Genomic DNA, 59071 nt, shown 5'->3' with positions numbered 1-59071 from the left:
AGCATGGAAATGCTGCACTTTTTGTTTTCCCCTCTCCTCGCTGGTCTAGTCCACCACCAGGGGCTTGAGTTCCTGGGCTGGTGTGCCCTGGAGACTGCGTGGCTGGGAGGCAAGACTGGCAGGCAGAAGCCAAGGAAGGAGCAGAATGCTACAACTGGGACTTCAGCCAGTGTGCAGAGACTCTAAAGGACACCTAGAGCAGATGATGACCAGAAGCATGCTGCAGCCACCTGCTTTTTCCCAAGGACAGTAATTTTAAACAGGAAGAGGAATTCCAGGTGCAGCCTAGGATTGGTCTGGTCTGGCAGAGGGTGGCAGTGTTATTTTTCTTTGGATATTTCAGAAGGAATGGGTTTTGAGGCAGAAAGTTGCCTTCATTTCAAATTGTGTGATCATTAAATAAAAGATTCCTTTTCCTTTCCACTGAACTCTGCCTCCGGAGTTTTGACTGTTTGGCAGTAAGTGGTAGGACCCCTACTGGGTGGTTTGGTAACATGGTCACTTGATTATCGACAAAAAGTTCCATGAATTCAAATATATGCAATTGCATTGAAAAAACGTAAAGACTTTAATCAGTTTTTCACGCACATTTGTTATCAAGAGCTGTACTTGAGCAGTTACAAAGACATCACTTAAAGTTATCAAAATAGATATAAATGTTCAAGTAAGGTATGCAAATTAGCAGCATTTAACTAAAATATATTAGCACATTTCAGTATCAGTTTTATAAGAAAAAAAACCAGCTTCATTTCTCACTCTCTCTCTCACACACACACACACACACACACACACACAAACTTGACTCTCCTCAGAAGCATGATGAAGGCAAGAACATAATATATACAAATACACTAGGCAGAAATGGCCCAAATTGGAATTTTTTTAAAGTTAGGGTGGAATGAACTTTTGTTTACTCAGAATTCTATGAGACTAGTCTTTAGACTTAGGAAGTCATAAACCTTAAGAGAGAAAAAGCTTGAAAAGCTCATTGGTCTCACAGGTACAAAAATACCCCATGTTAATGCTAACTTTATGGAAGGAAAGTAAATGGTCTGGCAAAGGGACAAGTATAGAGCAATGTATAAGCTATAGTATGCATGGTTTGCTTCTCAGAGCAGAGTCATTTTCTTCCTAATGAGGGGTGGAGGGGGTGGAAAATATTCCTAACGGCAACAGCTTTCAAAACCTGCACCAAATGTTAAATTCCAGGCTACCCTCAAGAAAGGTTCAGAGTCAGTGAAAGGCAGACTCAAATGGTCCATTATAAAACTAAAGTACTTTGGAAACGACCTGAAAATATAAAAATTAAACCTTATTACATTAAACAATAACTTAGGCTTATATTTAAAAGTTCAGACCTGTCAATTTTAGAAAGCTTATGATGAGGTATTTATTGATATAGTTTATACTATAATGAAAATCTTAAGAGCTACTCTGCATGCTTTGTGACATAAAGGCACTTGTGTTTAAAAATTCAACCCTTAGCAATTTGGATATGTGTATCTAAGAAACCAGTATTCAGTCTAATTTGGTACACTTGCACAGGCTGATCTGATTAACAGGCAGACCTGCAACCCACATTCCCAAAACACTTATGCATGTAAATCCGCAACTCAAATAAATACTCAGCCGCCTTTTTTCAGCCTGACTCTGAAATGAGTAGTGTCCTTCAGAAATAGAGACCTCAGTGCAGGAAGTTTGGAAATGGAATTTGGAAGACAAACTTTGTCTGCCTCTTGATTTCATGGCTCTGGGCCCTCTGCCAAGTCTCCAAACTCAGGACTGGAAGGGTACTGAAGCTTGTGGCTATCCAGCCCCTTTAAAGGCAGCTTCCTCCTTAGTAATAAATAAGGCTGCAGCTAAGAAGTCAACACTGCCATCCTGCGGCAGTGCTCCTCAGAAGGTGTAACCTAGGGCATTCAGAGACTAACTCACACAGCAGAAATGGCTTTTCTCATATTACTACCATGTTGTTGAAATTACATAGCCACCCTCTCCATGTTGCCACCATCTGGTCCAAAAACCATGATTCAAGGTTTTCTCTTCATTAAAAGAAAACACCTGCATTCATTTTGAGTCTATAGAACCATATAAAAGGGTCCCCACTTCTTCAGGGACACTTCTCAGCCTCAACCCATAGGATCTGGTTTAAAAGAACTACCCCAGCTTCATGAACAGATGAGCTCTGCAGTTAACTTTAAAAGACAAAATAAGTAAGCTCTTAAAAGTCTGTAAGTTCTCTCCTCCATTTTTTGGTATGAAAGCTTAAATGGCTTTCTAAGTCAGTCTTTCACAGTCACTGACTGGCCTGTCCACAGGCAGGGACTTGGTTTTGAACCTGCTTTTCTAAATCGCTGATGCCCTAAGTAGGAGTGGGGTCACGTAAACACGGCCACTGCAGCTGCACATATGGAACCACCCTCAGGAAAGGCCCAAACTCCAGAAAAAAAATATTTTAAAAAATTTCGCTTAAAACCCAGGTGGACTTCGTAGGTTCGGCAGGTCGCTAAGTCAGCTTATAAGCAACACGCAGCAACATCTTCACCATTATTCTAGTCAGTTCCTCACATCCCTCTGGGCTTCTGTTAGTTTCTGGATTAGATAACGCTTGTCACGACTTTCCTAAAAAAAGAAACAGGGTCAAGGGTCCATTCAACGTAGTTGGAACCAAATATCATTACTTCAACTTAATAAGTAACTTATCAGACACGAGGCTGAGGTTATTAAACGCTGGACAGTTGTCATGGCTTCTAGACTGGTCTGTGTCTTTCACTCTTGACCCCTCCACAGACCCTTCTTCACAGAGTGGCCAATGACCTTTTTAAAACGTACATCAGACTTCTACTTCACACCCTCCAAAGGCTTCCCGTCACTCTCAGAATTACGCCCAAACTTCTGAGCACAGCTGTCAGGCTATGCTGGGCCCCTGGCTCAATTCCAGCATCATCTTGCCTCTCCAGCCACATTGCCCTCCCCGCACTGCCCCAAGGAATGCCCAGTTCGTTCCCTCTCTGTGCTCTGCCTGTTATTCTCCTCCCCAAATCTCCCATAATTGGCTCCTTCTCATCATTCGAGTCTCAACTACAATATCAGCCACCTCCTCAAAGAGGCCTTCAGTGGCCACTATCTAACAGTAGCAAATGGCCCACTTGTAGCTCTGCCTTGTTTGTATTATCCTCACATGAGTTACTGCTATCAGAATTTATCTCTTCTCTTTAACTACTCATCAGCCTTGTCTCCCTTTTCACCACTGTGTCCCTGAACCATCCAGGGTGCAGAGAGTGCTTATACTGGGTTGGACAAAAAGGTCATTGAGCTTTTTCCACACAGTGGCTCTAGTAGCACTTGGGTGTCTTTAACTTCATTCAAAATAATTTTGTTAGACTATATTGTGACAGCTGTCATATCAACATGCATTTTAAAAAACTTATCAAAATTGGTGAATTTTTGTGCAGCCATTTCAATACTGAAGATGGAAGGATATATTTTTGATGTATCACAACATTTTTGATGTATTACACTTTACTATTTCAAGAAAGGTAAAAATGCAACTGAAATGCAAAATAAGATTTGTGCAGTGTATGGAGAAGGTGCTGTGACAGACTGAATGTGTCAGAAGTGGTTTGTGAAGTTTCTTGGTACTATTGGTCAAGTAATTCTCTGCCGAGGGGCTGTCTGATACACTGGAAGATGTTTACCAGCACCCCTGGCCTCTACCCACTAGAAGCCAATAACAGAAGATAACCCACATATTCAAAGCATCCAAAACAATAAAATTAATGGTGAAAATGAAAAATATATCTTATTTTATGGAAAAAAGGTAACAGACTTTTTGGCCAACCCAATACATGTTGAAGGAATGAGTAAGTCATTGAATGAATGAAGTTGGAGGAGGCCTGGCCTGAAGGCATAGTTTTGGGGGAGTGGAGGTGGTGGTGGGGGCCACAGCATTCCTGGGCAAAGTGCCATTTCCCATTAGGTTCCCAGACATGACCCTCTGGACCAACATGCTTCCTTACCAGGGCCAGCTGCTCTCGGAGCTGGGCGACCACACGCTTGTGCGCTCCAGCCAGGGCAATGAAGTAGAACATGATGAGGCTGCAACACAAGGTGGAGTGGTCACTAGGGAGTTTGTACCATTTGAAGACCACTAGAATAACAACCCAACAGGTTTTGCCTGTTTTACTCATTAGAAAAAGAAAACCCACACATCTTCCAAGGGCAGAAGAAACAGATAAAGGGGTGAATGATCATTGTGGAGTCTCTCTAGCCTCAGTCTTTTCATCTGTAAAATGGGGATAATACAGTAAAACCCAGTGATGTTGCCTAAGATAACACAATTTTGAATAAAAGCAATTGGCCATTGGCTCCTGTTTTCTGTGCAGCCCTACATCTCAAAAGAAGGTGATTGAAGATATTATCTGGGATGAGTGGGGCAAGTGGAGTGGAGGAAAACAGCCAGCAAGCTCATTGCATGAAGGGGAGGTAGTTCCTGTGCAGCCTCCCCAGACAGGGCTGAGAAAATGAGGGCTGCTATCAACGGTGCTCTTCTGGAAGTCCCCTTGGCCCAGGACAAGAATGGTCCCCAAGGATGTTGAAGCCAGATCAGGTAACCAGCACCAGATGGTACCAGCCAAACCACAGCTGGGGTGAACGAATTGGGATGGAGTAGCTGAATCCCAGGGTCCTCAGAATTCTAGGCTTGTTGGCTGCACAGCTCTCCCAGGTCATTTTATTAATCTCATCAAGGGATCCTGCCTTTAACAAATGAATTTTTTGGCCCACTTCTTGCATTATGGTGGTGTCTTACTGTAATATTGTCTACATCATAGGGCAACTGTGATGATTTCATGAGTTAGCACATGTAAACTACAATCGACTCCAGTTATTTGTGGCAGTTATAGTCTATAAAGTCTCCAGGAGCACTGAATTAGTGAATTTTGAACCAATGTCCTTAGGGGAAATACAGGTTTAGGTTCCTATGAGCAGTCACAACATGTTTGTCAACTGTTGGATAACTTGTGTTATATTTCTTGTTTATTGGGAAAGGTTATCAACACATAACCTTACTTCTGTTTAAGGACACCTTATTTAATATTCATTAACATTGAACTTAACAGCCAATAGCACTGTAACTCATGACTGAATGAAGCTCAACTAATGTGCATATTTTCTCTGTAAAGCACATCGCAGCCTTCTCGCACTTAGGAACGCTAGACAGTATTTCTGCACTATATTTGGGGCCACATCAAACAGTGAAATCACCAACTAAAAGCATTTAAATGCAGGAAACATGGCACTAAGTAGATTGCAAAAAAATGACTCTTGCTTACACGCATGAGGACTGAAACAAGACAGCAGTATACCTACAGCCTTGTTCAACCTCAGCTGGAAAGGTGCATGCTAGGGTCTGAATATTGGTGCCACCCCCTTAAATTCACATGCTGGAACACTAATGCCTTATGTGACAGTGTTAGAAGTCGGGGTCTTTGGGAGATGATTATGTCGTGAGGGTGGAACCTTCATCTTTGGATTAGTGCCCTGATAAAAGGGACTCTAGAGAGCTCCCTGGTCCTGTGAAGACACAGCGAGAAGTTATAAGCTGGAAGAGGGTCATGCAAGCATCTGGCACCCTGACCTTGGACTTCCAGGCTCCAGGACTGTGAGAAATAAATTTCTGTTGTTTAAAAGCCACCTAGTCCATGGCATTTTGGTATAGCAGCCTGAACAGACTAGGACAGTGCATGTCAGGAGACTCAAATTTTTCCATACCCTGTGTGTGTCCACAAATGACCATGATCACTGCTGTGAGTACTGATTTTGAGATCTCAAAAACCTTTTAGTGAGTGGGCACATTGACAGTACAGGAAAAAAAGGAAACTGTGAATAATGAGGATCCACTGTAATTAGAACAATGCCTAGCACATAGCCCTCAGTATACATTTTTTATTAAAATTATTTTAATTCTCAGTATGAATCACTGAGCAGCAAAGACCCGCATCACCCTTGCATGTAGCACCTGTCACTTACTGAGCCTTTAAGGATCAGGTCCTCTGCTAAGCACTTTACGTGTATTACCACAGGTCCTGCTTCTCACAGCCTTGTCAGGTATGTGCCATCCTTATCCCCATTTTCCAGGTGAGGACATGGAGGCTCCAAAAGGATATATATGCAATGACCCAAGGCCACACAGCTTATAAGTGGTAGAGCCAAGGCTCAAGTTGATGCTCTTTTCTCTGCTCAACAATCAGTTTCTTTTTCTTTCTTTTTTTTTAACCCTTGCCCAAGGATATATTGATTTTTTTCTAAGAGAGGGAGGAAGGTTAAGAGAGAGAGAAACATCAACTGGTTACCTCCCACATACGCCCTGACCAAGGATTGAACCTGCAACCTAGGTATGTGCCCTGACTGGGAATTGAACCTGCACTCTTTTGGTGGATGGGATGACACCCCAACTAACTGAGCCACCTGGCCAGGGCAGTCAGTTTCCTTTTCAAAAAGCAAGTGATTTTGTGAATAATTAGTAATAATAATAGGCAACATTTATTAGGTTTTTATAAGTCAAGCACAGGCTAAGTGCCTTATATGTGGGATCTTACTGAACCGGCTCAATGATGCTCTAAAAGAATTACAGCTATGATGCCCATTTTAGAGATGAGAAAGCAAGGCTCAGAGAGGCTCAGTAGTAACATCTAAAGTGACAAGTGTAGCAGGTGAGCTCCCATTTCCCAGTGGAGGGAAGCCCACGTGCTGCGGTGGGAACTACTCAGGGGTCCAGGTGGTTCTCACTCACCAGATGATCATGAAGAAAGGTACTGCAAAGGCCTCTGACGTGATGCTGTGCACCAGGGACTGCAGTGAGCCGGGGAAGGTGCTCACCTTCTTGGGAACCACCTCCCAGCTGGTGTTGAAGTTGGTGAAGGGCCCACAAGCTTTCGAGGAAGTGATGCTGCCAGGACACACAGAACGAGGAGCTCAGGTGAGATGTGCTCCAAGGCTGAGAGTTCCTGCTCTCACGCCCACAGGCTTCGTTAACAGTAACCAGTGAGAAACTGCTTGACCTTATGGCCTTCCAGAATATTCCAGTCATAAATACTTACCCTGAAATGTCATCAAATCTCTAGACCTGACTTCCAATTTACAGGAATTTCAGACTGAACAAAGTTAAATGAAACCATGAGAAAATAATCAGACAAATGCAGAATGTGGGGATTTTATTCTCCAGTCTCTTATTTAGAAATGAGGAAACTGGCCTGGACTCTTCAAAAACATCAAAGATTAAAAAAGACTAAAAACACATAACCAAGAGCAGTGGGTAAAACTTGAAAGATCTTCATTTTAAAATAAAGCTATGAAAGATTATTTGGGGACAATTGGAGAAATTTGAAAATGGCAAGAATACGATGTTAGTATTTTCTTAGGCAGGACGATGTTACTGTGTCCTTATCTTTAGGAGCTGCGTGCTCAAACATGTAGGGATGAACGTCAGGATGCCTACAACTTAATTTCAAATGGTCAATCAAATGAACCAAAGTGGGACATCCAGTTGAAGGGTATATGAGTTTTCATTGTGGCTATTTCTTCAACTCTTCCATAGATTTAAAATTTTTCAAAGTACAAAGTAGGGAAAAAATTAAATTATGATGGAAAAAATTAAGCCCTGCAAAGAACTGCCTACATCCACATTACAAAGTTCTATGTAGGTTTTCCATTGCAATCCTATTTTTACAGATAAAAATAAATTCCTGAGAACAACCTAAGTGTTGTTTGAGGAAATGGATGAACAACTTATGATCCCTTCATACAATGAAATGCTGAAGAGCCACTGAGGCAGAGGCATAGAAATGGCTCTTGTAAAAGACAGAAAACTGTACTTGAACAACAATAAAAATAAAATTTAAAAAAAGAAAAAGAAAAGAAATGGCTGTCTCTCAGAGAGAAACTAAGTACATAGTTGGGAAACAGGACTGGAAGATGAACTTCCACCGTATACTCTTTTATACTTTATGGATTTTGTGCCATGTGAATATATTATATTTAAAAAATCAAAACTAAAAGATATTTTAAAAGAACAAGAGTTCTACATGCATTGGCATGGATAATGGCACAATATAAAATAAAGGGGTAAAAATAAGCTACCAGACAGGATTATAGCATTATTGCATATGTATTTTTTAAAAAAAAATACATTGTTCATAATGAATTTCTAGAAGTATTCATAAAATGTTAACAGTGGTTACCTTTGCAGAATGAGACTAAGAGGTGAAGATAAAGAGTAATTTTTTTCCCTTTAGTTCACACTCTTTTGTATGATTTGAATTTTTATATATATCACTAAAAAACAATAAAAATATATATTCAAGTTAACTTAAAAATGTGAGAAACAGATTCAAAACTTAAGGATTTTAATTTAAAGATGAAGGAAAGAAATCCCATGGCAGTGGAAGCCATCAGACTACAGTCCATGGGCCCAATCTGGCCCGTCACCTGTTTTGTTATAAATATAGTTTAATTGGGACACAGTCATGTTCACTAGTTTATATATTGTCTATGGCTGCTTATAGACACCAAGTGGCCCCCAAAGCCTAAATTATTTCCCTTTTGCCCCCTACAGAAAAGGTTTGCTGGCCTCTGGTATAAATGATAACACACTTAGGGCGTGAGATCACTGGGACTTGAAACCTCAACTTCTGATCCTTAGCCCTGAGCCCTGAGCATTCTGCTTTTTCCAAATTCCACACCAGACTCTACATTTCTTTGTCATATGTTAAATGTCTTTATACCCCTAGCATCTAGCACACTTCTTGGCTCATAGAAGGTGTTAAATAAATAAATGTTCCCTAAGTACAAACCCTCAACCAAAGTGTCAGGAACGTGGGTGACTTGCTGCTTTTTTCTGCTTTTCCCTATACTCCCAAGTGTTCTACAATGACCATGTATTATTTTCATAATCAGAAACACTCTAAAAGGGGACTAGAAGAGAAGTCTCAGGAAAAGGGAACTGGATAGGACAGACCCAACTGGCGCTCCAAAAAATAATGGCACCCAGCGAGCCCAAGTTCTGAAAGCGGACCAAGACCTTCTAGCAACCAGAGGGAGCTTCCAAAACAAGGGTGGGCCTGGCTAAGCCAGAAGCAACTTACTGACCAGACCACTGCGGGTGGTGCACTGCGAGGAGAGCCCATAGAAAGTGCACGGGGCCTTTTAACAGAGAAGAGGACCATGTCAAGAAGCAGGGAAATGTTTTAGCAAACAAAGTGTTACTTACTGTGCCATGCTGATTGTCAGTGGTATTATCGCCAAACACAGGCCAATTAACAACACCAGCAGGAAGAAGAAATTGGAATTGGATGCTCTGAACTGCCTCGGGGAGGGTCTGCAGGTATAAAGAAGACTGATCTAAGGGGAGAGAAAGAAAGGAAAAGTCAGGAGTTCAGCTTCTGTGAGGATTAATGGACCTAGCACGTTGAAGCATTATAGTGGCAATGTGAATTGGTCTAACCTTTCTAGAGGGCAGTTGCAATATAAATCAAGAGGAAAGATATAAAATCCAGACCTGTGCCAACACTGGGCCAAAATACATGTGTGTGGATGTTTACTGCTACGGGTGTTGATAACAGGGAATAACTGAACTGGAAGCAACAAAAATAGCTACAGGGGAGCAGTCCTTAAAGGTTAAATCACACCCACACAACAGAATACCACGTGGCCCCTCGAAAAGACGGGAAAGCCAGCTTTACATCTTAGGTGGTGCTGTGAAATGAAAAGGGTGATTTCGGCACCCTGTCCTTTATGATCTAAGTTTTTTTTAAAGAGTATTCTTTAGAGGACATACAGGTGGCCCAGAGACATATGAAAAAAATGCTTGGCACCATGAATGATCAGAGAGATACAAATTAAAACCACCATGAGACAGCACCTCACAGCTACTAGAATGGCCGTTATTAATAAATCATCAAACATCGAGTGCTGGTGAGGGTGTGGAGAAAAGGGAACCCTACTGCACTGTTGGTGGGAATGCAGACTGGTGCAGCCACTGTGGAAAATGGTATGGAATTTCCTTGAAAAACTAAAAATGGCACTGCCTTTTGACCCAATGATTCCACCTCTGGGAATATATCCTAAGAATCCCAAAACACCAATCCAAAAGAATATATGCATCCCTACGTTCATAGCAGTGCTATTTACAAAAGCCAAGTTCTGGAAATAGCCTAAGTGCCCATTGGTAGATGTGTGGATTAAAAAACTGTGGTACGTTTACACAGTGGAACATTATGCCCCAGTAAAAAAGGGAAATTGTACCTTTTGGGACAGCATGGCTAGAACTGGAGACTATTATGCTAAATGGAATTAGCCAGCCAGAAAAAGACAAATACCACCTGATCTCACTGATAGGTGGAATCTAATAAACGAAATAGAAACAGAGGCATAGATGCATGACTGACAGCTGTCAGAGGGGAGGAGTGAGGGGGGAACTGGATGAAAGAAGGTGAAGAGATTAGCCAAAGAACATATATGAGTGACCCGAGGACACGGACAACAGTGTGGGCATTGCCTGGGGGTGGAGCTAGGTAGAGGCTGGTAAAGGGGTGGGGAGAAGTGAGGACAACTATAATAGCATAAACAATAAAATATAATTTAAAAAAAGTATTTGCTATAGGGGGTTAAATATGTTAAATGGATCTATAATCATCTATAAAAGTTAAGAGATACTTTACTTGAAGTTTTATAAGCATATATTTTTCCTATATTTAAGAATAAATATTTCCATTGTGGGGAAAAAGACTTTAAGAAAATATCAAGTTGGGAGGGGAAAAGAGGTATAGTAGCAGGTATAATATTTCCCCTTAGCATTTAAAAATGCTCTGTTGCTGGGAGTAGACATCAAGCTCTTCTGAATTCAGCAGTAGCCAGAACATCTTGTGAGCAGAGGGCACTGAGGTCCAAGGACACCCGGTGTCCCATCTGGGGGCGGCCAGTCAGTCAGGCCTGGAGTGAGAGTCAGAACTTAACCCAGTGCCCACTATTCCCAGGCTGTCTTTACTAGGCTACACACTGGGAAGACACTGGCCAACCAATATTTTCTGGAAAGAAAAAAGTTCCTATAGGCTTTTTCTTCTCCATTTCTCCTTTGGTGACTTTAGGCAATGAAAGCATTCTTCAGATGCCAAAACATTCAGATGGAAAGTTTGGTCCAATGCAAGGCCCTACTTATCAGGTTAAGTGGCTCTTGAGAAGATAAACCTGGATTCAAATCCCAGGAGTCACTTATCAGCTGTGTGACCTTGGCCCAGTTACTTAACCTTTCTGAACTTCAGCTTCCTAGGCATTCAGCAGAGTGGGGGCACATGGTATTATTACCACTTGCTATTACTATTGTCATTATTATGAATACTATTATCATGTTCATTTCTGAATCCTCAGGTCTTGGCATAAGAGGTAATCGATAAATGTTTGGCTTGTTAGCAGAAGGTACCTCTGGAAGAGGGGATGAGAGTTACTGTATACATATCTGTATTGTTTAAGTGTTTAATATTAAGCATACATTGTCTCTATAATAAAGAAAAAAAGTTTTGTTCATAAGCCCAGATATGTTAGTGACCTGCAGGGCCGCTTCACCCCCTGGGCACTTGGTCCAAGCACGATGCCTGGGGCCTGTGAGCTGTTCAAGGACCTACACAAATAATTGAAGCCTGAAAATAAATTCACTGGCTCCAAAATCCAAACAGAAAATCACAAAATTTAAATTAATAAACACTTGTTAAACATTACCAAAATGTACCACTGTCTACTGATCGATTAATTGCAATTCATCTCTTTGACAGTTACATAGAAAAATGATATTTAAATCATAGGAGCAAAACAATGCTTAACAAAACTCTCAAAATTATAAAAACATGAACATCTTTTTTCTAGAATAAAAATACAGATCAAATAAGGGGTATAATTTTGATACATCTGACAGAATGTGGGTGAGCTCCAAACATGCATGCAGAATACCATACAAGGTCAAGAGCAGTGCAGGGCACCAGCCCACCCTCCCCACCTCTCCTTACCTCTTTCACATAAAAGATGATGATGAATTTCAGGGTTGCAATGGCAGGGAGAAGAGGGGAGAAAAAGGCTCCGATCCAGCAAATGGTTTGCCCATAAACGATTCCCAGAACGTTATCAGGAATGGCAAATTCCTGCTGTCCCCAGCACTGTATCAGCTTCCAGGAGGAACAGTAGGTCACCAGGAGCCTGGAAACAAAGGGGGCAATTTCTCACTTGGACCACTGGTGTCGGCCAAGGTCACAGAACCATGTCCACAAAAGCTGGGGCTGTTTCCACACAGGTCTCTCATGGAAACGGGTTAGTCACAAGTCTAGAAGATTCAAAAGACAGTGAATTGTGGAACCTTGAAGAGTAGGATGTGAGTCTCAGATCTACAACTGACCAGCCAAATAAATTTAGACGAGGTTTATTTTTCTCATCTGGAGTATGGGGAGATTAAAAGTCAATTTAGTCCACAGGGTTGAGGTGACAATAAACAACATCTGTGCTCTGGCTTGCCACTCAGCCCACAAAGTCATGTGCACCCACACGCAAAATGGTTTAGGAGGACCCTGTCACCCAGCAGGCTGGAATCCTACAAGCTTCCTACAGACGGCCTAGGACCAAGGGCCTGCGACAAACACACAGCAATTCTTCACTACAGCATCTCCATGTATTAGCAAAAGTACTGGAAACAACCTGAATGCTCACAAGTAGGGGCCGGATTGACAAAGTATAAGCCACGGACACAGTGGAATATTACACGGTCCTTAAAATAAATGAGGAAAACCCACGTGTCCTCCCATCGAAAGTGCATGGTATTTTGTTTGTATGGGACAAAAAGCAAGCGGCGGACCAATACAGATGTACCATGATCCCATTTAAGGGGGAGAATGAACACTTCTAGTAAGACTGTATCTATTTATAGATGTATTTATGCAAATGAGTCTTTTTATTTTTAAGGACTGGGGGATCTTCCCCGAAGTACTAACCGTGGCCATGTCTGAGGACGGGGCTGGGACTGGGGAGTGGAAGGGAAAGGTAACAAACAAGAACTCCCACTATTTGCCATACTTCTGTATTTACTTAAATTTTAAATATTTTAAAATGTTCAATAAGCACGTGTTCATGTTATATTTGTATAAGTTTTTTAAAGAAAGTTTCTTTTTTAATGTTTATCTTTAAGGGCATACTAGACCTCTGACATGATTACAGAATTTGTACATCTGGGCAAAAAAGTCCTTAAGTAAACAGTGTTTTCCCTTCAGGCTTGAGGAGATGCTGAGAATAATAAAAAATATGACAGCATAGTAATGATAAAGGTGACAGTTAACATTTTGCTGAGTTTTGAAGCATGGCGTGTTCCTAGTACTTTTATTTGCATTTTCTCATTTAATCCTCACAATGGTGCTCTGAGGTGGGTACTGCTATGTCCCCATTTCACAGGGGGGAAAATAAGCACAGACCTTAAAATACCGGTCCAAGGTCACATGACTAGCAAGTGGTAGTGCTGGGGTTTGAACCCAAATCAAGAAATGTGGTATCCACTGAGGCCCTTGCTGATGGCAGGAAGCCATCTCCATAGAAACCTCAGGGAAAGCAGTGCCATTTCCACTCCTCATGCTGTCTTTTGGGGCCGGCTAATGGACTGTGGGGTTGATGGCCTGGAGCTGTTTGAAGGTCACTGGACGGCTGTCAGTGGTTTCCAGGGACTGTGGAATCATCCAGCGCTTTATGGAGAGCAGCTGTGAGGGGGTCCCCCAGCTGGGGCAGGGGTGGAATGTGTAGGGGAGATAAGAGGGATTAACCCTCACACTTACTTTCTAGGAAAATCCACAAAAAGTGTCACAGCCAAGATAATGATGAGGTCAAATATCATCAGCTTGTACATTTCCTGCCCAACTTGGGTCTCCCAGCACTGAAACCAAAGACAGGGAGAGATAATGAGGCCCGACTCAGGGAAGAGAAAGCCAGGTTCTCAGACCCCTCCCAATGTCCGTCCAGTCTCCAGATCCTGCTGCCTCTGGAGGCCGTCAGCTGATGACCCTCTGAGCTCCAGCACCAACTTTGGTTTTCAAGCACTGAGAAGTGTCTGGCGTGCCAGACTCTGGCACACAGTAGCAGACCAGCTGCGACTCAGACTCATGGCTTCAAGGCTGTTCTCTCCACCTGGGACCTGTTACTCCAAAATGACCCACTCAGCCGGATGCTCCCATTTCCCCAGCCTCACCGGGTAGAGGTTCTGGTTGTAGCCACAGAGCTCGCATGAGTAGTTGTCACAGGATGTAATCTTGGAACCCAGGGTGAACACCAGCACACAGATGGTGGCCAGCCGCATGAAGACACACCTGCAGGACGAGAGGGAGGAGAGAGGAAGAGGAGAGGAGGCTCTGTGGCAGGCTGGGCCCTCGGAACAAAGGCTGGGGAGCGGGGAACTGCCTTTCATAAAAGCAAACTCACGAATGGGTAGAGTTTCTGTTTGGGAGGACAACCACGTTTTGGAAAAGCGTGGTGGTGATGGTGGCTCAACACTGGGAATGTACATAATGCCAGTGAGTCACACAGTTAAAAATAGCAAATTTTATGCCTATATATCACCACAGTTTTTTAAATGGCAGAAAAAAAGGATAAGAAAGCTGGGAACTCCAGAATCTATGGTATTACAGCCACTTCACAGAACATGACGCATTTCTGAAAGGGCTCATTGAATCTTAGAAGCATCAGCTTTGAGAGATGCCTGATATATTGAGAAGTGAATAAAACACATCGCAGAGTCTCGTGTAGACATGAATCTATTTTTAAAAGAAAATGTGTGGATGTTGGCGTGAGCCACATTAACTGTGCAGAGGAGGGCTGTCTGAGGAAGCTGGATGTAAGAGAGGAGGGGAGAGAGCGCTACTTTTTTAAAAAAGGTGCTTTCCTATTATTTGGATTGTAATGAAAACATTAAAAAGTGAACAGTAGAAAAGAGCAGAAGTCCACACTGCTGATCAGCTTACTCTTCTCTTCTTTCACTCAGTGTGCCGCCTGACACCGTGTGCCGCCTGACCCCGTGTGCCGCCTGACACCGTGTGCCGCCTGACACCGTGTGCCACCTGACACTGTGTGCCCGTGGTGGGAGGCGGACCCACCACCGCCGAGGAGGCTTCTATAGCTAAAAACTGTAACAAGCATAACATAACATAAAAGTTTGAATACACGGTAGTTTATCACAGCTATGGGTATAGTAAAACAAAATCACACCATGAAAAAACAATGAACTAAAACAGACTAGGGGACAAATGCCCCAGTTTCTCCCACAAATCAAGGGCATAACACAAGGGGAAGGAGAATTGTTTAAAGAGTAAAAGGGGCACACAATTCTACAGCACGTCATCTGTACTTGGTGTCGGGTGTTCACCACCCCAAGTCCAGCCCCCCCACCCCCATTTTGCCCTCTCCTGCCTCCCTCCAGCCCTTTCCCCCCCGGTGGGCACCCGGCTGTTGCTGTGTCCCGGTCCCAGCAAACCAATCATACACAGCCATCTCCAGGTCCATCAGGGAAAACATCTTAATTGTAGTAGGGGTCACGATGGTTATATTTTAAAAACCATCCTCGTCACTTAGAAATATGCTACTGGTGGAATGACATGTTGCCTGAGATTAGCTTAAATCAACCAGCAACAGAGCGGAGATAGATAGACAAAACAAGACGAACAAAATGTTGGTGATGGGAACTCAGTGATGGGCACAGGGGGTTCATCATACTATTTATTCTATCTGAAAATTTCCAAAGTAAAAATATTTTTTAAAAGACTTAAATGTAATCTGAGGCACTTGCGAACCAACCAACAATGATCATTTCACTCAGCCCCCACCCAGTTTTCTTCAACCCATTTGTGTTAACTTCCTACATCCTGCTTTAGACCTGTCATTTTAAAAAATTAAACTATTTATTTAAAACGAGAAGAGATATTACAACAATTTATAAAAGTCAGTTGTAGTGCACAATGTGGCCACATTTTCTCAGCACTTACTATTCCAACCAATGCCTCAGGTTCCTCCTGCAAGGCACTGTCACTCTCCACCCAAGGTCCACGCGTGGGGTTAGGGGGGTGGAAGTGTGAGGAGTTAATGCCTCTGGGAGCCAGCCACCCTTAGGTGGCAGAGGCAAAATACCTGGCTTGTTGAGGAAGGGAGAAGGTATTTACTGCACAAACTCCCAGAGTTACGCAGTAGGACTGAGCCCCGGTTGTCAGCAGAAGCAGCTGGCCCCATAACACACCCTATCAGCTGCCTCTCCTCTCTTTCACCTCTTCACCCCCTCTTGTCATTCGTAACATCTTCAGAGCAACTCCTCCTCCTAAGGCCCCACCCTTCACCCTCAGATGTCGATGTGCTAATACAGGAACCAAAAATATAACAATAATGAGTAGACTCTTAAATCAAAGAGATTACACTGCATGTGCTAACTCTGATTCATTCATGGGGGCTGTCTGAACGTTGAAGAGGATTCTTGGCTTAGCAGGAAAATGTGTCACAGTTGATTAGCAATGTCTACCATGGGCAAGAGAGTGTACAAGTGGTGATCTGCTTGGCATGTCTAGACATTACCTAAGGATTGTCAGCCGGATCTCAAAGCCTGGGGAATAATCCTCATAGTGGATGATCTTGGCAAAGATCACTGGAGTGATAAAGTTGGCCAGAGTGATCACAATAGAAGGCAGGTACAATATCAAGAGGTTCTCTCCAAAAACCATCTTGTCAATTTCCTATGAAGATAACAAAACTGCTCAGAAGTGTAACATGGAAAATTGCATCACAAATAAGTTGATCTTAAAAGAACTCAACTATACATATTAGGCTGTATACTTTCAAAATTACACAGTGTCATATGTCAACTATATCTCAATAAACTGGAAAAACTCTCAACTGTACATGTTTAATAGCAAACAAACAAAACAAAACACACATGCTACTTCCAAGGACCTTAAACATAAGCTACCTCTTTCTGTGGGCATTCGAATGGAGGAAACATGATCTAGCACCATGCTAGAAGAAAAATGAGCTCTACTGGATTCACTTAGGTGAGGTGTAAAAAATAATCCATGTTTCTGTATCTTTGGGCAACATATTTTTTAAGGCTGTAATAGTGACTTAGAATAGCCATTCTCTCCTTCTTTAGTAACAGACACACACATGGCTCTCCAGGATGAAACCAAGTTTCCCAGCGTCCTTTGTAACTAGGTACAGCCATCTGACTAAATTCTGGCCAAGAGGATGTCAGTGGAACTTTTAAATGCAACCTCCAGGTCGTGACCTTGAAGGAAGGGGGTGTGCTCTCCTCCTCTCCCTCCCATTGGCTATGCGGTAAGCTTTCACGTCTCATAGAGAAGAGGGCCACACCTAAGGATGGCAGAGCCTCAGGACAGAAGGAATCTGGGCCTCTGGTGACTGATTTCATGAAGCAGAGCCACTAGACCAACTTGAGTTTTTAAAGCCACTGTTACTCTAGGTAAACGGAGGCCCCTAACAGTAAGTAGAGGAGTTGGGGATTAAATCAGGCAGTCCAGCTGGATTTAAACATTGTGAATTCCAGGGAGAGTAGGTACCCCAAACATTCTATCTTGGATGCTTTTCATTTCTATTAAAAGTGGAAATTGGTTGCCTTTGATTTCTGGTCCTCTGTCACGTTAGCCACATTTATATCCCCACGTGTAAAACAGAAATGATGATGGTATCTGCCTCAGAGCTTTGCAAGGCTATTTAGCATAATGTCCAACCAGAGTAAAAGTGCAATTGACTTTGGGGGAGTCCTTACTTTTTTCATGTGTTCTTGCGAGAATATAGTTGCTCTATAGATTGCATAAAAGCATGCCGCTAAAACAGCCAGAACAATACAGTTCAAAAACAGTCTCAGAGAGTAAATCCGTATTGTTTCTTCAGAGGTCCTTTCCGCTATTTTCTGTCGTATTCTTTCTTCTTCCAGATCTGCCTGAGGAGCAAAGAAATTCATTTCTGAACAGAGGGCTGAAGGGAAGTCCAACTGATTTTCATGCCTACTAAAGGCCAAAGTCAAGGGAGAATATCCTATTTAAGACTGCAATTAGACTTTGCAATAAATGTGAAAACAGAACAATTAACCTATTCTTGACATAACTGTATTTTTGCCATGTACAATGTGCACTTTTTTGCCAAAATTTTTGAGGGAAAAATAAGGATGCACATTATATTTGGGTATTACAAATTCTGTATCTATGTAACTGTTTTTAATTCTCTTATTTATGCTTATACATTAAAAGTATAACTCTAGAATGATATCTGTATGCAAAATAATACCCTGGAATACAATAATCAGTTTTGTTTCTAAATATAAATAAATAATTGTATTAAAAAATTAAAATGCAAGTTTCCTCCCTCTGAAAGTTTTGGCCAAAAACATAGGTGCACATTATACATGTATGTTACATACATGTAACATTCCATATGTTATTTCTTGAAACAGTATATAAGGTGGGTGTTTTTTGCTTTTTAACTCAACCTTTCTCTGCTTGTAATAGGAGGATTCATTCTGCTTGTATTTAGTGTAAAAATAATAGATTTGATTTGATTTCTCCCATCTTATTTTATTACTCATTGATAAAATTGTCTCCTCCTCCTTTTGGGGGGAGTAGGATTGATCACAATGCTATTTATTCCTCCTTCTCTCCTTATTAATGTATAAATTTTCTTCTACTTTTTATATTCATGCCACACCACTTTATCATCATAGCTTCCCACCCTTAGTCCTGTTTCTCCAGGCGTAAGCTGTGTTTATGAGGGCTTCTCATGAAGAGAAAAGATAAAGGTGGCAAGGAGAGAGGGGTTGACACTACCTCCCCCCACTGGCTGTTGTGTCCCCACCCCCCTTCCTAGCCCCAGTTCACCAGCTCCAAGCTTGGGCCCAAGGCGATCAAAGAACAGCCCAAGAAAGCTGTTCTCTGAGAAAAGCTCTTGAAAACTACAGAGAGGAAACTTGCTAAGCACCGGATGCAGCCTGGCCCCCCACCCCTCGCTTCTCTGCAAGCTGCAACCTGGCCTCCCAAGGCACAGGCTTGCTGGCAAGGAAGCCACCAAGAGAAAACCCAGCAGCACTCACTCGGAGCTCATACCGCAGGCTGCTGTGCTTCAGGTTCGCCATGCTGCTGTTGGTGATGCAGAAGTCCCAGCCGGCAAAGATCTTGTTGCAGTAACTCTGGAAGTGCTCCTCACTTCGGATCAGGTTGATTTTGAACCCTTCCACTGACCTGACCCCCCAAAATAATTATGCTTCTTGTAAGAACAGCAACAAAATAGAGGCCCACTGGCTTTGTCTAGAATAAAAGTTACTCATGGCTGCATTTCCCACCCATTTTGACATGGTCAAGTTTTGGACCATCCTAAATATATGTGGCAGCTGATCAGGCATCTCACCGGTGAAAATTATTCCCTTTCATCCATCTAATGGCTCTTCTCACAGCTAGCATAAAGCCCAAACTCTTGAACAAAGCCTAGAGGTTCTACATGATCTTGCTTCCCATATACCCACCCTGCCGATACTACACTGGCCTTTTTTCCTTTTCATAGACACACAAACCTCTGCTTCTGCCTCAAGGCCTTTGTACTTGCAGTTCCTGTTGCCCTCCTTCTGCGACAGTTCCTCCCCTGCCTCTTCCATGCCGGCCTCATTCCCATCTTTCAGGTTTCAACTCGAATAGCCCCTCGGTGGGTTCCCCACCACCCCCTCTAAAGTTGTAACCCCCACTTCAAGCTAGTCTTTCATTTCCTTCACAGCAGTGAACCTAAACTGCAATTGTTTTACTCATCTGTTTACTGCTCATTATCCCTGATCCCGACTAAAATTTACATTCCTCAAGGGCAGAAACACTAGCGGCCTTGCCACCTTTCTGTCCAGAATCTCTGGACCATAATATGGCCACTACCCAACTGATGGATAAATGAATCGAGGTAAGTGACTTTAAATAGTAAATTATCCTCATTAGTGAGCACCTTTCAGCTGCAACTCTTGCACACTTCATAATTGTTACTCAAATGCTTTTATGAAAAACATCCTGGTACTTGATGATACATATACATCAAATGCCACACACTGTAGATGAAACAGGGTGTCTTTAGGATTTGCCAGTGAGTTGTGAAGACAATGAAAAGTGGAAGGAATTACAGAGATCAGTCACTCTGCCAAAAGTTCACAGCAAAGAATTTATGTCAGAACCATCTGGGTACTTTTCTAAAACATAGACTCCCAGGTGGGTTCATACCCTGGGATTTTCCGTCAGTAGGTCTCGTGTGGGGTCCAGAAATGTGTTATTTTATAAAGCTCCATGAAGTCCCACCCCAGTCCTGATACAGGGTGCAGCCAGAGGGAGCTGGGGGGAGGAATGGCCCAAAGGCGACCCGAGGAGGATTTGGAATGGTGTCCAGAGCTCAGGGTGTATAGAAATATTGGAGAGACATATAAGATGTCCTCACCCCTTCCCCCACAGGTGTGAGTTGGGGGAAGGGACACATGGAGCAGGAACAAGCAGGGCTGTTTTGTACAGCCACAGCCTTGCAGCTAATCCATGGCATGGTCATTTAACGTATCTGTAGCCTTTGGTGGGTCACTTGGATATGTTAAATGGCTGTGGCCAGGCTTGGAGCCAGGGGGCTGGAGTCACTCCCCCCAAGATCTAAATAGGGGGCAGGTCCCCTGAGTTACAGCACCTGCATGGGAGCTTGGAGAAGATTGACTCTATGATATGGGGCGATACCTGCCCAGACTCACGATTGCAGCCCAGTAAACTTGTAATAATACAGAAATACTGGCAGGTGTAACTGATCATGGGAAGAGTCAGAAATAGGGGTACAGAGGAAGATGGGTGCGGGGATTTAAACCCAGACACAGCAGCCACTGGGGAGAGAGCCATGCGGTTTTGGCAGAGTGAGGACCCCCTCTTTCCCAGGTGAAAGGGAAAACCACGCAACTTTGCCAAAATGGAGATCCCTGCAGCCAGGTGAAGAAGAAAGACACGCGCTTTTGGTGGAGTGTGGACCCTGCAACTTTGGTAGAAGAGGCCCACACAGCTTTGGGGTGCTCCCTTTGGCTGTGTGGCCTGGAAAGCAGGAGAGTCTTTGACTGGAAAAATTGGTACGAAGAACTCTTGCCAGTGGAAGGTGCCGCATAACTTTGGATTAATTGGAGATCCTGCCTGGACATCAACACAGCTGACGGTACCAGCGGCCTGGAAAAAATGGACGTGTGCTCTTTTCCTGATTTACGGTACCCGGGGTTAGGACAGGAGGAGAAGGGAGCGCTGTGTGTGTGTGTGTGTGTGTAGGTGTGTGTGTGTGTGTGTAGGTGTATACCCTAAAGGACTTTGATATTTTAATGAAGGCGTTAGGTCTGAATAGCATTAAATAAACATTTCGTTACTTTTCACAAATCTCTGGCATTGAGAGATGTCTTTCCAAATGGCGACCGAAGAGCAGGCCCAGTATCAGGGTCCGGACGGTATTACTATACCATCCTCTGGAGTCCGGGGCCCTGGCGTATCTGTTCTGTAACAGTTTTTTTGGCATCCCTGGGTGGGCCAAATATTGCCCCCCTTGGACCTCTGCTCGGTAACAGTCCCACTGATTTAGACCAAACCTACACTTAACAGATGAGAAAGCTAAGATCTAGAGAAAATTATTTCCCTAGAATCAGAGAGTTAGTGGCAGAACAGAGGCCAGCTTATGATGATGATTTCAGTTTGCTAAAGTTTACCAGGTGTCAGGCCCAGTGCCGAGTTCCTTACCTGTCTTGTTTCAGTGCATCCTTCCAACAACCAAGTGTGCACATTTCATAGGTGAAAAAAATGAGTTTAAAAAGGTGAAGTGACCTTCCAATCTCGGTCTTGGAACCTCCAAGTCCACGATCTTTGCCACTCTGCACCTCCTTCTCCAGGGGTGGACCTTCCCCATCACATCCCACCCCGTTCTCCCTCCAGTCTTCTCCAGGGAGCAATCAAGGCCCGGAAGTGAGGAACTTGAGCAAGATCTGGAGGGGAAATTACTGTTTTCCACTTGTTGCTGTTCCTCTTCCCCTCTGGTACCCCTGTAATTCAGATGTTGGAGCGTTTAAAGATGTCCTGGAGGTTCCTAAGTCTCTCCTCCTTTTTCTGAATTCTTGTTTCTTCATCCTTTTCTGTTTGGTCATTTTTTTCCTCCTTCTGTTCCACTCCTTTGATTTGAGTCCCAGTTTCCTTTCCATTACTATTGGTTTCCTGTGTATTTCCATTCATTTCAATTAGTTTAGCCTTCATTTGTTCCTCTAATTTGTGACTAAAATCAACCAGTTCTGTGAGCATCCTAATCACCAGTGTTCTGAACTGTGCATCTGAAAGTTTGGCTATTTCTTCTTAGCTTAGATTTATCGGCTCTGGGGCTCTGAGTTGTTCTTGAGCCATGTCTTGAGCCATGTTTTGATCTGTTTGTGCCTGTTGTATGTATGAGGAGCGGAGCCTTACATGTTCACCAGGGCAGGGCCACCTAGGTCGCTGGTTTGTGTCGCTGGTTTGTGACGCCGTATGTGGGGGCGGGCGTGGAGAGGGAAAATGGTGGTTCCCTCTGCCGCTTCCTGCCGCTGGGGCCTTTGAGGTCCATCTCACTGCTAGCTCCTTCACTGGTTTATCTGCATGCAAATGTGTCACCAGGATCAGTCCTCAGTGGGTCCGCCCGCTTCTTCGCACCTGGGATCCGTCCACGGCTGCTGGCACACCTGGGTCACGAGCCCGGGTCTGTTCGGTGGATCTTTCCTGCCCGACCCCACTCTGCAGCTGGCTCTGCCCCTCTTACCAGTTTGGCTGAAGAGTTCGTTGTTGTCAGACTTCCATGTAGTTCAATTTTCTGTGGTTTGGCTGCGTTTTTGTTGCTAAAACTTTGTTGTTTTTAAACTTAGTTGTGTGAGAAGGTGCAGTGCTTCCACCTACACCTCCATCTTAGTGGCAGTCCCTCGCATTTTTTGTCTTAAAGAGGGCTCCTCCTGTAAGAGGGTGCAGCCAGGGGGAGGGCCCAAAGGAAGGATTTGTAATGGGATCCAGAACTCAGGGTGTCCAGGAAATATTAAAAGTATGGGATGTCCTCGCCCCCACAAGTCTGAGCTGGGGAATGGGACACATGGAGCAGGGCCATTGAGTTGTTTTGTATAGCAACAGTTTTGCAGATAACCTCCAGAATGGTCATTTAACACACCTATAACCTTATCTGGTTTCATAGATACGTTAAATAGCTGTGGCTGTGCTTCGAGTCAGGGAGAAGGGGAGTGACTTCCACCCAGGATGTAACTGGGCGGCAACTCCCCCTGGTTACAGAGCTTGCGTGAGAGCTTGGAGATGATTGGCTCCATGCCATGGGGTTACACCTGCCCAGACTTAACCATGGCAGCCAAGAAAAGCTGGAAAATATGGGAGTGTTGGCAAGTGTGGCCGATTGTGGGAGGAGTCTGATATGGGGCTTCAGAGGAAGATTAGCACTGGAATTTAAACCCAGGCGTGGCAGCCATGACAAGAATCACCATGTGGCTTTGGCAGAGAACCATCACTCAGCTTTGGCAGGGAAGAATCACATGGCTTTGGGTCTCCCTTTGCCACATAGCTTAGGAATCTGGAAAGCAAGATGTAGCAGTGATGCAGAGCTCTCTCTTAGCAATTCGGAAGAATGCAGGAGAGAAGCTGCGGGAAGGAAGGCGTTGAAAGGACTCTTGCTAGTGCACCATGAGAAGGAGCTATGTGGTTTTAGATTAAGAACTGGAGATCCTGGTGACACAGCTGATGGTTCTGGGAACCGAGGGAGGCCTGCCAGTCCAGCACAGATTCCTGGGAAGAACCGGGGGGCTGCCTGAGCCATGGACTTCTACTTCTTTTCCAGAGATATGGTACCCCAGACCAGGCAAAAGGGGGGGAAAGGAATGACTGTATGTGTTTGTGGGTGTTTTAAGGGACTTTGGGATTTTGATGAAGACATTAAGTTATTACTCTTACTCTTAAGTCTATATAACTTAAATAAATAATTCCTTTCCTTTTCACCAATCTCTAACATGGAGAGCTATAATTCTCTGGTGAGGGACAAAGTGAACTTAGTGCAGGGGACTCCAGGAGAAGGGGGGTCCATTCAGTAACATTGTGGGACGCCCTTCCCCGGCAGCCAATCAGGGAAAACCATGGGAGACCACATGTGCAGTAGCTTTAAGGTAATACAACTCCTTGCACACGTGCACTAAAAGTCCACCAAAACTAGCCAGGAAGGATCCACCCTATTAGAATAGGATCCCTCCAGCCCATGAGGTCTATCTCTGCTTGGAGTTGGCCTGCTCCCATGTTTTCTGCTATAAACTCTAAGTGTTCGGTTCAATTCTTTGTCCCGATCACCAAGAACCTGGTTACCTGTGCCCACCTGTGACACTCCAAATTGTCTACCATTACAAAACAGCAAAGCCAGAACCCCAATCAACCAATATTTCTTTACCAAGCATCTCTCTGCCCCTCAGAACAAGTCACTGCTCCTTCTTGTCCATACACTGCCCATGTGGATGGGGATTGGACACATGCCAGGTAACTTTCATGTCATAGCTTCTGACTCAAGATATGAATGCCCAGCTGGGCTCTGGGGCTTTCTGCACAGTGGTAATCCCTGGTCCCCATGGAGGGTAAATCCAGGCCCCAACATCTTGGTCTCTCCTACTCCTGTGATATGGAGCTTCACTGCCCCCTGGTTTATAGCACTGTTCCTGTTCTCACGTGACAGTGATTTGGGTAAGAGAGGTGCCCATGAGGCAAAGACAGAAAGCTGTCCATCAGATATTTGTGTTTCCCCTTCTACAGTATAGTGTTAGTACTGGGAAGTGGCTGTCAGCCAGGGATGACATTTCCCAGACTCCCTTGCAGTTGGCTGTGGTCATGTGGCTAAGCTGTAGTCAATGGAATATGAGTGATGTGATATGAGTGATCACTTTAGGCCTAGCTGGTAAACACTGTCCACAGGATACTCCTCTATGGTCACTCTCAGCTCTCAAGGAACTTCAAAGCTGCATGCTGAAGGTGGCTGAACTTTGGTGCACTTGAATCCCACAATGGCTGAGAAAATGTCTACCACACTAACCTGTGCCTCACTCGGAACTTCATGTTAGAAAGATACACAATTTCTATCGTATTTGGGTCATTGTACTTTTGGGGGAAGTTCTTTGTTAGTAATTAATTAATATTCCTCATTTTTCTTTTCTTGGGAATTGATACCCCTACTAAACCACTTGTCCACTGGAGAAATGCAAGGTTCTCATGTGACCCTAACCAACTGGCCACAGCTAAAGGGTCAGGGTTGGGTACCAAAATGTAGCAGAGCTAACTAATCTCTTCAAAGGATTTCTGAACCCATGACCCAGAAAGTCCACATGAGGAAGCCACCACCAAGGGAATCAGAGACGAAGGAGTTCTTGCTTTCGAGTATTTTAAAGCCATATCTTTATCCTTGTCCTTCCTGTAGTTGGAATTTCCTCCCTTCCTTGTTTCTCTGAGCCACTCAATTCCCCTTTGCCCCAGTTAGTCAGAACTGGGTTTCTGCCATTCAAAATCCAGGAGAGACTTGGTTAACATACACACCAGATGAAAGATAAGGTTGGGCAAATGTGCATAATAATGGTTGAGTAAAGATCTCTGGGCTGGTCCTCCAGCTACAAAATCCTGCCTCCATTGCCTCCAGGTTTCCACAGTCTTCAAAACACTCACAGATCTTTCCCCCACCCCTGGACTCTGCTCACCCTCCAATAAACTCCAGCCAGCAGGATAATTCAAAGAGAACACAATGATAAGAAAATTTACCTTTTCACTATCCAAAGAAGGCTCAGTGCCAGGTAGGCAATTGTGCTTAATAAATAAGCCAGAGGAAGATCATACGTGAAATTCTGAAATTTTACCCCATCAATGGTGTAATGTCCATAAAACAGGCAGGTATCCTCCAAGAAACCCTGAAAAAAGTCACAGGCATGAGGTTAGACCGGTAAGTTCACTGCAAAGAACCAGGAGACCAAGAACTCACATTCTAGTGTCCTTATTATTTGCCCCTGAATCCCCAGACACTAGAACAATCCCAGAGGTATAATGAATACTTAGTGCTTAAGAAATAAAGAAGGCAGGAATAAAAACCTCAGCATTAAAAATACACAGGTCTATTATCCAAAAATAAAATTAAGAAAACAATTCCATGTGCAGTAACAGCAAAAAATAACATACCTAGGAATAGATTTAACTGAAATGTAAATCTTATTGTCTTTTATTTTATCTACCAATTTTAGAGAGAGGGAGGGGGAAGAGAGAGAGAGAAACATCAGTTTGTTATTCCAGTTATTTATGCATTCAGTGGTTGCTTCCTGTATGTGTCTTGGCCAGGGATCAAACCCACAATCTTGACATATAAGGACGATGCTCCAACCAACCGAGCTATCCAGCCAAGGCTAAATCTAGTATTCTTTTTTTTTTTTTTTTTTTTTTAAAGATTTTATTTATTTATCTTTAGAGGGGAAGGGAAGGAGAGAGGGAGAGAAACATCAATGTATGGTTGCCTTTCATGCGTCCCCTGCTGGGAATTGGCCTGCAGGGAACTGGCCTGCAACCCAGGCATGTGCCCTGACTGGGAATCGAACCGCGATTGTCTGGTTCGCAAGCCCGTGCTCAATCCACTGAGCTACACCAGCCAGGGCTTTAAATCTAGTATTCTTAAAGCTATAAAACATTGTTTATATAATTCAAGAAGATCTAAATTAATGGAAAAACACCCCATGTTAATGGATCAGGAAATCCATGGCAATGCTCCCCAAACTAATCTACAGTTTCAACATCTCTATCAGAATCCCATTGGGCTTCTTTGTAGAAAGTGACAAGCTAATCCTCTAGTTCATATGGAACTGAAAGGGCCCCCGAATGGCCAAAAAAGATATTGAAAATAAAAGAACAAAGTTGTTCTTTTATTTGCGGACTCACACATTCCAGTTTCAAAATTTGCTGCAAAACAATAGTAATCAAGACACTGAGGTATTAACATAAGAATAGACATACAGATAAATGGGAAATTAGTCTAAAAATAAATGCATATGTTTACAATTAATTGCTTTTTGATAAGGGAAAAGAATATAGTCTTTTCCAGAAATGGTGCTGAGACAACTGGATAGCTACATGCAAAAAAACCCCACAAAAAGCAAAAACAAAATGTGAACCCCTGTCTTACACCATATATAAGAGTTAACTTAAAGCAGATGAAAGACCAAAATGTAAGAGCCAAAACTATACAACTTTTAGGAAAAAAAAATAGAGGACTAAATCTTCATGACCTTGGGTTTGGCAATGGAACCTAAGATATGATCCCAAAAGAAATAATAGCAATAAAAGAAAAAATAAATTGGACTCTATCAGAATTTAAACTTTTGTGCTTCCAAGCACACTATCAAGAAAGTGAAGAGACAATCCAGAGAATAGGAAAAATTGCTTTTAAATTATATATCTGATAAGATACTTGTATATAGAATACATAAAAAACTCTTACAACTCAACAATAAAAAGACATATAATTCAATTAAAAACAAAGAGAATCCAAGGAGACATTTAATCAAAGAAGATATGCAAATGGCCATAAGCATATGAAAAGATGCTCAACTCATTAGTCATTGACAAGAATGTGGGGACACTGGAAGCCTCACACAGTGCTGGTGAGAATATAAAATTGTGCAGCCACTTCGGAAGGCTAGAATTTCCTCAAAATCAGAGACAGGGTTACCATTTGGCCCAGTGATTCCACTCTTAGGTATATACCCCCAAAGAAATGAAAATGTACCTCCACACAAAAATCTCACACGTGAATGTTCATCACAGCATTATTCACAATAGCCAAAAGGTGGACACAACCCAAGTGTCCACCGTGAATGAATGAACAAAATGTGTTACTCCATACGATGGAACCGCACTTGGCCATAACAAGGAATGAAAGACTGATAGATGCTACAACATGGATGAACCTTAACAATGTGTCAAGTGAAAGAAGCCAGAGACCACAGACCACATATTATGAGATTCCATTTGTATGAAATGTCATATAAGACATTTAATGTCTTAGAGTAAGCGTACCATGGAGACATAAAGTAGATTAATGGTTGTTTAGGGCTAATAAGGTGGATTGGGAAGTCATAACTAAAAGGTATGACATTCCTTTCTGAGGTGATGAAATATAAAATCGATTGTGGTAATGATTATACAACTCGGTGAATACACTAACAACTACTGAACTGAACCCTTTAAATGGGTGAATTATATGAGGTAAATTATATTTCAATAAAGCTGTTTGCAACAAAATAAGGGAAAAAGTGACCTGTGTCAACACAGAGCACAGAACAGTCCCCGACTTCTTATGGAAAGAGTAACTGATCATCTCAGATTCCTCCGTGGGTGGCAGGAAAATTCCAGGAGAGTTCGAAGAGAACATACACAGAAGCAGCGGTACAGGCAGCACAGGGAAGTTCACCACAGCGTTGTTGGAGGCAACCTGAATGCCCATCAACAGGGCCCTGGCTACAGCATGAATAATCCATATTCTAAAAGATTAAGCAAGCCCCTATACATGCATGAGAAAGGGCAAGAAGGCTATGAACCTTAGTGTTCAAGATTCAGTGACCTCTGGAGAGGGGTACTTTCATGTTTTGCTCTATATGACAACCATGTATTCTTACATTAACTAAGTAAAATTTTTAACAGAAAAAAATGTAGAAACAGAATACTCCATCTTCTTTTTAACTCTCCTAGAGGCGGGGTTCATAGGCCATAAAAACCTGCCCAATGACACGAAACCTGTTTATATTTACCTAGGGTTGATATCAGGGTTGCCATTAATCTCTCCCTCAAAATCGTTTAACATTTTAGGGTAAAGAGTCACTGGGCCAGGGAAATCATTTTTCTGATTTTATAATGAGCTTGGCTCAATTGTTTTCAATACAAACAAATCACTGTTAGCTCTCGCTGGCTATCTCTAAGGCCAATTTAAACTTAAATTTTTGTATTCATTGATTTGAGAGAGAGACACACACACACAGAGACAGAGAAAGAGAGAGGGGGATTTGTTTTTTTCCACTTATTTATGCACTCATTGGTTGATTCTTGTATGTGTCTTGACTGGGGATTGATCCTGATACACCCGTGACCTTGGTGTATCAGGACTACACTATAACAAAGTTAGTAACCTGGCCAGGGCCTAGATTGAAATTTTCAATAAAATTAAAATTCAGTCTCTCGGTCACACTAGCCACATTTCAAGTGCTCAAGAGTTAGTGGCTATTGCATTTTATAGCACAGTTCTAGGACATTTTCATCACTGTAGAAAATTCTCTTGAACAGGGCTGTTCTTTGTGATACATACTTCACCGAACACTGATAATCAGGTGCATCTAAGTCTCCTATAAAATATTTCCTATAAGGAAGGAGGGTATGATGTGCGGAGCTCTACAGATTTCTCCCTGGTGATGTAAAAAGAAATGGGGCTAACAGCAGTTCTGGGACTTGGTACCACTTTGATTTCACCAGCTGCGTGACCTTGGGCGAGTCACTGAATTTTTCTCTACACATAGTGAACATTTCAATACCCACCTGACAATTCCTCTCAGCTGTTTTGAGAAAACCATTGGAAATGTAAAAAGCACTTTTTCAGAATTAAATGCAATAGACAAAGTCAATACTTTCTATTTAGCTACTCAGAAAATTGGAAGTTCAATGACATATTATTCTGATACCGATAACTTTCAGAAATATATTTCTATAAATATCGAATGGAGTGATTCTCAACTAGGAGCAGTTTTGTCCCCCAGGACACATTAGGCAGTGTCTGGAGACACTGTGGTTGTCACAGCTGTGGAGCTGGCATCTAGTGGGCGGAGACCACGGAGGCTGCCTGCACCCTGCAGCGCGCAGGACAGGTCCCCAGGGCAAAGGGTTTTGGGGCCTAAATTACTGACAGTGCTGAGGTGAAGAACCCCCGATCTAAAAGGCAGATGGTCACTTTTCATAGCTGCGCTCGTATTTGCTGAAAAAAGCGGCATCAAAAAATGAAAGCTCACAAAAAATAATTTTTTAGAAGGTGAAAGAAAACCTTTTGGGGCTACTATAAGGATGAGATTAATACCACTGTAGAGAAGGGGGTGTTAACCTGGGATTACTAAACTGTTAAGGGACTGCAGGAAATGTGTATGCATGTATACAAATGTGGCATGCACAAACACATGTATGATCATATGTGCATATGTGTGCACTAGGCATGTCCGTGCATGTAATCTGCACAGAAGAGCCATAGCTTTTATCCTCATGGCCTAGAACCCCCAAATGTTAGGTCTTCACTGAAATTTTTCTATGAGGGAACTCAGTATTTTGTTGCTAGTCAATAAGAAAGGTGGCAGGGGCTGGGAAAAGGACAATGGCTGAGGACAATGGCTGAAAGTGACACAGCACATCTCCTGCATGTTCTAGCAGGGTGTGGATGGACATTAGCCTTGTGGATGAGGTCACTGCAAATCCAGTTCCTTTCACTGGTGCTTGTGTCAGCACTGTGTTTGGCTCTTACTGAAGACATTCAGGAAACTGATGTCTAAATTAGACTTCTGAACAAATAACAGAATTATGTTCAATACTTACAGTGCCAGAGAGCAAGTCTATGATATAACTGTAAAAGTAGATGAGTCCAGAACTACTTATTGGATATACTGTGCATTGAATATCTGTAAACAAACAAACAAAACAAGATCAGTGGAAATAGTTTTACAGTCTTTCTAACTTGTCTAGCACACTTTGCGTAGACGTGCACATACGTATTTGCACACACCTTCAGATGTCATACATACTGGTGTATTTGTGTAGGGATGTGTTTGTATGTTTGTGATTTTCTATTTGCACATTGAACTCCAATGCACCAAGTACAGTAACATTTCCCTTTTCACCATTCTCCCTAAGCATCTGAAGATGTATGCTTTTCTTAGACATTTTGCATCTGGGTCCACTTACAGTAATATTTTCTGCTTGTATTAGTATTTTGTGTTTTGGGGTCATGTTTATACAGCTTTTAGAATATGTGATTGATATAATCATTATTTCATTTTAAGCACATCCAATTTTAAAAGATCTCTATGTGTGTGTAGATAAACATGCAGTTTCATTAAAAATATATTTACATATATGCAATTAACTAAAAATTATTTGACTAACAATTTTAGTGACACTATCGTATCCTTGAATTAATTCACTTCTGTATCAGTCAGCTATTGCTGTGTAACAAATAACCTCAAAGCCTCAGTGACTTCACATACCAACCATTTATTTTCTTATTCACAGATCTGCAGTTGGGGTTAATTCAGGTTGATTTAGGCTGAGCCAGGTTAGATTCCAGGCTTCTACTTGGGCTCAGGTCTGCTCCCCATGAGTCCATTCTGGGGCCCAGGATGAAGAGGAAATGGTTCATCCGGGCATGCTCTGTTCATGGTTTGTCTCATAAGGCAAGCCACACAAAGCCATTTCAGGCTAAGACTCCACTAGATAAAACAAGCCACGTGGCCAAGTATAGTATCAGTGGAGCAGGAAGTATTCTCTGCCCACAGTCAGAGGCCCTGCAAAGTCACAATTACAGGGGTGCAACAAATTGGGGAAAATAATACAATCTATCACCCTTTTCTGGGTCTTAGTTTCCCCGTTGTTAAATAAGAGAGTTGAACCAGTTTCTTTAAGGCCAAATCCGGCTATGCCATTTTGTAATTCTGACATGCATATGTTCATTTATTCCTTCAACAAACATTACTTAATCACTTAGATGTTGGAGATAAAATGATGAGTAAGAAGCAGTTTCTGCCCTTGAAAAGCTCACCACCAAAGGGTAAAGAAAGACTAGTGGAAGTTAGGTTTACCTAAGTACTCACACGGCTGCGTGAACATGGTATTATAAGGAGAAGAGGAGGACATTCTCTTTGGAGAGGAGTCAGGAAGATGAAATGAGACGCCTGCTCCTCTGCTCCCCACTCACTGTCCTCCAGCCTAGAGGCTGGCCAACTGTAGCCCAAATCTGGCGGCTGCCTGTTTTTGTTAATACAGAGTTATGGAAACTCACCCATGCCCATTCACGACATTTGTCTGTGGCCACTTTTGCACCACAATGGCAACATTGAAAAGTGGCAACAGAGACTGTATAGCCTGCAAAACCAAACTATTGACTAGCTGGCCCTTTATAGGAAAAGCCATGCCAGGCTTTTTGTTTCTCTAATACACGGAGTTATTTCCCAGCTCTGGACCTTTGCAGATGCTGTTCTTCTGCATGAAGATGCTTCCCTGAGTTCTTCAACAGCTGCTCTCTCCTCACCCTCCTGGTTTTGGCTTAAATGTCCCTGCCTTCACAGAGAGCTTTGAGGAGCCCTCAGCCACCAGGGTGTCCAACTTCTCAGGACTTTATCCATTTCTTTTCCCCGTTGCCCAATTCATGCCTTCTACACTTCGTGTGGTTAGTTCCTTAAAGCCCACCGTCTGCTAGAATGTATTAGCACTGTGGATAGAGGTGGGGTGTTCCCACTTGTAGCCTCAGTGCCAGACTCGGGGCCCAGCACATAGTAGGTGCTCAATAAACAGTTGACAAAGGAATGAAGAAGTGAAAGATGGTAAGAAAAGGAAGAGAAAGACTTCTGATACTTTTTTTAAGGGACAGTGTTTACTAGATAAGTTTTTTTTTTAAAGCGTATGTGTGCAGGGGGAGGGTACAGTCAGAGGAAAAGATGAGAAAGAAGGGATGCACCCTGACCACACTTAGTTCAACTGTGTTTTCCACAGGAGGGTGTCTCTCCTGCTACCACGGCTCTGCCTACGGCTGAAGGGAGAAATGACCAGGCGGCCAGGTTGAGTGGGTAAGAGCCCAGGCTCCAGGTGCACACAAGAGGCAGAATGGCATCCAGTGCTTTTAGAAAGAAATAACACTTAGAAGAAAAAGCAGCTGCCATTTACTGAATGTCTCCCGTGTGCTGAGCATTGCATTATTTAGTACTCATTTTAAAATTATGAGTATTGTTTACTTATTTAAACATTTTTATTTTCTGTGTTAAATGCTATAGACTTTATATTATTGTTTTCAATGATTTATAGTTTAAATAAGCATTATTTTTAATGAGCTAAGTATTCAATAACGAGATGTTATTTGAATAATGACATTAACCATCTCATTATTTAAATTATCACCTCCATTCTATGCATAAGGAAACTGAGGCTCAGAAAGTCTAATCAACTGGCAGAGGTAGGCCTTGAAAATGAACCCAGGGTTTCCACATAGCAGCGGGTAATGTGTGTCTGTACGGTGGACTTACTGGAAAATGAGAATGAAGCACCTGGCATACGGCAGGCACTCAATAGGAATGCCACAGCCCTGAATGAAGTCAGGGTTTCCATGGTCCCCTTATTTTATTTTGAAGTACAGTAGGATTAAGACAGAAACAATTGTGATAAGGAGGAATGTTTAGGGCCACAGAAGCGATTCTAGAGGAGGGTTCTTCTAGGGAAAGGAATGATGTGATAAGAGAGGCATGAGGCTGCCACTTGTAGCCCCAGCACAGAACCTGGTACTAACAGGTAGTCAACTGTCTGTAGAGTTTGACTGGGAACTCTTCCCATCTGAGTAAACAAAATGCCCAGAAGGTGTGATTTATGTTAAGAAGTCAATAAGAAAATACAGGTCCAGCCCTTGCCATTGGCACGATTGATGTTTAACAAATGGTAGCCCTGAGCATCACTATTATTAGAGATGAGAGTCTTGGAAAGAAAACACTGAAGTAGATTGTATTATGTTTGCTAAATATTCCACTTTCCAACCCTGCGGCTCTCCTCTCAAATGCCTTGCTGAAGTCAGGCGTGGCCAAGTGGTTCGCTTTAGCTAATGACATGTGTCAGCTTCAGGCAGAAGCTGTAGGAGCCCGCACATTTGTCATGGTTCTCTTCCCTTTGGACACAGTGACTGTCAATGGTCCAGAAAGAGGTTGCTCCATCAGCTTGGGCTCCAGTGTGAGGACAACATGGAAAAAAGCCACCAACAAATAGTGATGGACTTGTACCATGAGCAAGAAAGAAACCTTTGTGGTTATTAGGTGCTGAGAGTCACAGGGTCATTTGTTTCTGTGGCAGGACCCAGCCCATCTTGACTAATACAGTCACCCAGGACTAAGAATATAAATATTCCTAAAGAAGAAAGCATTGTAACCAGATAAACACTCTTCAGGCCTTAGACTCACCCACGTCTTTGGATGGAATAAGCACAAAGCTGCTGTTGGTGATCTTGTATTTGGTGAGCAAGACTGGTAGCAAAACTAGCATGAAGATGATCAGAAATATCACCAAATTCAGTAACACCAGAAATCGCAAGAAGGAGAAGTAGGACTGAATCCCAGTGCCAAATTTTCCTGGAGAAAAAGAAATCCAGACATCACTGACCAGGAGTATTGACCCACTACCCACTCTAGATTTATTAAGTTGGAGGAATCCTGGTGGAAGGGAAGGAGAAAAACACATTTCTTTCTTTTTTTTTTTTTTTTTACTGTTGGCTTTAAGGCTCTACTTCTAATGGTTTAACCTTTGACTTGTCAATATACATTCAATCTTAAATTAACCATTTGAGAATGGTGTGCAGAAGGATTCAATGGTTGTCTTTGCTCATGTGAAAATCTAATTCATTTCAGTGCCATTTATTGAAAGACTATCCTTTCCCCATTGAATTACAATAGCGCTTAGGTGCTGACCATAATGTATGAAGCTGTTTCTGAATTGTCTATTCTCTTCTATTGTTCTATATGTCTATCCTTGCACCAATACCAGACTGTCCAATTACTGTAGACATACTATAATGCTTGACATATAGTGCTATAAGTCTTTCAAGCTTTGTTCTTCCTCAGGTATGCTTCGTCCTCCACATTTCTATATAAATTTTAGAATAAGTATGTTAATTTTTACACAGATACACACACATAAAATCTGCTGAGATTCTGATTGGGGTTACATGGAATATACATGAGCCAATTTGAGGACAAGTGACATTTTTATACTGACTCTTCTGATCCATGACCATGACATATTTAGATTCTTTAATTTCCATATTGTATATTTTATGTGCAGAGCGATTTATATCTTTCTTTATACATTCTGTATTCCTAGTATTACATTTTTTCTAATACTTTTGTAAATCGTGTCATTTGAAAATATTCATTTTTTAAGTGTTTGCTGTTGGTATATAGAAATGCTACTGGTTTTATATAAATATTGTGTCTAGCAACTTTATGTTAAAGAAAATACATTTTATTTCTTCCTTTCCACTCTCTATGCCTTTCCCTCCATTACTGTGCATTGGCTAGAACTTTGAGGACAATGTAGATTAGAATCAATGCTAACTAGCACCCTTTTTCTCATTTTCAATCTTGGAGAAATATTTCCATATTTCACCATTAAATGTGATGCTTGCTGCAGAATTTTTATAGATATATTTACTAGATTAAGAAAGTTCCCATCTATTTTTTTATTTGCTAAGAATGGGAATTGAATTTTATCGATTATGTGCATTCGTTGGGGTAAGCATATACTTTTAATCTTTATTCTGTTAAGGATTACACTCATTGATTTTTCAATAAGAAAACAAACTTTCCACCACATAATGATGAAATTATTAAGGGCAGTCAGAAAGCACTTCAAGTAAGGGTGTCTGCTTGTTCTCTGAGGGAGCAAAGAACATCATCTGAGACTGAAGATATAAGATACCACACTCTTTGCTTCTCTCTAATCCCAGCAACCCTGCCAGAGCAAGCAGCTAGACTATCACCCCTTCATTGCCTCCCACATGAGCACCTAGCCAGCTAAGAAACCACAGAAGTGGAAGGAGTGGACTCACTGAAGAGAAAATCAAGGTTCCAGCTCCCCAGAGAGAAACTACCCTCCAAAACGCAAGCCACTTTCTGAGTGAAAATCTCCAGAAGGGCTACCACTTAACGAGAGAGGCATGGCAGGTAACGACCTAAGCAGTCAAGCTCAGGTTCAGATTCTGGGTCTGCTCTGCCCTAGCCGCTGAATTTGCACAAATATTTTAACTTCTTTGAGCCATGCAAGTGATACATACCCATGTGAAAAAACCTTGTGAGGACCAACAGAGATAATATGAGTAAAATTTTTAACACAAGGCCTGGTTCATAGTGAAGGCTCAATAAAGGTTAGCTTTTACTATTAAATTCCACTCCAAACATGATGTTCACTTACCTTTCAAAAATGGATGGTTAAAGTTGTAAATTTCTAATGAAACTTTTTAGAAACCGTTTATATTTCCTCCATTAAACAAAAACCAGAAAAGGTAATTCATTGAAGAAATTACCAGTGGTATTTTATAGGTCTTATAATAGTAATAATGGGGACAATAATTTCTTCCATTTATCCTGCAACATTTTTTACAAACTTTACAAAATTTCCATTGTAACAGTTTTGAGGAGACTCCTGTAAATAATGTTGCTTTATGGTAGAAACTATGTAATCCTAAAAGGTATTTTCCCCTCTTGCTTTGTTGTATCACCCAAATGTTAAAATGTTTTTTTTTTCTAATTTTATACTTTAGCAGAACTTCTGATTTTTGTATACTTGCTATAGAATGAACTGTGCTTCCCCCAAAATCACATGTTGGAGTCCTAAGCCCCAATGTGATGGTGTTTGGAGGCCGAGCCTGTGGGAGGTGATGAGGTTTAGATGAGGTCATGAGGGTGGGGCCCTTTTGATGAGATTAGTGCCCTTGTAGGAAGAGGCACCAGGGCAAACCTTCTCGCTCTCCCACTCCCTCTCTCCTGGAGCGTGCACAAAAAAGGGATCATGTGAGGGCATAGTGACAAGGTGGCCTGATCTCAAACTTGCAGTCTCCAGAGCTCTAAGAAAATAAATGTCTGTAGTCTAAGCTCCCCAGTCTATGGTACTTTGTCATGGCAACCTGAGCTGCCTAGTGCAGTACCACATCCCACTGTCACCATTATGGGAAAGTAGGAATTCTTTCTTCAGAGCCATGGGCACCTGTGGCACTGCGAACCACACCTTAGAACAATGTTTTAAGTGCACAAAATACAAACAAAACCAAATTTATGACAGCATAACACAGGAGCATGTTCATTAGCACATTCAATAATAAGATCTAGTGGCAGATCTGAAACTGTATTTGAAACTGCTGGGATTTCAAAGTAGTGAAGAGCATAAATGGTTTTCCAAGATAACTACAACTAGAAGGGACAGAAGCATATCTGTGATTTTTCTGGAGACAAAGACACAGTTAGGTTCTGCTAATCCTAAGTGTGAAGTTGCTTATATTCATGGAAGGAAAGGCTGGATTCCAGCTCAAAGTTGATGCAGACAGAGCCGTCCTTGTCCCTCAGGCACTGCTGCGGAGGAGCACACGCAGCGTGGGGCGCGCTACCTTCTATGCTGCGAATGTCCTCCCGCCACAGCTCCAGGTGGGTCGTCATCTCACGAGCTTTCTCTAGGAACCGCTTCCAAGACTTGCTGCTGTACCGTTTCCACTGGTCCCACTCGGACAGATACTTCATCTGGGTCTCCTGAATCTCCCTGCATTAAAAAACGAGCATGGCTATGACTACGGCACCACTGCCAAGCTTTAGCATCAAATAAAACCCCAGCAGAAAGGCTATGGAAACCCTGGAGACCTCATATGCTGCTGATGGAAGTGTGAAAATGGTGTGGCCACTGGGGAAAGCAGAGAGGCCAATCCTCAAAAAGTTAAACCTAGAATTAACATATGACCCAATAATTCCACTCCTAGATAGATACCCCAAAAGAATGGAAAGCAGAGTCTCAAACACAAACTTGTACCAGAATGTTCATAGCACTATTCGTAATAGTCAAAAGATGAAAATAAACCAAATGTCTATCAGGTGAAGAGATAAACAAAAAGAGCTATATCCATACAATGGAATATTATTCAGGCATAAAAAAGAATGAAGTGCTGATGTGTGCTAAAACATGGATGAATCCCCAAAATGTTATATTCTGGACTGGCCTTGTGATCTGCTCAGACCACAGAATGCAGTAGAAGTGATGCTGTGCTAGTGCTAAGCCCAGGCTACAAGAAGAACTGCAGGATTCTGCTCCTCCTGGACATCAGCTGCTGCCATACATGTGAGCCTGAGCTAACCTGCTGGAGGATGAGACCATCTCAGACCAGCCTACAGCCAGCTGGCCCTGAGCTAGATGAGCAGAACCACCTTTCTGACCACAGCTGGCAATAGATTTTGAGCCCAACTGCAGCTAGAAGAATTGCCCAGTCCTGATTTGTAAACTTGTGAAATTGTTGTTTTAAACTACTGAGTTGTGGGGTGACTTGTTACGCAGCACAGCTAACCGGCACATTCATACTCCATACGCTTTCTCTTTCCATTGGCTAGATGCAGACAACAGCAAAGCTTTGGGAGGGTTGCAGAGCCTGAAGATGGAAAGAACCCAGTTCCTAAATGACTGCAAAGTCATCTATTGACCTGACCCAGGCCTTTTATGTGAGCAAGAAATAAACTTCTAATAATTGAGCTTTTACATGTTTGGGTATCTCTGTCAGAGCAGCTTAGCTTACCCTACGTAATAAAGTTTTGATTATGTGAGCTCTTCAGAAAATGTATTCCATGCATAAAATGTACCCCCCACACCTACATCAGATGCTTTCCCGATGGCTCCTGAACAAACCTTAGCCTCCGCTTCTCAGAGATGTTCAGTGCATACTTTCTAATGGACTGGCTATCGAGGTTTTCAGTGATTCCTTCCTCCAGATGGCAGGTATAAGAGTCTGTCGGCTTCAGCAAAGTGCCACTTTGCTTGTCTCGAGAAACAATGTTTGTCCTCTTGCGGGCAATGGACCGATAGCTTGGCAATTCTTGGAGGAAATTCACAGGTGGGGAAGAAAAGCAACTGGAGTCCAAAGAGAGGCTCTCTGGGTAGAAAAATAAGAAAAGCGTCATTCACCCCAGTGAGACAACAACTTTTGGGGGGAGTCAACAAACAAAAGTAGTATAAGAGACTTGGACCTCAGAGGTCACAACTAAACCTTGCAGACAGCCCCTAGCCTGGGCCACTGACAAAAGCATTTGTATCTTAAGTAGCTTGTTTACCAGGATGGTGCTGAGGACAATGAAATTATCTGCAAATGGGTTCCCTTTCAACAGATGTGTTTGCAAATATGCTTTAAGCTATATGATATCTGAGTGCTAGTGTTCAGCTGCAGCCACTAGCTAAATGTGTGACCTTAGGGAGTTACCTAAACTCTGTTCTCCATTGGTCAAATGGGGCTAGTAAGGTCTGCCCAGCTTTTATCACACAACGTAGGGTAAAATGATGTATGGAATAAAACACTGAAAAGCATAAAGTGCTACACACAGTAATAACGGTGATAACATTTATGGAACAATTCCTAGGCACCAGGCACTGTGGTGAGAGCTTCACTCAGTGGGATCTGGATTGGCCCTGTGACCTGCTTGGACCTACAGAGTACAGTGGAGATGATGCTACGCCAGTTCTAAGCTTGTGGGTTTCTGCTGCTCTTTGCACCCCGGCTACTGCCGTGCCAATGAGCTGAGCTGACCTGCTAGAGGATGAGACCCTGTAGAACACGGGTGATGGCCTCGTTGAGACCATCCCACACCAGCCTACAGCCAGCTGATGCCCAGTTAACCACAGACACTGCAAAATTATTATTATTAATAACAAGAGTCTATTATTATCCCCATTTTACAGATGACAAAATAAAGTCGTTGATGGGTTCCTCAACCCCTGCCCACACCCGCAAAGTCCTGCATGATCTGGCTCCTGCCTGCCTCTCCAGCTCCTCAGGTTCTCTGCCCTGCACACAGTTTTTAGGGTCTTTCCAATACTAAAATGTGTTCCCACCTCCTCAGAGCCTTTGCATATGCTGTTCTGCCTGGAATGAACTTGCTCACATCTTTACCCTCTTAGCCCGTACTCAAATGTCACTGCCTCAGGAAATTGTCCCTACCTCACTGCACTATTACAGTTGTCTCGTGACACATTTTCCCACACCATGAGCCCTTTATGGTACCTATCTCACCTGTAAATGCATATTTATCTGGGTGACTGTGTGACTATACGTCTGTCCGCCTCAGTGACACAGGACCTACCACGATCCTTGGCTCAGAGCAGGAGTTCATGAATACCTATTGGGTGGATGGCTGCACGGATGAATGGATGGCATTCCTAATCTGCCCGTGTTTAGAGAGCCTGCGAGCAGGAGCGCTGGAAACAGAACCAGGTCTGCCTGGCTCAAAAGTCTGTATTTGCTCTACTACATCAGGCCCCAGCTGGAGGCCAAGCCTTGCTGTGCCTTGTGCTGTGGTCTAAAGGAAGTCTCTCTGTTGAAGGGGAGGATGCCCCCTTCAAGATGGGTTTTATGCCTGATCCAATTTGAGTTGTGGGAAGACCACTCTGAGTGAAGACAGATTGGACTTAAGGAGAGAAAACAGGAGGCAATTAACTAAGCAATTAACCTTATAGGCAACAAAACTTCTATGGCTCAATGTTAGATGCTAAATTGCTTGGGTTTGGATCCTGGCTCTGTCAATTATAGCTGTGTGTCTTTGGGAAAGTTATTTAACCTCTCTGAGCTTCAGTTTCCTCAACTCTAATATTTATCCAACAAATACATTGACCATATGTTAGATCTGGAATTAGACCTACCACACAGAACAAAGCAAATGCCCTACACGTGTGGCACTTATATTCTGAGGTGAGGGCAGAGGAAATCAGACAATACATAGGCAACAAATATTATGCCAAGGGGTGATAAGTGAAAAAAAAATCCAGAGTGGAGTAGGGGCAGAGGTGATGGGCAAAGTGCACTGTTTTTGATAAGCTGGGGTCAGTTATGATCTCTCTATTAAGGTGGTATTCAGGCCGAAGCTGCATGGAGGGAGGGGGTAATCTCTGTGGACATTCGGGCAAGTGCATCCTAGAAGAGGAAAACAGCAAGTGCAAAGGCCCTGGGGCAGGGATGTGCATGACATGTTTGAAGAGGAGCATGGAGGCCTGTGTGGCTGGAGACAAGCAGATGAACGGAAGTCTGTTTCATAGGTGGCCCCTGATGAGCCACACCAGCCCTTCATCACCGCCTCCTCTTGAATCTGAGCTGCATCTGCGACTTACTTTAACCAAAGGACATGACAGAAGTAACACTCTGCCCGTTGTAGACACAAGCCTGACAAGAGCTTGAAGGTTCCAATTCTGCACTCTTGTGAGACTAGGGCCACCATGTAAGAAGTCAGGCTTCCACCTGGAGAGGAAGAGGCCTCCACCTCCAGGGAGGAGAACCAAGGTCTCAGGCTTATGACCCTGGTGGGCCATTATCGCCAGTCCCTTATTCTTCAGGTCATCCCTGCCAAGCCCCTCCACGGGTGTGAAGAGGCCGTCTGGACACTCCAGCCCCAGCGGACGTGACATGCAGCAGAGCAAACCGTCTCCTCCGTGCTCTGCTGATTTCCTAATGCACAGAATCAGCAGAAACAGTAAAATGGCTTTAGCCATTACGTTTGGAGTAGTTTGTTAAGCAACAGTAGTTCGCTGGGTCAGGGAGAATAGAAAGGGGGAGGTCAGAGAGGTGGCAGGGCCAGACCGAGTCAGACGTTGCGGGCGGTGCTGCCACTCTTGGATGTGGCGGATGGGAAGCCAGTGAGGACTCTGGGCAGAAGCGTGTCATTATCTGACTGTTTTAAAGGGTCGCTCTGGAGGCTGCAAGGCTAAGAAGAGGACCCACCATGGGGTCCCACTTATGAGCATTAAACGTGACCGTATTTGAGAGGGAACCCCCCAAAACAGAATTTATTTATTAAAAAAATGGTGTATTTATTCTTACATATTTAAACTTCAGTCACCTTCAAAGTACTCTCCATTTGATGCAATGCATCTATCAAGACATTTTTTCCACTGCTCAAAATACTTTTTGAACTTGTCAGTTTTGATGCCTTTTAGTGCTTCTGCCGTATTTTTGTTTTACTTCTTCCACAACAGCAAACTGTTTCCCTTTGAGGACTTTTTTCAACCAAGGAAACAAATAAACAAAAAGGTTGCTCGGGGTGAGGGGGTGAGATCAGGTGAATAGGGAGGTAGGGAGGGTGGGGCACAGGGGTCGTGCCATTTTTTGGTCAAAAACTGCTGAACACTCTCCTTGGTGAGGGCAGGAGTGCTCCTAAATTGCCCACCACAAAATGGGCAAATGAGTTGAAAGAATCTTCAAAAAAACCCACTGAAGCCCAACACAGCCTCTCAGAGCAACGCCAGCTGGTGCACTGATACAGATGGGTTCCTACAACACTCACCCAGCAAGGGAGGCCTGTACTACAAGGGACCCGCCCTCCAGAAGATAATTCTGTTTTTCAACAGTCTCCCCTGATAGACAGAAAGTGCCCAGCGTGCAGTGAACTCCATAAATGTACATAGAGCTAATAAAACAAGAAGGCGCTCCTGAGCAGGACAGAGGGAGTGCGGGAGAGGAGGGAACCAGCCATGGCCTTGCTCTGAGTTGGAGTCTGGTAGTGCACAGCTGTAATCTTCCCCTCTTCCCCTTTCTGATGGGCTTGTGCAGACACAATGGAGTGGCTGTCTGCTGCAGATGACACACAGCCATGCTTCTGGAGCCTGGCCAGTAGCCAAGTATAAGCCTGTCCGTCTTCCTCAGCCTCCCATTGCCTTGCCCCAGCCCACCCTGAGGATATGACACACTTCTCATTAGTAATGGTGGCTCCCTAAAGCAAACCAGGGGAGGGGCGGGTGGGGACCTGGAGGCTAGAGAATCCAAATCCAGGCTGGAGGCCACTCCTTCCTCTGGACAGCAACAAAGAGCTATTATTAGCCTTGAAAAAAGGTCTTTAAAATGGAACAGCACTGACCTATTGAATATTCAAGAGCTGTGGGGTCAGGGAAGGAGCTGGAGCCTGGGCTGGCCTGTCACCCACTAGCCAGGCCACCCCAGGCAAGACAATGACCATCTCTGAGTTGGATGTTTCTCATCTCCTGAACTGGGGATGTGACACCTCGGACCTCATCAGCGTGATCGTGAGGACAGAGTTACTGGCTAGGATTTATTGTGCACTTACACATAATAGGCTATTTGAGGTACTCAATATGTATTACCATACTTAATACTCTGAACTACCCTTTGAATAGAATTATCCGATTTTGCAGATGAAGAAACTGAGGCTCAGAGAGGTTAAATGCCTTTCCCACTCACACAGCTATGAAGTTTTGGATCTAGGACCCTGGCGCAGGTTTGTCAGTACCAAAGATGTGGTCTTCACCACGAAACAATTCAATGGGACATGGATTTGAAAGCATTTCAGAAACACTAAAATGCCATACCAATTAAAGTACTGATTGGACTGTTCCTGCATACATTCCACAGGAAAGGTACATCCTGTTCACAGTTTACAACAACAGTCCCCGCTGGAAAACTGTATTTTCAAAATGGCCATCATTGAAGAGCAATGACTTTTCCTTTCAGATATTTTGGGAAGTTCTACATCTTCAAATTTAAAAAAAAAATCACAACCATACATTTGAACACAGGCGTCATTGTTTTTCTAACTATGATCCACCTCCTCTCATTTCCATATAGGACCACACACCCTTCAAAGCATGACAGCATCGGCTCTCTCATGCCAATCTGCAGCGGCAGGCAGCCAAGTGCCCTCGCTTTGCAACAGGGAAGGCTGAGGCCCAGGGAGGCAGCAGCTTGCCCAAGGCTTTGACGTCAAGCGGACTCCTGCTTTCTCCGCTTTTTACAGGAGCAGGTCACGTCACCTCTCCAAGCCTCAGTTTCTCATCCCCAGAGATAATAAGAATGTCTCATTATAGTTATTGTCAGGTGTTCTCCTGAGCTGGTCCAGCTGGAAGTGTCATCAGCATGGCCACTTAAGTCCCGTGGTCAGTGTGTGGGCTGTTTGTTGACCATTCGTGTGGCAGGCAGGCAGGAACACAGTTCAGATATCGAGGCACCTGCATCTAGGAATACCTAGAATCTGTTTGCCATTAGAGCCAGATTTCAGCAATGAGATTGTCATTTAGGTGGGCAAGTGTCCGGGTAATTACAGGAGAGGTGGGGGGCGGGGCAGGCATGAGTACTTTTCCTGGTGTCTTGTATTCTTCCAGGTTAAGGACAGAGTCTCTCTGATGCTTAGAGCAGAGTCTTGCTCAGAGAAGGGCCTCCATCTGAAGAATGAATGAATGAGTGAATAAATGAATGAATGAGCAGGCACATCTGGAGAGCACCTTTAGGTCCCAACTTTCTTGGTAGCTCCTTCCTCAGGACACCAACTCCTACCAATGAGCACGAAGACTCCCAGGACGTGAGCACAGGCCAACTGTGACCTGAATGGTACTAAAACCACCACCAGCCTCCCTCAAGTGTTTGCCAAGACTTGAGCCCAACCATATTTGGTACTGAGTTCACTTCTGGGTTTTTCTTCCCACTTGCAGAATCATGGAAACTCCGGATAAGATGGGACCTTCCGGGTCATCCAGTCCGGGCTTCTCACCAGCTACTGTGGGAATTAGCTCGGTTGCATGAAGCCCCTCTCTGCAGGGGACTCTGGGTTGGGTGCTGGGACTCTGGAGAGGATGAAGGTTTGCAGACTTGCTTCCCGCCTTGACGAGCTGTCACCTGTCTCCTTCAACCAGCATGTATCTGCTAGGTGCCCACCCCTTTGCCCACGTCCCTCTCATTATGCCATCCCCTCCCTAATTGTTTGCTTGTGTGTTGTCTCTGACCCTCTCATTGTTCTGTAACCTCCACAAGGGCAGGGACCCCCTCCCTCTTCTTTACCATGAATGAATGAATGAATCGTGAATGAACGAATTTGGTGCTGGGGATACAGGCAACACTGAATCACCCACCGGACAGACCATAGTATGAGCTTAGTACATGAGTGTGAGCAGGGGCACCAAAAAAATGTGAAAAAGATTTAAGGAATTTAAGCATTTAACATTATTCTTTTTCTATACGGATGATATATTTTTTCACCATTAAAAATTTTAAAGGAGGGGAAAAAGCTGGCAAAAAATGAGATGTCGACTGTATATTACATTCTTCCTATACCAGGTACTTTACACAAACCAGATTGTGCTATTATTGCCCAAGAAATAATCAATAGCATGTGCACATTCAGTTTCACATCACTACTAAGGGAGTGTGGACATCAATTTTTGGGCTTCTTTTTACTCGTATTCTATGGCTTGACATGGTTTTTATTTTGGATGCTAACCAGAGGGGAGGTACCTGAGTAATCTGTGTGCAGAGTGACTAAAGGGCCTTTACCAGGGTTCACAGTCCAGGAGATCCAGTTAAAGCTGCTGACATTGCCATCAAGTGCTCACAAACCTTTGCAGCCAGAGACTCATCACTGCCCTTCCCCTGGAACGGCCACCCACCCATCCACCCATTCATTCACTCACATACTCGAAAGCATACGCTGAGCAACTGCTGTGTGCCAAGCACTGTCCTAGGACTGGCACACAGCCCTGAATGTGACTCACAAATTCCCATCTTTCATGGGACTTACATTCTAGCTGGAGGAGGCAGACAGTAAACAAGCAAGAACAATATATTTCAGGTAGTTATAAGCATATGGGGGAAAATAAGGCCAGAATGGGTTTGAGCAAAGCTTACAGGGAGAAAAAGAACCACCGAGCTAGCTGGGAGAAGAACAAGCGCAAAGGCCCTGAGCCCGAAACATGCCCAGCCAGTTTAAGGAACAGGAAGGGGGCCACTGCAGCTGGAGAAGAGTTGGCAGGGAGGGGACTATTGGGACAGGAGGTCAAAGCCACCAGGGCCTATGGGTCAAGGTGAGGTCATGGCTTTTACTTGGTTAAGTGGAAACCATGAGGGGTTTTAAGCAGAGGAACGACACGATATAACTCAGATTTAACAGGATCTCTCTGGCCAGCCCCGTTGCTATTTCTGTCCCTGAGCGGCTTGGTTTGGCAAGGCTATACCCAAGCTGGGGCATCGTGCATCAGGCTGCACTGTCCTTCTGCAAACGTTCTGTGTGTGCACGGTTCAGTATGGAAACTACCAGCCACCCGTGGCTACTGAGCAACTGAACCGTGGCTGCTGGGACGGAGAAAATGAATTTTCATTTTATCAGGCTTTATTAAATTTGTATCTCATGGCCACACGTGTGTTGAACAATGCTGAAAGGCCTCATTCACAAGAGCCCAGAGCCTAGTATGAGAGGGGAGGAGCCAGGAGCCTTGGGAGCCTCCTCTATCCAACAGACTTCAGAAGGTCAGGGCTGGGAGGACCTGCATGAATCATGGCCCCTGGCACCTGGCACCTGGGTGGGGCCTGGGGATGGGCTTGATCCAAGGCTATATTATACAGATGAACAAACAGCCTACAGGAGCAGTGACTAACTGGGTAATCAGAGCCATGCCCAGGACCCAGGTCTCCTGGTTTTCGAGCCAGTAACCAGTGGGCTGTCAGTGGAGCAGTTACTTTGATTCTGTCTGAGAGGATAATATCACACAGGGGTTAAGAGCATAGCCTCCAAAGCCCACTGCCTGGATTCAAATCCTACTTCCACGTGCCACCTGTGTGACCTGGCAAGCTTCTTAGCCATTCTGTGCCTCTGTTTCCCCACATGTTAGACAGGGAGAGTAGCTCCCGCCTTGCACAGCCACTCTGAGGGTTAAACAGCTATGCTGTATTAAGTGCTTAGAAAACAGGTCAGCAGGGCCCTGGCTGGTGCAGCTCAGTGGATTGAGCGCGGGCCTGCAAACCAGACAATCGAGGTTCGATTCCCAGTCAGGGCACATGCCAAGGTTGCAGGCAGGTTCCCTGCAGGCCAGTTCCCAGCAGGGGATGCACGAAAGGCAACCATACATTGATGTTTCTCTCCCTCTCTCCTTCCCTTCCCCTCTAAAGAAATATAAATAAAATCTTAAAAAAAAAAAAAAGAAAATAGGTCAGCAAATCTTTTTTGTACAGGGCCAGATAGTAAACACTACTTTCCACACAGTCTTTGTCCCAACTACTCCATTCTGACGTTGTAGCTGGAAAGCACACATAACCCATAAATAAATGGGCATGACTGTGTTCTAATAAAACTTTATTTAAAAATATAGGTGGCAGCCCAGATTTGGCCTGTGAGTTGTACTTTGCAGATCTGTGGCTTAAAGCAGTGCCTAGAACACTGTGCTATATGTGTAGTTACTTTTTCGATGAACTGAATTACTTATTGTGAGCCCTGAGAAAGCAGACACCTACTGAGGAGGACTCCCTGTGGCCAACTGGGCTCAAATTAAAAAAAAAAAAAAAGAGGCTAGCAGCCATTTCTACACAGGGACTTCTCATGCAAACTGCCCTTCAGGAACAAGCCTGCACTAAACTATCTGCATCTGCCTGACCTACCTGCCTGCCTGCACTGTGTTTCTGCCATCTAAGCCAGCCTTAGGGGTTCCTGGAATTCTACTTCAATCAGTAAGACTGAGGCTTTCCCCATCCAATAGGAATTGTGCAGCTTCCACCAACCAGAGAGGCTCTATTCTAACCTGTTAGGATAGTGCCTTTTGGCTCAAACTGCAAGGATTTGGAGTCCTCATTTGCAAGAGGACAGACCAATCAGGGACCAGGATGGGGCCTTCTGTTCATATAAGCCAGCAGCCCTCTGGCTCTGACAGTGCACTTTTCCTTTCCACTGAAGACTCTAGGGTGTGTTTTCCCGGCTGAGCTAAAACACTGAAGATGTCTCACTAGAGCAGAGCAGAGTGGAGCGGAGCAGACCAGCACGGGCCAGAGCAGACCAAAGCACAGTGGGGCAGGCCAGTGCAATGCAAGGCAGACCAGCAAGGAGTGGAGCAGAACAGAGCTGTCTAGCTGGAGAGGGGCTGGGCCCCAGGGCCACCTGGCCCTAGCACAGTCTCACAGCCGTTCTGTTTCCCCAGCCGAGCTGTGCTATGTCACAATTAAGCTGTTTTGCACTGAAAAAAGTGTCCTTCTTCACCGCATCCCAAATTGGGGATTCCTGTTGGTGTTGAATTGGTGCCAATGACCATCAGTTGACATTACTTACTGATGAACTTAATGTACATAAAGATTTATATTTGCATTGGGGGGGTCTTCTTGCTATGGACCAAGCTACTTCTTATGTGGAATGTTCCTCCTCCTTGGCCAGGACATCTCTACAAGAGATTCCAAAGTTCTTGGAAGTGACATTCATGACAAGTAGTATTTACCATGTGCCATGGTTATGACAAACTCTTTACATACTTACCTCCCACAGCTCTCACAAAGACTTCAAGGACCACCTTGATTTTGCAAAATGGAAAGTTCAGAGAAGACACAAACTTTGCCCAGGCTGAGCTAAGGTCCAAACTGTTGTGGACCACGCTCTGCCTGGTTTCAGGAATTGTAACCCTAACCCCCACCCCCACCCACCCTGTGGCTAAGGATAAGCAAGTGACCTCCAGAATATGAGCCACAGGAGACAAAGCTTGTCTCTGGTAGCAAATGCTGCCTCAGTTTCCTCCCTGCCCCCAAAGCATGGTAGGAAGTCCATGACGGGTGAGTCTTTTCACAGTGGGGAGCAACCTAAGCCAGACTCGATCACTTGGGAGGCCTTCATGGAAGGACTCAGGGGGGCTGCAACAAAGAGCAGGCAATAGACCTGTGCCCTCTAGCTATGTGACATTGCCCGAGTCCCCATGTCCTTTGGGAGAAGTGCTTCCTGGCTCTAATCCCCTTAAGCCTGAATACCTGATGGGGAAGGGTGCAGCTCCTATCTTGCTAGAGTGTGTCGCATGGCGGGGCAGGGGGCGGGAATCTGGCATCACAAAGAATTCCTGAAAAACCTGTGAAATCTGCTCTGCTAAGAGTGCTTTCATTCATATGATGAGGGTCTGGGCAGGAAAATGAGTATGTCTCCCAAAGTTTCTGCAACTCTCTTCCTGACAGACTCTGACTCAGACTAAGCCCTCAGATTTCTTTAAAATGTTATCTACCTTGCCACCCTGTATTGCTGTGTATTACAACCCTATAAAAGCCCTTGGAGGAAGGGGCTCAACGCCCTTTTTTCCTGAGAAACTGGCCACTGCTCAGAGTCTTCTCTTGAGGGATCGGCCACCTCTCCTTCCCAAGCAGATCATGTCTCAGTCTTGTTTACTTTCATCTGCATCTGTGCAGGAAAAGTTACCCCCACATCGAACGCTAAGGGCAAAGACTTACTTTGACCCCCCTGGCAATTAGCATGGGGACTGACACATGACAGGTGCTCAAATAAACATTTGTCAAATGAATACATGGACACACTGGCTCTGGATTCACAATATCATGTCCTTCTGTCCTTCTGAGCTTGTCAATGAACTTCTCAGAGCCTGAATTTCCGCAGGGGTAAAATGGGCAAATAATACCTACTTCATCGAGTTGCTGTAAGGAATTCAAGGAAGTGACACATTGAAAACTGAAATCAAACAGCTGACCCAGGCCTCCCGGTTCCCGGAACTGTTTCCTGCTTGCTGACCTCATTCCATCTCCTCTAACCTCCAGCTGGGAGCCTCCTCAAATGCCCAAAGGTCGTTCCCACCTCCAGCCCTTTGCTCCTCCTGGCCCTGCCTCTGCACGCTCTTTCCGCCTGCACTTCCTGGAGTCACCTGCACTGACTCCTTGACATCCTCAGAAGACCGCTCCTCAGAGAGGCCCTTCCCAACCACCCACTTCAGCAGTTCCCCTCTTCTCCCTCTCTATCCCATCACCTGTTTATTTCCTTTTCAGCGGTTTCTGGTTCGCTGTAACTACCCTATTTTTGTCTTTTCCTGTTCAGTTAGCGTGTCCCCTGCTTGACCAAGAAACTTCAAGAAAGTGTGTCCCCGGCCTGCTTCTTTCACCACCAGACCCCACGCCTGGTGCATGGCCAAGGTCAGGGACAGTTCCCTCCCTCCTCTTCCTGGTGGGTGGAGGGGAAGCCCCACAGAACGTCTGGGTGGGTCGCACACCCAAACAATGCTCCTTTTAAAAACAACCAGACTGTAATAAAGGTTACAGTACTGAAAAGTCATTTCCCCCTTTTATCCCTCTAAATTCTTCACTTCCTAAAAGAAACAAAAATGTTATAAGAGCCGCCCAGGGCCTCTGGGCCTAGTCTGGCTTCAGTTGCTGGGCAGAATTCAGACTCTTCCAGGGAGAGCAGAAAACAAGAAGCCGGATGGCCGGCTCACCAGAGAACCATTCCAGCCAGACGATGGGCCTGTGCGATCTCCACTGCTCCAGACCTGCAGGTGGTCCCTCCCTCCCTGGCCCCTTTAAGGGTGATGAGTGACCCAGATGAATGGGCTTAGCCGATAAGGGGGAAAAAATAAACACTGCAGGTTGCATGGTTACTTCAAGTTTAATAACTCTGTTGGACTAAAACAACCCAAAGAATAGTTTGTTTAACTATATAAATATCTAATAGTATATTTCCAGAAAATATAGGCACACAGCCCATGCAGTCACCAAATCTTACAACAACAGGGCTAGAAAAGCCCCAGTTATAATAATACTAACAGCTGTCATTCAAGTTCACAGCACCTGCCTGGTGTGGTGCTAGATTCTTGACATGCTTCCTCCTTATATCCTCTTAGTGACCCTGGTGGGGGTGTGATTTTCCCGACTTTACAGATAAGAAAACTGAGGCTCCGAAAAGTGATAGGATAGGCTTAAGGTCAGGTCACACGGCTGAAAAGTGGCCAAGTTAGGATTAACACTCAGGCCAGGCGGCTCCATGAAAACTACCACCAGAGGTTCTCTTCATTTATCTTTAAAAAACAAAACCAGACTGGCCACCAAAATGGAGGCATAGGTGGAAACACTGTCCCTCCTCGCACAACCAGGTTTAAAGACAACAAAGTTCTAGTAACAAAAATGCAGCCAAAATGGACAGAAAATTGAACTGTATGGAAGTCTGACAACAACGAACCATTCACCCAGACCAGTAAGAGGGGCGGAGTCAGCAGCTGGCAGAGCAGGGTTGTGCAGAAAAAAGTGGCCAGACTGACCCAGGTGCGCAGGCGGTGGTTGGCAGATCCCAGGCGTCAGGTGGCAATGGGTGGACCCAGTGAGGGTACAAGGAGGCTGGCTGACCGTGGTCACACATTCACACGCAGATAAACCAGGCAAAGGAGGGAGCAGAGAGACAGACCACGAAGGCTAGGACCCCAGCGATGGGAATTAAACCTTGAAAGCAGCAATTGGAAAAACTTTCGGGGGTCGAGGTGCTGGGAGAGGCTCCCAGGCTCACAGAGAGTTTGTTGGAGAGACCCACAGGGTCCTGGAGGGTGCACAGGCCCACACATCAGGGAGCTGGCACCAGGGGGGCCCAATTGGCTTGTGGGAAGCAGCAGAGGGGACCGAAATCCAAGAGAGAGTGTGGAACAAGCACCATTGCCCCTCTCTGACCCCGCCCCCACATACAGTGTCACAACCCAGCAACTTGGGTTGACCCACCCTGGTGAACACCTAAGGCTCTGCCCCTCATACATAATAGGCGAGAACAGACCAAACCATTATGGTTCCAGCATAAGAACAGCTCAAAGCCCCAGAGCCAATACTTCTAAGCAACCAAGAGATAGCCAACCTATCAGATGCACAGTTCAAAACACTGGTGATCAGGATGCTCACAGAACTGGTTGATTTTAGTCACAAATTAGAGGAACAAATGAAGGCTAAACTAAGTGAAATGAAGGGAAATGCACAGGAAACCAATAGTGATGGGAAGGAAACTGGGACTCAAATCAAGGGAGTGAAACAGAAGGAAGGAAAAAATGACCAAACAGAAAAATATGAAGAAACAAGAATGCAAAAAAAAAAAAAATGAGGAGAGACTTAGGAGCCTCCAGGACATCTTGAAATGTTCCAACATCCGAATTATAGGGGTACCAGAAAGGGAAGAGGAACAGCAACAAGTGGAAAACCTACTTGAACAAATAAAGGAGAAATTCTCCAATCTGGCAAAGGAAATAGACTTCCAGGAAATCCAGGAAGCTCAGAGAGTCCCAAAGAAGGAGGACCCAAGAAGAAACACACCAAGGCACATCACAATTACATTAGCCAAGATTAAAATAAAGGAGAGAATCCTAGAAGCAGCAAGAGATAAGGGGACAGTCACCTACAAAGGAACTCCCATCAGACTGTCAGTTGGTTTCTCAAAAGAGACCTTACAGGCAAGAAGGGGCTGGAAAGAAGTATTCCAGGTCCTGAAATCCAAAAACCTAATCCAAGATTGCTCTATTCAGCAAAGCTTTCATTTAGAATGCAAGGGCAGATAAAGTACTTCTCAGATAAGGTCAAATTCAAGGAGTTCATCATCACCAAGCCCTTATTATATGAGATGTTAAAGGGACTTATCTAAGAAAAAGAAGATAAAAATATGAATAGTGAAAGGACAGCAAACTCACAGTTATTAACAACCACACCTAAAACAAAAGCAAACTAAGAGGACAGCTAGATCAGGAGCAGAACCATAGAAATGGAGATCACATGGAGGGTTATCAACAGGGGAGTGGGAGGAGGAGAAGGGGGGAAAAGGTACAGAAAATAAGTAGCATAGATGGTAGGTAGAAAATAGATAGGGGGAGGGCAAGAATAGTATGGGAAATATAGAATCCAAAGAACTTGTGACACATGGTCATAAACTAAAGGGGGAGGAATGGTGGGGGAGGGAGTGTGCAGGGTGGAGGGGAATGAAGGGGGGAAGTGGGACAACTGTAATGGCAAAATCAATTTAAAAAAACGAAAGAGTTCCAACTCCCCTCACAGGAGGAGTCTAATGGGGCTGTTCGGTTGCACCCCTTCCCCCTTCCAGGTATCCCCTGCTTCAAAGGCCCAGACCAAGTCTCGCCCTCTAGCAAGTGGGGTTAATCCAAATACAGTCACATCACGGCCCTCCAGGTCCCCTCCTAAGAACAGTGCCCCTTGAAGAGGAGAGAAAAGAGGTCAGTGGCTCTAGCCATCATCACACAGTTGTTAATTCTGCCCCGCCACCACACCATGGCCATCGGATCATCTTGGGTGAGTCACTTTGGTTCCCCCACTGAACAGTGACATAATGGTCATGGTCACTCCCCACAGAAAGGTCAGGAGTCTCTGAGTCTGGTCCTTCCTCGAAAAGTGAAACACAGAATTACCATATCATCAAGCAATTCTACTCCTGGGTACATGCCCCAAATAACTGAAAATAGATGTTAAAACAACACACTTGTACATAAATGTTCATTAGCCACGTTTTTCCTAATAGCCAAAGACGGAAACAATCCAAATGTGCACCAGTGGGTAAATGGATCAACCGGGACATACCCACACAACGGAACAGTATTCAGCCATAAGAAGGAATGAAGTATGGACACATGCTACCATGTGGATGACCCTCAAAAACATTATTTACTTTACGTGGAAAAAACCATCCATAAAAGGTCACCTGTTGTATGAGTCCATGTATGTGAAATGCCCAGAACAGGTGAATCCATAGGCGCAGGAAGCAGGTTGGTGGTAGCCAGGGGCTGGGGGGGCGGAAAAGGGAGAGACTGTTTACAGGGCACCGGTTTTCCTCTGGGGGCGATGAAAATATTCTGAGAGTGGATGGAGGTGATGGCTGCCCAACGCTGAGTGTACTAAACGCGGCTGAATTATCCCCTTTGAAATGGTTGACTCTGTCAAGGGGACTATACCTCAATTAGAAAAACAGCCACCGCATGCATGCTAGTTGAAGATGACGTGGTATGGAGTACTTAGTGACTAGAATAGCAACAACAGTTGGCAAAAGGAAAAGGCCAAGAAGAGTTATTTTATTCCATACACACAAAAAAACATACCAGGCACCTTGGGGCTGAGGGGCCCAGGGGTGGGCAGAATGTCTCCTGGGGGCTACTTGAGATATAGTGGGGGTTTTGCCTCTTGGAGGAGGTGACACTGAAGTTGAGATCAGAAGTGTGAGGAGGTGGCACAGGAAGAGTGGTGTGGAGGTGTGTCAGGCGCGGGGAACGCGCCTGCAAAGACCTGAGCAAGGAGATGCGGGGAGGGGCTCGCAGGGGGCTGAGGCCTGGAGGAGAAGCAGGGCAGCGGCGTGAATGCTCAGATGATGGTCCGCTCCAGGGGCCCTGGGTCAAGGTGGTCCTCCACCTACTACTATTAGAACCTCCACTTTATGGATGGGGAAACCGAGGCTCAGAAAAGTAAGTAACTTGCTCAAGGCCACAAGGCTAAGTCAGTGTCTGAACCCCATCCCTACCCTTAAAAACAAAACAGCTCAAGAGACTTGAGAATACAGTTCAATGGATACGTTCACAGGGCAAGGCCAGGGTCTCTGTGGGCACAGAGAAGGGGCATATGGTCCGGCCTGAAGGAAGAGAGGTAATCAAGGAAGGCTTCTAGGGGGAAGTGACACCAGATTGAAAGAAGAGCAGTATGCCTTATAAAGAAGTAAGGTAATGGCCCCAGGAGAGGGAACAAAAGGATTTTCTCAGGCTCAAAAAGCAACATGCAGACCATCAGGCAGATGTAGGGGGGAGGGGGCATACGAAAGCTAAGACAGGGGCAAAACCACAAATTGCATCCCTTAACTAATGTTTACTGAAGGCTTGCTATGCCCCAAACACTGTGCTAAGCATGGGGACCCAGTGGTGAGCCCAACAGGCCCAGCCCCTGCCTCCTGGAGCTTATCATCTAGTAGGGAAGGTGGGGACATTAACAACAACGGTTAACACTCCCATGGTCCCGTGGCAGCCTGGCTGCGGGATGGTCCCCACCAATCCATCCTCTACCCCCAGTATCCTGACATTCATACCTGCCTCTAGGCTCCTTCCACACTGAACGGGGTTGGCCCATGCGACCAATACGGTATTGCAGAAACACCACAGTGTGATGTTTAACACCAGATCTAAAGGACATCACAGGTTTCGCTTTGCTCCCTCTTAGATCATCTGCTCTGGGGGAAGCCAGCCATGGTGTCAGGATGACACTCAGCAGCCCCCTGGGAGGTCCATGTGGAAAGGAACTGAGGCCTCCCGCCAACAGCCAGTGTCAGTTCACCATCCCCCTGTGAGCAAGTCATCTTAAAAGGGATCTTCCAGCCACAGGCAAGTCTTCAGACGACTGCATCCTTGGCTGACACTATGGTTGCAACCTCATGAAAGGCCATGAGCCAGAACCACCTAGACAGGTCATCCCCAAAGTCCTGACCACCAGAAATTATAAGATAATGAGTATTACTGTTCTAAGCCATTAAGTTTGGGCATAATTTGTAACATAGCGTAAATAACTAATATAAACAGTAAATTCTAATCACCTCTCTTAATCCTTATAATAACCCCTGAAGTAGGTACTGTCATAATCTCTACTTAATACATAAGGAAACTGAGGCACCAAACTGTTCAGTGCCTTGCCCAAAGACAAATCCAGTAACTGGGAAAATGAGGACTTGCATCTGGAAAACAGAGTCTAAACTTGCAAACACTATGATATAGCTGCCTCCCTTCCCTTCACTTACTCACCATTATTTGGTATCTACTATGTACCAAACATGCTTCTAGTCCTAAAGGAATAAGACAAAACCCCTGTTTTTCATGGTACTCACTTTCTAGAAGGAGAGACAGCTTCAATCAAAGCAAACTACATGACTTCAGCTGGTGGTAAGTGCTTTGAAGGAATAAGCAAGGTGATAATCGGTCAGGAAAAGCGAGATGGGGGTACCTCTTCAGACAAGATAACTCCAGAGGTCCGCCTCTCTGAAGTGACATCTGACCAGAGATCTGACAAGAGGAGGAGGAGGCTACCATACAAAGAGCAAAGAGAAACATAGTCCAGGCAAAGACAACAGCAGACGCAAAGGCCCTGAGGCAGAAACAACCTTGGTATGTTGGAGGAATGGCAAGACAGCCAGTGTAGCTAGAGCAGGATGGGTTAAGGGCGATGAGAGCCTGGAAAGAAGGTTGGGGTCAGATCCCCAGGCCTTGTAGGCCACCATAGAAAAGCCCGGAGTTTATTCTCAGAGACGTGGGAAGCCACTGGAAAGTTTTCAGTACAAAGGGGAGTGGTATAGTCTGTCTTAGCATTTAGAGGCGCATGGTCTATTCTGTAAACCAAACCCCCTTTGTCTCCTGGCCACTTCCAACTCTACTCCCATGATGCCCATATAACAGCTAACAGTTTACAAAGTTCTACACATGTCCCTTCTGAGACTTCCACGCATGCTGATGGCTACAAGGTCAAAAACATCACCCGTCCAAGGAGTGGGGGAGACTTTAGAAGGGCCAGTTGTAATACTTGTAAAAAGATGCTTCGAGTTTTCTTAAACACCCAGTAAACACCCCAAAAAAGATGCATCTCATGCCCTCTGTATAGGGAGCCATGATTGGCAGCTTAAATGTGATGGACTGAGCTAAAATAAGAGGAAGATAAAGAACTCTAACAACAATAACAACAAAATCCTTGAATGACCACTTCTGAAAGGCTAAAACGGAGCTGCTGCCAGCAGTATTAATAATGAGCTAAATAAGAATTATCATCAAACCCAGCCTGAGATCTGCTTCCTGAGCAGGGTCCCAGGGTGTGGGTCCCTTCTGGATGTCTGGATGTCTACTCTTCTTCTAGACGAACAACCCAATTGTTCTCTTGTTGAAAACAATCCAATCAGAAGGACCCATGCCCAAATCTGCACTCATGTTTTACTGTAAATCCTTGTAACAAAACCACTATTCTCAAAATGAATTAGAGAAAACACTGAGATAAAATTCACAATATGGTCTTGTGTTTTGCTAAAAGCAAATATAAGATAAAAATGCTACAAGGAAGCTTGCTTTGGGTACTGGCAGTTTTTCTTTCTTGATTGGGTAGTGGTTGTACGTAATTTTGTAACAATTTACAAAGAAGGACACAACTTTCACCCAAGAAAAAAGAAAAATAGAGAGAGAGAGAGAGGATAATGCTTGCTTGGTTACCACTTATGGTGCTTTCTCTGTACCAGGCACTGTGCTAGGCACTTTGGCACTTCACACGTTTTTCCCTCAGGTAATCCCCCCAACATTCTATTCTCATTTTAGTATTTGAGAATATGAGGCTCAGAGAAGGCATGCCGCTCACCAAAGATCACACAGCAATAAATAGTTGAAGCCGAATTCGGTTCCAAGCCCATCTAATTGTAAACCCTGAAATGTCTGGGGTCCGGCACCTCCTACCAGAATGTCAGAACTGGCAGGGATCTCAAAATCTTTTCATTTAACAGATAAGGCTGGAGACTAGCCTGGGATTTCTCGGCTAGCACCTGGAAGGAAAAGCCACCATGGTCCACACTCCTATTCCAGTGCTCCTTTTGTGGGGCATGCGCTCTTTCAACTGGGTGAGGATGGGTTAGAGGAGGGACAGCAGGAGTGAGAAAGACCGCTTTTCCCAAAGACTGCTCTGTGCGGAGAGGCCGGGCCCTCGTCACGTTCCGGGCGCCCCGCGCCCGCCGTGTGCCCTCCGACCGCTAGGAGCACCGTCCTGCCGCCCTACCTGGATGGATGAAGGGCTGCCTGCCGGGCCTGCCCGGCGGGAGCGCACTGGCACTGGACTCGCTCATGGCTGCGTTCCGAGCACCGGAGAGGCCGTGGGAGACCCGCTCCGGCCGCCGCCGCCGCCTCCTGCCCTTCGCTCCAGGAGCCGGGATTCCAGGTTCCGGCGTGGACGTCACAGAGGCTGGGGGTGGGGGCGCGGAGACGGCTCTTCCCACGCGGGCCGCGCCGAGCCGCTCGAGCTGCAGGGCGCGCGGCCGGGAGGTGTCGGCAGGTGGTGCTGTGCTGCAGGCCCCGCCGCGCCGGCTCCGGGGTGGGCTGCCGGCTGCAGACCCGGGAGGGCTCGGTCCAGCGGCCTGACAAGCGGCGGCCTGATAAGGGGCGAACTCCCAGATAGCTCACTCAATTTTTTAAAAAGTATAATAAAAATAACCAAACGACAAACACGTGTTTCAAATAAGTTACCATTTGGGTACAAAACGGGGGAGAAAAGGATACACTTGTTTGTAAATGCATAAGACATCTCTCGAGGGCAGAGCTGGATGACTTGTTGAGAAAGGTGCCAAAGAACTTTCTCCTCCATGCTGTTTGTCTTTAAAACTTGATACATCTAACCATGTGCGGTTGAAAAGCTGGAATTAAAAGTAAATGCCAAATAAATAAATGCAATTGTGTATACATTTGTACATAATACTAGTAATTGCCAAGTTAAATAAATAATGGGGAAGTGACCTATGCAGAAGAAGTCCAAATAACATATGTGGATATTTCAAGCAGGTGGCGCATAACGCCCCGTTCTTTAAGTGTGAGTTCCACCACGCGACTTCCTCCCAAAGAGAACAGTACGGAAAGGGAGGGCGGGGCACACAAGTGAGTAACTTTATCTGGATAACAGGCAACAGACACCGTCACGCAGACAATCGAGGTCAACATCAACAGTCGTAACTCATGCAGATGGTATGCACCCTTGATATGAGGTCATGAAAATGTGGGGGGCTTTCTCCTCCAAACCCATAACCCCAGTTAGGTCATAAGAAAAACATCAGACAAACCCTAATCAAGGGATAGTCTACGAAATACCCGAATCAGCCTCATGAAACTGTCAAAGGCATCAAAAAAGGCAAAAATCTGAGAACCATCCCAGCCCAGGGGAGCCTATGGAGACATGACTACATAAGTGTAATGAGGTACCAAGGGTGGGAACGTGAAACAGGAAAAAAGTAAGCAAACCCAATTAAAGTGTAGACTTCATATAATAACAATGTGTCGATATTGGCTTATCTATTGGGAGAAATGTACCATACTGATGAAAGATAGTAATAATCAGAGAAACTGAGTCTGAGGTGTATGGAAACCCTCTGTACTATTCTTGTGTTGTGTGTGTGTGTGTGTGTGTGTGTGTGTGTTCTTTTTTCTTTCTTTTTATTTTA

General features: G+C 44.4%; 1 protein-coding gene across 1 annotated transcript; it reads right to left on the bottom strand.

Annotated features, from left to right (window-relative positions):
- Positions 1 to 589: 589 nt before the first annotated feature.
- TMC7 (transmembrane channel like 7) lies at positions 590 to 57788 on the bottom strand. The gene is made up of 16 exons (XM_037153143.2): positions 57643 to 57788; positions 38814 to 39057; positions 37537 to 37685; positions 34343 to 34510; positions 30729 to 30811; positions 25887 to 26032; positions 19154 to 19301; positions 17837 to 18010; positions 16630 to 16787; positions 14267 to 14384; positions 13857 to 13954; positions 12057 to 12243; positions 9269 to 9399; positions 6794 to 6949; positions 4020 to 4098; positions 590 to 2622 (listed from the first exon to the last, which is right to left on the bottom strand). Exons 1-16 carry the CDS (start codon positions 57707 to 57709, stop codon positions 2557 to 2559), a joined length of 2172 nt encoding a protein of 723 aa, XP_037009038.2. The 5' UTR covers positions 57710 to 57788; the 3' UTR covers positions 590 to 2556.
- Positions 57789 to 59071: the final 1283 nt, after the last annotated feature.

This window comes from Artibeus jamaicensis, unplaced genomic scaffold (genome assembly GCF_021234435.1).
Source record: "Artibeus jamaicensis isolate MK-2021 breed Jamaican fruit bat unplaced genomic scaffold, CSHL_Jam_final contig_729, whole genome shotgun sequence".
NCBI classification, from domain to species: domain Eukaryota; kingdom Metazoa; phylum Chordata; class Mammalia; order Chiroptera; family Phyllostomidae; genus Artibeus; species Artibeus jamaicensis.
Note: the sequence above shows the minus strand (reverse complement) of the source record. Positions and strands in the feature narration are given on the sequence as shown.

Excerpts from the sequence above, each read along its gene's own strand:
- TMC7 (XM_037153143.2), bottom strand. The coding sequence starts at position 57,709 with ATGAGCGAGTCCAGTGCCAGTGCGCTCCCGCCGGGCAGGCCCGGCAGG. Across the intron at positions 37,686-38,813 it reads TCTGAGAAGCGGAGGCTAAG|GGAGATTCAGGAGACCCAGA; the intron begins GTTTGTTCAGGA and ends TTTTTAATGCAG. Across the intron at positions 34,511-37,536 it reads GGACATTCGCAGCATAGAAG|GAAAATTTGGCACTGGGATT; the intron begins GTAGCGCGCCCC and ends CTTTTTCTCCAG.